Here is a 55510-nt window from a genome sequence, read left to right on the forward strand (position 1 = left end):
ATGTGACCATTTAGATGCAGGTTCTATTGTAATTAGGTAGCCGATTATCTCCTAGATTCATTAAATACTGAAAGTGGAAATGTTAAGAGGTTAGGGTTAGCAGCTGATAGTCTAGTTGTGGCGTCTCTAAAACCTGGGGACAGATTCAAAACAGAAAGTATGGGTTTTTCAGTGTAGATGAAGCCTCTGGTGCTGCTTCTTTTACTAACTGTATTATTCATCTGTTCTCTTACAGACTGTCCCTGGCTTCGCTGTGATCCCGTGGGACAACCGACCGAACCCCAGTAGCTGACCGATAGCAACCAACGAAGTCGGAACAGACCTCTGTTCTCTTTCCTCCTTTTGGCTGGCCGCCACAGCTTCCCCCATCCTAACTGGCCTTGGCTGGAGTGTGGATGGAGCCAAGGGATCTGGTTGGCTCGGCCCAACCCAAAGAGGTGGAGTTAAAGGGAGGCCGGGCGGGGCCAAATGAAGAGGACCGGGGAGGAGCGCGAGACATTGGTTTGGCGTGCGGCGACGATGTGATTAACGGTGGCATCAGCGAAGGGGAGGGGCTTGAGGAGCACGGGGAGGGGCTTCTGGAAGAGCAGGAGTTCTGCATCAAGGAGGCGAGCTTCCAGGAGGGAAGCCTAAAGCTGAAGATCCAGACCACCAAGCGCACCAAGAAGCCTCCGAAGAGCCTCGAGAACTACATTTGTCCTCCGGAGATCAGGATGACCATCCGGCCTCCAGCCGGGGAGGGCAAAGCCGGGCGGCAGGGACGGACGGGCGGCGGAGCGGGGAGGGGCCAGAAGGACGACGAACGAGGACCGCCCAGAAAAAGGGTAAGACAGACGAATCACGTGTGAGGGGTTATTTTCCCCCCCGTGGACACGTTTGAGCTCAGACTTTCACTCACGTGGATTCTTTTTATCTGAGCATCTCGATCAGGTCACCCCTCCCCTCCCACCCTCCTTCCTTTTCACTGTCAGTAGCTTCTTTCCTTGCTTGGTTACACAGGGTCAAAGTTTGCTGTGTAATTGAAACCAGTCATGGCTAGTTGAGATCGCACAGTGAAACACACACACACACACACAACACACACTCGCATAGGAGCTGAGAATAGGGCTGACATGAGCAAGTGACAGCTGGTGTCTGCTCTCTCCATTTGTAGTCATATACCCAGACCTTTCCGTGTCTCCTCTCCTCTGATAACAGCTCTCATGGGTCACGCCCCCCTCGAAGCCCTCCCTCCATCAAACCCCTTTACACACTACGCTGGCGTTTGGTGTGTGTGACACTGTGTATGTACAGGTCCTTGGGGGAATCTAGTGTTTGCAGTGCGTGTTGACCTACCCAGTGGTGTGTGTGTGTGTGTGTGTGTGTCCAGACCTGACAGCCATCTCGATGTCACCGAGCCCGACAGGCCCAGCAGGAGCGGAGGCGTCATGTTGTCAACATGATGCTGGGAGCTGTGTTTTGTCATGTTGTGCTTCAGTGGTGGTTATACTTCACATTGGTGTGGGGGGGGGGGAGACGTTCTCCCGTGGTAATAGGGCTGCACCGTTTTTTACCAGTTACACGGTCTCGCGTGGTCAGCTATAGCTTCAGTCTACATCTGTGTTGGGTGAGTGACTGATGCGACCTTTTCCCTTTATCCATAAGGAAAAACAACCGTTTTAAGGCTCCCAAAAACACTATTTCCGTGCGGATACAACGCCAATACGATAAGAAACACAAGTGGATTCACCTAGATTCCACTCTTAGTCTCACGATCCAGCTGTGTACTGGTGTAGTGCACATACTAAGTGAAAGTGAAAGTGTAAAAGTAAATCTCTTAAAAGTCTTATGACACAGGTATTAAAAACTATTCTCTGTAAACAAGTCTCTTTCATACTTGATATGCAAGACAATTATTCAAACCTAACAGCTCTTTGCACCCATAAGTTTGACTTTTTTCTATACTTAATCATTGATATTCTGTTAAATTACTGCATTATATTCATTTCAGGTCTCCAAAAATGAAAGATATTTGCTGCTGCTGACGAATGTTTGCACATAGACGCCGATACTGAGAATGCAAATGGAACATCTCACCAAACTAGACAGAAAACATGTGGGTGTTACTCTGTCATCTCAGTATCACACATACTGCACTTCCTCAGTTTCGGCTTCGGGTTATTTTTTTTTGCAAATGTATACATTTTCTCTTTTGTTTCTGTCCTTGTGTTAACTTTCTGGAAATACTTAACACGTCAGTGTCTGACCGTCAACGACAAAGACGTGGACCATGGAAACTTGCTTTAAGTTGTGCAAGGACATCGGATTTTACCCATTCGGTGCTCAATAGTACTTGTTTGGTCCATAAAATGTTGATATATTTTGTTTAGCGTTTCTCAAACCTGGAAATGATGATGTTCTCGAATGTCTAGTTTTGTCCACAAACCAAAATTCATCCGTTTTCTGGTCAAAGAAACCAGAAAATATTCACATTAGCTTGTTTTAATTTAGTGCTGTGCCATTAATGGCGTTAACGGCATTAACGGTGCTAACGGCTATGCGTGTGACGCCATGTTTACGTGACCCCCAATTGTTAAAATGAGTCTCTAAAGTAGCGCTGCTCTTTTCGTTCAATAAACAGACCGCTCCAGTTCGACTGTAGGTGCGCTAACGCAGCTAATGGCGCTAACTGTAAGCGGTGCTGAAGAGTCTCTAGAGTCTCTGAAGTAACGCTAAACTTTAAAAACAGAAGCACACATACGTAGTACACAGGTATGCTGGGTACTTTTTTGTTTTAACAAACAGACCGCTCCAATTCAACTGCAGGCACGCTAACGGCGCTAAAGGAGCTAATGCAGCTAACGAAGCTAACCGGTAAACGAAAAGCCGAAAACGGCACTAAAAACTGCGTTACTTTAGAGACTCATTTAAACAATCGGGAGTCACGTAAACGTGTGACTTTTTCCGGTCAGACGGGACTCGCAATTGTTAAAATGAGTCTCTAAAGTAACGCTAAACTTTAAAAACAGAGGCACACATACGCAGTACACAGGTACGCTGGTTATTTGTAGCGCTGCTCTTGTCGTTTTAAGAAACAGACCGCTCCAGTTCCAGTCCAGACTGTAGGTGCGCTAACAGTGCTAAAGGGGCTAATGCAGCTAACGAAGCTAACGGGTAAACGAAAAGCCGAAAACTGCGTTACTTTAGAAACTCAGTTAAACAATCGGGAGTCACGTAAACGTGTCTTTTTCAGACACAGGTTCGCTAGTTAATTGTAGCGCTGCTCTTGACGTCGACTGTAGGCGCGCTGTAAATGTTATTTTAGAGACTCATTTTAACAATCAGGCGTCATGTAAACGGCCCAGCACTATTTTAATTATAATTACTAATTATATATATAAAAAAACTCTAAAACCCGTAAAATCAATTAATTAAATAATCTATTAATAATTGATTAATCATTGCAGACCTGGTGCTCAAAGAATACAAGGACATGAAACTAGAGACTGAACACAAGCGTGTGAGTGTGTGTGTGTGTGTGTGTGTGTGTGTGTGTGTGTGTGTGAGGGACACTTGACTGACTGAAACAGTATAGTCAGGCATGTGTTCGCGCGTGTGGAAATCTGAAGCGTTGTCGTAGCGCCGCACGCTGCTACATTATGACTGACGGGGGTCGTCATAGTGACAGCGGCAGCAAGCTGGTCTCTATTGAGGTTTGGGGGCGGGGGGGTGGGGGGGTGGGGGATGGATGTGGATGTGATGGTGTTGATTCAGATCAGTTTCAAGCCTTCATCCCCTACGCTCTGTCCCTCAATCACACCCCCTCCCCCCCTTCCTCGTCCTCCCTCGTCCTCCCTCCTCCTCCTCCTCCTCCTCCTCCTCCTCCTCCTCCACTCTCCCGCCTACATCCTTTCCCTCCATCTCCCCATCACCTGCTACCCCAAGGGTGTAATACAGGCAGAGTCAGTGGAGAGGAACGGGTTAAAGAGAGCGGCTGAGCTGCTCTCCTTCTTCCTCTTCTTTTCCCTGTGTGTGTGTGTGTGTGTGTGTGTGTGTGTGTGTGCTGAGGTTAAATACTCTCTTTGTGGTGTGTGTGTGTGTGTGTGATGGGGAGACGAGGGGGGTGGGGGGGGTATGGGGAGCAGATGGACAGCCTCTCTGCTCTCTCTTGTATTGTGTCCAAACCTACTCTTTCTGTCCTTATCTTTTATCTGCCCCTCTCTCTCTCTCTCGCTCTCTCAGTCTTTTCTTCCCTCACGTGTTTTCCCCTCTTTTCACTCACTCATTTTCCCCACCATTCTTTTCTTCTTCTTCCTCTTCTTCCTCCCGCTTTGCTTTCACCCTCTGTTGTCTTGTAGCAGATGGCAGCGTGGGGCAGCAGCAGCAGCAGCAGCAGCAGCAGCAGCAGCAAGAGAGCAGAAGCCAGAGTGTAAGCAAGTGATGGGGGAGAAGGAGAAGGAGAAAGGGGGGAGGTGGAGAAAAGAGGTGGGGGTCAGGCATATGGAGAGCCTGGTTAAGGGGCCCCCTCAGAGGGAGTGTGTGTGCGTGTGGTAGTGTGATGAATAGAGGGGGGGTGTGTGTGTGGGGGGGGGGCAGGATACAATAGATGCCCATTAAGACAGAGATTTGACTCTAATAGATAGAGAAGGAGACAGACAGACAGAGACGGATAAAGAGGTAAACGTATAGAACGGTGCAAAGAAAATGACATTATTTCTCTTGGATGGATAGATTACAGAGTACGTGCAGTTGTGGGGAAATAAAGAATTGCAATTTTTCCAACAGTTATTTGACATTTTAATATATTTACTCCAAGTTTCAGTTCAGTTTGCACGTGTAAGAGTGGTAAAATGTGCACAAAACAAAACAAAACAAAACAGCGACTGCTCTGCATCTCACTGCAAGGAGGAGGATTTTAAAGATTGAAAAAGGTTGTTTGCACCAATTGTTAGAATAAATAATAATCAGAAATAGAAAAATGCAACTGCAGCTTTTGTCATTTACTCAATCTGCAATTTCAATACAAACTGTAGTAAACAAATGACTAAATTAACAGTGAGGGAAAGTGAAAATAAGGTGCATTAGAATATAAAAGTGTTAAGGTCCCATGTGTCGTATGAAGAAGGATCAATCGACAGATACTGGATGCGATATTTAAAGGTGATATCTGTAAAATATGTACAACAGTGACCTTTTCACTCCGTCTCACTCTTCTTAACCCAAATGAATCCCATAGGAAGTCTATAAATTATACATTTCTTACATATTTCACCTTTAAAACGATGTCGATGACCGACCTGAACAAGTTTGATAATGAATTAATCGGTTGTGTGATTCTTTTTTAATAATTAAAACAAGCTTTCTGACTTTTTAAGCTCCCTTAATGGGAATTTTCTCTGCTTTCTTTGCTCTGTGTGACAAAGAAAACGTCAAAAAAAGGATCATTTCCAGGTTTTTCCAACATATTCTAGACCAAACGAGTCGATTAATGGAGAAAATGATCAACGGATTAATCAGTCGTTAGTTGCAGCCCTGGTGTTTTGTGGTAAAAAAAATCTATTACAAGAACGATGTATGCATCGTCATTCTCCTTTTAATTTGAAAAACATGTTTTTAAAATGATGACTGTGTGTATATTTGTGCAGATCTGTGAGGAAACAAAGATGTTCTAGTACCGCAGTATCGCAAATATCGCGATTTCGTACTACACCGAGCGTCAGTTACATGAGAGAAACGTCTCAGCCCTCCATCGCCTTCGCGGCGGGGGCTTGTATACGCGGGGGGTCAGTGAGCAGACATGCTGTGTCACGGGACAGACCCACATCACACGTATAAACGGGATATGATGGGCTCTCCCTGCTTCTCTGTCTCCGGCTGACGTCGCACACATGCTGGACGTCTTCTCCCACACAAGCTCTTTGTCTGAGCGCCGTGTGTGTGTGTGTGTGTGTGTGTGCGTGAGTGCGCTCTCGTACAAGATGAATGTACGTCTCGACTGATTGGGTCCTGGGTCAACCACCACATCACTCCTACACACACACACACACACACACACTTTACTGGTCCGATGCCTACACATGGTGAGACAAACACACACTTTCACACCCACACACACACACAGGGGACTCATGTTGAGCAGTGATTGCAGTTAGAGAGAGTGTTTTCCTGGTTATCTGTCCAGTTTCTCTGGACATGCCAAATGTGGCTCTTAATCCATTTCGCTATCTGTGCAAAGAGATAAGGCAGAGCTTTTCCAGCAGTGTGTGTGTGTGTGTGTGTATGAGTGTGTGTGTGTGTTTGTATTAGTGGGTGTACGCGCAACGCTGACGCTTGACACACACTTATCTTGTCTTGACAGCCCCTCTGCTTGGTGGTCCCCCTGGCTGTGTGTGTGTGTGTGTAGCTTGGTGGTCTCCCAGCAGTGTTTGGGATTATTATGTGTTAGTCAAGTGCATTCAAAAGGAAATTAATGTGCCGCCATAGTTGCCACATTGTGTGTGTGCGTGCATGCAGTTCGTGCACGTGTGTGTGTGTCTGTGAAATTGTTAGCCTTTTGATGTGTGTGTGTGTTTATCCCTGGCTGAGATGGCGGTTGGTGACCTGAGGGACTTGATGAGCTCATAAAATAGAATTGTGTGTGTGTGTGTGTGTGTGTGTGTTTGTGTTTGTGTGTGGAGCAATCACCGACTGATTTATGAATGTGTATGAAAATTAAATAATCACCTCGCGTGTGTGCACGGCTTCACTTTTTAGGCTTTTGTTTTGGTTTGTGTGTCTATACGTGTGTGTGTGTGTGTGTGTGTACGTCCTGAAATCATTGGGAGTAGAGCTGGGAATGCTTTAAGGGGCGTTTCCCTGTGGTTGGTGGGGGATGGGACATGTGTGTGTGTGTCTATGTGTGTGTGTCTGTGTGTGTGTGTGTGTGTGTGTGTGTGTGTGTGTGCATGTGTTCCTACATGCTGGGGAGGGGTGAGTGATTTAGCACCACTGAAACACCAGCTGTCCATCTGTGTCTGACCCCCATACACACCCTGTACACACTTGAAACACACACCGGCACCTACACACACACACACACACACACACACACACACACACACACACACACGCGCATGCTTGTGTGGATACAGACACACAACTCCTCATGTCGACCCTCTGATCAGCTCTTAAGTATCTCTCAAAAACCTAAAGGAAGTCTAGACAAAACACAATCTGTTCATCTGCCTTTCACACACACACACACACACACACACACACACACACACAAAAACACACAACACACACACACACATACAGTACATTGCACTAAGCAAGATTGCTCCTTAATCAGCTCTGCAGTAGCGCTGGTGCTGCAGTGTATCCACACTGAATGACTCTGCAAGGTCACTCCTAGTGAGCACACACACACACACACACACGCAGACACACAAACGTGCACACACATTTAGTCACACAAAGGAACACTGGAGGCCGGGCAGAAGAAGAGACGAACTTTGACCCCGCTGGACATTCAAAAGTTGAGGTAATAGCTGGACTCGACTGTTGTGTAAGCCTCTGTGTGTGTGTGTGTGCGTTTGTGTGCGCGCAGAGTGTATTGTTTGTTTGTGCGAGTGGGTCAGGGGTGAGACAACTGGAGTCTGGCCTTTGCTTTCTTAGCCTCGGGGCTGGATTTGGTGTGTGTGTGTGTGCTGACCATTTGGTTGGAACTGTAGCTAATTCCTCAGTCAGACGCACACATACCATCTTCTCAATCTGTCCCGAAAGGTCACGACCCGTTCATTCACTATTGTGTGTGTGCGCTCCCAGCGGGTTCCTGTTCCTCTCCGAGCACAGATGTAAGCAGACGTTGATCGTCAGCGCGGCGTCGTGTTCCCGCTTTAATGAAGACCTGCGGCGGTTATTTGTGCTCGGGGGAGAAACTGCAAGTCACACTCGCTCAGTCAGAGAGCAACTTAACCAGAGGAGATGAAGGCGTCTGACGCGCACAAACTAATACACGACCAACTCTGTGAGATTTTTCAGGTCGCCTTACAGACGATAATCGCTTCTTAAAGGAGACATATTATGCAAAATCAACTTTTTTAATCATTTAAAAACTTATATTTGGGACTCTGGAGGCCTTATGAGTAGGCAAAGTGTGAAAAAAGATGACTCAGTCATGCTTTTGTGACCCTCCTCAGTCGTACAGGAGATAAAACACGTACTCATTGCTACGTCACAATATGCAAATTCCTGGAATTGTTGTCTCGTGGAGCTCCGCCTCGTCCCTAAAAAACGCAAGAGTGCAGGCGAGGGCAATAGTATTTTTAAAAGAGCGGAAGTCTGTGAAGTGTTCTATTCTTGGCTGCGCAGCGCAGCACAGAGTTCTACACAAACTTCCAGCCTCAAAGAATTTACATGTTGTACGTGACGCCAATGTGCCGGCTAGATTTTTGCAAATGATGCCTTTTCCAAATGCTAACTGCCGTTAGCTGCTGGAGCCTCAGTGACGCTGACGTAGTTTCCTGTTTCTCATTTGCATTTAAAGTGACAGGCACTCAAAACCAACCAGGGAACTAGCTTAACTTGTAGAAACAGGGTATAATATGTCTACTTTAAACATTGGTTCTCAAAGTGCGGCGGGGGGGCCAATGGCGGCCCTGCAGAAACATTTCTGGCGGCCCACAATGAATTACAGTTGATAGTTTTAATCCAGCAGATACTAAGCTTGTTAAATGTTTATTGGACATTACTCGATACAGACCAATAAGTGTAAACTGTACAACTGCAATCTGGTCATTAAAATGATTACAAATGGGATTTATTTATTTTATTCTGTTTTTATTCCTTTGGCGGTCCTCAGTCCAACGTTGGGTTCCTAAATTGGCCCTCAGGTATCAAAACTTTGAGAACCCCCGACTTTAAAGGACTATATTATACCTTATTTCTCCACGTTAACCTAGTTCCCTGGTGTCCTAAACTACTCTAGGCGGCACATTGTCATCATCATATATAAAATATAAATCCTCTGAGGCTGGAAGTTTGCGTAGAACTCTGTGCTGCACTGTGCAGCCAAGAACAGAACACTTCGCCGACGTCCGCTCTTCCGTATTCAATCGCCCTCGCAAAGCAGAGCTCCTTCCAATTCCAGGAATTTGCACCTTGTGACGCAGCAATAGTGCGGTAGTCAACATGTTTTATCTCCTGTACTTAGACTTAAAGGCGGACCACAAAAACAAAATTGAGTCATCTTTTTTCACACTTTGCCTACTCATAGGGCCTCCAGAGTCCCAAATGTAAGGATTAAAATGATTAAAAAGTTGATTTTGCATAATATGCCCCCCCTTCAAAAGCAGACTTTGTTTAGTTGAGAAGCACCGAGACGACAAAGCAGTCATGGTTCTGATATGGCAACATCATTGTATTTGTAGACGGTGTGTAAAATAAATACAGGTTGTGAATCTGTTTGGGGTTTTCAGTTTAACTTCAGTTTACTTTGAGTCACATAATTGTGGGATTATCTGCTTGATGCTCTCTGCGGTCAAAGATGATGTTGAGTCACAAGCGTCATGTGTTCCCGGCGGCCGCCGTGAGGACTCTGGTGGTTTGTGTGCGCGCTTGTATGTGTTGACTCTTTAAAGGACCGTTTGTGGCATCATCGCCGTCTCAAAAACCTGATTCTAATGAGGCAGAACTGGTTTTATTTAGCCCTTTATGGTTTAAGAATAACAATACAGTGTCCTAAGAAGAATAGCTGCACAAACAAATAGCTGTGTGTGTGTGTGTGTGGTTGGGAGAGCAGGTCCAGCGGGGACAGAGGGTGGCGTTGGTGCGAGGAGGGCAGCAAATGGGACGACGATGGGAGTCGAAGGAGAAGCTGAGGAGCAGAGTATTGACTTTCACTGTGTCTCACTTTGAAGAGTAAGTGTGTTTGTCAGTGAAATCTGATGGGGGCCATCAGCTGTCTGGGACACGCCTGTCACAGGTGTGTGCGTGTGTGCGTGTGTGTGTGTGTGTGTTTTCCAGGATAAACCCTGACTTACTCAGGACCAGTAGTCCTGATGGACACCAAAGCCTGGTCTTAATGAGGCTCTGGTGTCAGTTAGTATTAACACTTGATTTGTGGTTAAAGTCAGAGTGAGACATTATTATTGGTTAAAGGCGCCATATGTAAGAATGTGGCCAAAAACGGTTACTACGTTCAAATTCAAAATACCGAGATCTTTTAGGTTTCGTTTTTCTGACGTAACTGGCAACCCGTGGTTGCTCGGCAGCTGAGACTCTACTGACTGCAACGAAGGGTAGACGGCGGTAGGTGGCGCCACATGCCAAAACATGATTTCAAAAACATAATGACATGATTTGCAGTCTGCAAAATATTTTTTTTAATGCACATTTTTTGTCTGTACTGTTGTTGTTGGTTGTCAGTTTGTAATATGAACATTATTCCTGAGTCTCCGTGACATATTAGGAGGATTTTACGGCCAGTTGATTTAGATTTATTACATAATGCACCTTTAAGGATAAGGACACATAACGTGGACATGAATAAGTGAGTGGGACACGTCTGTCTGTCCCTCTGTCTGTGTGTCCGTCCCGTGGGGGCGACTCAGACTAAACAAACAGCTGTGTTTATGAAGCAGGGAAGAGCCACAAGGGTCTTCTGTTCAGTGGTCCATCTCAACCCACACACACACACACATGCTCTCATACAGTAAATGCACACACACACTCCTGAACGCCCTGTACACCTCATCTTTGACCCCGCCCCCCTGTGGCAGGTTTTTTTTTTGTTTTTTTTTGACGCTCCCTTGTTTTTCACAGTTACTCTCTTACATTCCCGCTTGGTTTAAAAACCAACATTTAATCCTGGGTTTAAACTGCGTTAGAACACAAGAGCCGACCGGGTGAACGCGCTTCCCTTTTTTCATCTGCTTCATTATTTTTTTGGGCAGCGACGCAAATTCCATCCATTCACTAAGACCTTTTTTACAACTCGGGACAGAGCTCGCTATTTTATATTTTCATCTTCTCTTAATTTTATTAACAGCGCTTTAAAATTGTTCGAACGAGCAAAAGAGTGAAATAACGACTTTAGCCGTTTTCACCTCCTGACTGGTTTTGAAAGGGTTAAAAGCACCACAGGGCAAAACAAGCACAGGCAATGTAGAAATGTGCTCATGCCTTTTTTTTTTTTTTTTTTTTTCTTAGCAGGTTCGTCCAGGTTCAAACACCCAGATAGTATACCTGCTCATTTTTAGTGGGAAAGAGGCTTTAGTGTCTGCCCTTATCTCTCGCTCTCAGACTGAGAGGAATGCCACTCTCCGTGCGACCTCTCACCTACAACAAGGAGGGGGTTAGAGGGAGGGAGTGAGGGGGCAGCTGCAGTCATGTGCCCATGGGCCTGGAAGCTGAAGCTCGCACACTCAAATAGCAGCAGAGCTTTGTTCACACTCTGTGTAGGAGAAGTTTGATTTATTGACCGTGTACGTCGGTTTATCTGTTTTTTTTTTTGGACGTCACAGACAAACAAACAGTGAACGTTGAGATGGACGGACGGTGCTGTGGGTTCTGTTCTGTTCTCCACTGCTTCCACTCTCGCCGTTGCCACGGCGTCGTTTGTTCTTTTTTACCGGCAACAGTGCTGCGGTTTATGCGTCGTCTGCTTCTACTTTCCGGAGACTTGCAGTTCACAAAGTCCGACTCCGGTCCGTTTAAACCGGAATCCGGAGTAAACTTTCAATCAAATTACCTCGGTATGTTTGTCCGATTAAGAATAGTTTGATTTGTCTTTAGCCCTAATCGGACGGGATTAGTTATACATGAGGAGGTGAAGGTAAAGTTATTATTACCAGAGCTTCTCACTGATTTTAGTCAATGTCAGTAAAGATTAAGGCGACTTTTACCTCGGGATGCGATTCGATATCGGTCAGTATCGGTCCAATACTGGTCAAAATCACTGGATTGGATATCGGTCAGATAAAAATGTAAAGTATGTCTTTAAAATGACTCGGCACAAATGAGTTCGTAAATTGTCTAAAACAACTGTATCGGACAAATATCGGTAGATACTCGAGTTTGTGATATCGGTATCTGTATCGGACATAAAAAAGTGGTATCGTCCCATCCTTACTTTGTATTTATACTGCACTTTTCTAGTCTTGATGACGGCTCAAAGCTGCTTTACACTACAGTTGGTGGGGGAGTAAGTGTCTTGCCCAATGGCACCTCGGCATGTAGACTAGTGGAGTCAGGAATGAAACCAACAACCCTCAAGTTGAAAGACGACTCGCTCTACCACTGAGCTACCATCGGCCCCCGAGAATTAGGTTCTATGTATTACTGTCAATAAGTATTTTTCTGCAGATTTTTGGAGAATGGATCGAGGCGCTATGTTGACGTCTGTCTTGACCTGTGATATCAAGAGAAATCGTAGTATGCAAATGACGACAGGAAGTGGCGGCGGTGCATAAATCGAGCGCCACTCGGCGTCGGGGAAGTCAGGATGAAGTAGTTTGCGCAGGGTTCGCTTACTCCTTACCCTCCCGTATCGTGGGCCCTCATTGGGTTTTACTGAGATTTCCGGTCACGTGTGAATCGGCCATTGATTTAACAAATACCCTGTGGTAAAACTACATTACTCCACCTCCCCGTGTAATACTGACCCCTTCCAAATAGGGCTTGAGTCCAACTAGAATTTTAACAAGCATGCAAACTGCACCGACTGATGTGGTTCGAGATCTAGAATCTCCCGCCTCTCTGTCACTGCCTGAGAAGGTGTGTGTGTGTGTGTGTGTGAACATGTGAGCGGAGTGCAGCCGCAACACAAAGGCGTTATTGTTGCTGAGAGGCGGCCTGAGGGGAGGCGGGCCGTCTGATTGGTTAAGACTATTGTATCTCACTTTGTCCATTCTCCCCTGTCACCGAGGATGTCATTAAAGCGGCTCTTCAGCGCGCTCTGTCACTCTCGCGGGCTGGGAATCATCTGAGGACTTCACAGAGAGCGCGCTAGACGAAAAAAACGAGAGCGTTGCTTTATAAACGCCGGTATAAAGCAGTAATGTGCCGTTTTCACAACATTAACTCCTCTGACAGCAATACTTCCTGGTAAACAACTTGCTTGTTGTTTTATTGTTGACATGTAGGTGATCATCATGAGATACTTAAAATGTTAGTGCCCGAGGTTATGTCTCAAATTTGCTCTTTGTCCAACTAATCTAAAAACAGACTAAATGGTCATTATAAATGAACCAAAGTTAATTTTAAACAGAGTTTAATCCCAATATTAATATAGGTCAAGTACAGCGGGAGAACTCTGGCGCTTTATCAAATCAGACAAATAAGAAAAAATGACAATAAAACAATAAAAACTTGGTATAACAAAGCATCAAGTATCTTCATATCTCTATGTCCACGTTTACTGCCTCAATAACCAGACGCTGACTCATCGTTACAGTGCGTTATTTTTGACCGAGTCAAACTTCGCCCCTGTGAACCACAGCTTGCTGCTGGAGAGAGGAAGTGTTTAATCTCAGCGCAGCTTCTGTCTTGAATTACCCATCATTCTACACAGGAAGTCATCCCTTAGGATTTGGAGCAGCTCATTGGCTGTTAATTGTTTCCTGTTGCACATAAGTGGTATGATTGGGTCATATGGTGCACAGAGTACAATGAACAACACTTTTGTGCTCCCGGGTGAAGCTGCTAAAAAGGGGGGAAATTTACACCTTTTCCTTTGGCGGTGGTTGTTTTTCCCTGTGGTGTTTTTTTTTACCCCTTGCGTCGTCACAAATGCACCAAGGGGAAAAAAACCAACAACAATCCATATCTTGCTTATTGTACTTGAACCGACTGTTAAGACGATCTGACCGATAAATGACATTCAAAAAGTAATGATTGATACAAACGTGAATGCAAACACCTAAGTTAGAGCAGATGAAGGAGAAATTAGTGGGCTCATCTGGGTTTTTTATGTCCCCACTGACGCTGATAAAAACCCCACATGTGCTTCAAACCCGGGATTAAATGGGTTGGGCTTTTCCTTTTTTTTGACCGGTTGGAATGAGGGGGTATTATTGAAAATCCAAGGTTTTGGTCCAGACCTTAACTCCGATTTTCCCACGCTGCTAAGGTGAAACGTGCCTAAGGGTCTGCAGACTCGCGGTGATCCATCTTGAGCTAATTAGACGACGAGCTGGAACTTTTACTGCAGACGCGATCACTTGATCATGACTGGAACAGGAATGTGAAGACTGTAGACGTACTAAATATACTGCAGACTTTGGATTTTATTTCATTATTGGGTTGATTTTGAAATGAAAAAGGAGTTGTTTTGTTGGTGAAGCTATGAGACATTTTGGATGGATTATTGATCCCAGAGTGGGGAATTGTTCTGTTATAGCAGCTTTAGACATCAAGCATGGAGCATTTAAAGGTAAAATTACGACTATTAATAAACATATGACGTTATAAAGTGAATTGTTCCATGCACATTGTGCATGCATGTGTACATCTTCTTTGTGCACACGTGAAAAGCAAACAACGCTGTCACTGGAGATTCAGCTGCATCCATGAAAGGAGCAGTAATAGCTGTAATAATTGGTATGGAAAAAAAAAAAAAAAAAACAGTTCTAATGTGGTTCTTGGTGCTATTCACTAGCATGTGGCATGAGCACACACCATTAAGGCTAATAGCGGGGATTAGATGTATACTTTGTGCGGCATGTAAATATGTCTGTCATTACCGAGCGGGAGGAAAAACCTCGAGTTGCGGCCGTAATGACATGCTTATCTCAGCCAATCAGAGGCTTTTGTTCATATTGAGACATCGACGTTTGAGTGAGGCTGAAAGGGAGTGTGACAGTCGGAGCCTGGCGGGTTTTTTTTCCCCGCTGCTATCTTTAGGGGGCACTTCAATCTGAAGGATTATTGCTGTAGACGTAGGAGGGGAACATTTTTTTTGGAGACCTACTGGTGTGCATTAAATCGGGGCCTCTGTTGTACAGTTAGCTAAAGGATAAAATTTTTTTTTTAAAAAACGGCGCCGTAGATCAAACTCTTGATGAGACTCAGCAGGACGGGAACACGGCAGAAGAATACGCTGCAGTTTTTTTTGGCCCGGGTTAAACTGTGGCTGGAGGCTGAACACATTGTTTTTGGGATCGCAGCATTAGTCTGAGAGCTGGAAGTTTGAATAGAGACCAAACTATTTTCCAAACTTTCCCACCCGGCTTTTTTTTTTTTTTTTTTTTTCTCCCCACAGAAGATGCGATGGCTGCCTGGCACGGATGCCAACAGATCTGAGATAGTAACACACACTCACACACACACACGCACTCACACACACACTGTTTTAAACAGCGGGGCTTGATCCCCACGATCCACACAGTGTCCCACCTTGACACCATAACCACCCCCCCCCCTTACCCTACCTCCTCCTTTTCTCTCCCCTGCTGTGGGTCTCCTCAGGCGCATGAATGGAAGTCTTTATTCCCGAGAGAACTGGTGGGAAGAACGAGAAACAGGGATGTGGGGGGGGGGTGAGTATAGATGATGGGGGGGGGGGGGGGGGGACGCTGTGTGAGTGGCTGCAAGATCAACACAGTGCCACAGCTCCTCATTTTCTCCCCTACCGCTATTCCCTCCTTTTCTCTGCACACCCCCCTCCCTCCTCTTTCTCCCTCCCTTTAAGTGCAGTGGACACAAAGCCATGTTAGTATTCATGGTGTTTGTTTGCAGAGGAACTGTGTGTGTGTGTGTGTGTGTGTGTGTGTGTGTGTGTGTGTGTGTGTGTGGAGCTGTCAGAAACACCGATCACAGAGAAGAAGCAGCGCTCTGAATGGGGGGCTGGAGAGAAGCGAGGGCAAGAGGGGGGGTGGGGAGGGAGGAAGGGAAAGAGACGAGTCGGTGGTGGTGGTGGTGGTGGTGGTTCCCACAGGGGGAGAATGGTCAGCTTCAGAGAAAAGAGAAAAGAGAGAGGCGATGGAGAAGGGAGAGGGGGGTTTGTACACAAGGCCACAGGGGCAGAAGGAGACGGCGTCGTGTCAAAGCCAAGGAGAGCGAATGTGTGTGTGTGTGTGTGTGTGTGTGTGTGAGGATCATATCAATCAATCATAACATTTCGGGGAACTAGTTGCAAACGGGTCCAGGCACCTTCTCTTCTTGTTTTTCTGCCGGTCCACTTCTTCTTCTTCTTCTTCTTCCACTCCCCTCTCTCTGCTGTTCTCATTCTTTCACTAACACCCCCCCCCCCCTCTCTCTCTCTCTCCCTCCGTCTCTCTCCCTCTTTCTCTTTGTGTGTCTGTCTGGACAGCTGCCCAGTTCCATACACAGGGAAAAATGAAACACTCTAAACCACCGGGCGTGCAGCCAAATAAAAGGCTGCGAAAAACTATTTGAAGGGCAGCATGTTTGTGTGTGTGTGTGTGTGTGTGTGTGTGTGTGTGTGTGTGTTGGGGTTGTGAGATTTGGGTGTGCCTGTTTAGGGTGTTCTCTCTCTCTCTCTCTCTCTCTCTCTCTCTCTGAGTATAATGGTGCAGCCAGGGCGCTCTGTGCATGTTTATGTGGGTGTGAGGGAGAAGCTCCACTTCAGTTTATCCAACAGTTGGAAAAAGGAAAAGCCGTTGCATATACACACGACCGTTCAAAAGTTTGGGTTCGACCTATACAATTGCTGTGTGTTTTCCGTTAAAAGTCAACACTTTGTCATCAAGAGTTGCAAAATGCTTCGGTCAGAGAACACAGCAAAACTGTTTTCTGCTGTGCTAACATCATTTGCACAAGGGTTTTCTAATCATCCAATAGCCTTCTGACGCGATTAGCAAACACAATGTACCATTGGAACACTGGAAATGGGCCTCTATACACCTATGTACATATTCCATTAAAAACCAGTCGTTTACCACATTAACGATGTATAGAGTGTATTTCTGATTCATTTATTCATTGAAAAAAAGTGCCTTTCCTTCAAAAATAAAGACATTTCTAAGTGACCCCAAACTTTTGTACCTCGCCATTTCCCCGCCGAGCACGAATGTCACAATCACAGTTCCTATTTGTCCGTAAATATGTGCCGAGTCATTCGCTAAGTGCCCTTTTTTTTAGTTGCACCTAGTCACATATTACCCATGACCTCCTTGGTTGCACTCTGACCTTATCTGACGGTTACGTCACCCGTGGGTGGAAAGAATGCACGGCTCAATATTTGCCTGATTTCAGGTGCTGAAGGTACGTTTGTGTAACCGGCTGAGACCGCTGTGTTGGTACAGTGGAGGCCCGGAGGAAAACATCCTCGAGCCTAGGTTTGTTGACCTAGATGTGGAGCTTGACCTTTAACCCCCGAGAGCCTCAAAGGGAGGGAGAAAGGAGCTGAACATGCGTTTTGGTTCTGTATTAAACCGAGCCTTTCCTCCTTATCTATATTTGATCTGAGGAGACATGGAGAAGGAGGAGGACAGAGCAGATAACAGCTCTTGTGCTTGTGAGTGGCTCCTGGGTCAGAGTCTGTGATTGTGGCCGATTCCCCCCCTGACCACTGCCCCCTGCTGCAGGGCAGCAGTAGCACAGGAATAATGACATGACTGTTGTATTATGGTCTATATTCAGGGACAAGTCATGTCAAGAAAGGACCTGTGAACTTAAAACAGGAGGGGTGCACTGAGCAGAGACATATGAGGGTGCAACAAAAATAAATAATCGCACTGTTTGTATCAAAACGCAAAGCAATTATTGTTCTTTTTGTTGTTGTACGTTGATCCGTTTAAAAACCGCAACAGCACTTCCCTCCATTTTTCCCTCCGTTCGCCCCGGTGTCGCTGGTTTGTTTGTGCGAGGATCAGACAGCGAGTGCATTTTTTCCCTGGAATGTTGAAAGAGGCATAAAAGGAGGGGAGAGGAGATGGTGGTGGTAGGAGAACGGAGGAAACTAAGAACAAAAGCTGAACTGGTGCCAATAACCCAACCTCGACTGGGAAAGGAGGGAGTGGTGAGCTCCCTATCTGCTTTTTCTCTCGCCGTTTATTTTCTTTTGCTCCTCTATCAGTAGTAGCAAATGTGTCCTCTCTGTATTGTAGGCGAGGATACAATTTTTTGTGTGTGTGTTTTTTTTTTTTCCTGTTGCCCTCCTTTAACCTGAAACAGCAGGTATTCTAGGACAGGTTAAATGAGAAAGCACATGTGTATCAGGTTTCTGTCACCTTATCCCTGTGTGGACTCACATCATCTCCTCTCCAGTGTCATTGCGTGTGCAGATACACACACACACACACACACACACACACACACACACACACACACACACACACACACACACACACACACACACACACACACACACACACACACACACACACACACACACACACACACACACACACACACACACACACACACACACACACACACACACACACACACACACACACACACGAGCTGAAAGGATGGCATATGACAGCGTGTTGCGGGAGATAAATGAGACTGTGTGTGTAGAAGCAAGTGCATTTTCTGGTGTTTTTTCGTCCATGTGCCGTGTTGTTGTGTTACTCAGCATTCATGTGTGCGCGTGTGTTTTTGTGCTTGCGAGCGTGGGCAGCCTGCGTCAGGATGAAAAATGGCTCCTGCGGTCAGCGTGGAAGCACAAAATGAGCATCGCTGCTACTGCTGCTGCTGCTGCTGCTGCTGCTGGGTTTGGGTAGTGAAAAAACGAGAGAGGGAGAGAGCAGATTGAAAAGTGGATAAAGTGAAGGTAGAAGAGGATAATAGCAGGGTTGGGTTGCTAAAAATAGGAGTACATTGCATTAATGCGTATGTATATCTGCACAGACAGACTGTTTATTATCTGGCAGAAACATCCTGACGAAAATCGATTGGCTCACTGTGGCGTAGATTTGCATTTTGTGCTGATTTTTTCTTTTTTTTTTTCTTTTGGAATGATTCTGAAAATGCATGCGTCTACGATATTGCACGCATGAGAGTGTGTGTGTGTGTGTGTGTGTGTGCGCTCGCATTCCTGTGTGTACATGCTTAGAGGCAAGCCTGTGGTTAGGTTACATCTCCCTGCAGCGCAGCAGAACAGTGTCTCGTTGCGTCATACTGAGTCTGTTAATAACAGGCTAAACCACAAAGGCCATCCGCTGGTCTATTTCTCATCTTCCAGAAGTGCCGCGTTAAAGCGACAGTGATGCATTAAGCGAGGGGGAGCGGAACGTCAAAGCTAGTGCGTTTACACTTTTACCGAGGCAATGTAAACCGTAGATACAGTTTGACTTCATAAATGTGATCCCTTGATTGGACAAATGTGGTGTATTTTATATAGTACGACAGTGTTAGGTGTGTTCAGCCCAGCTCGGTGTTAAATACTGTGCAGTTGTGCACCCCCTAACTCCATCCCCCCACCTCTCACAGCATGCAACATCCTTGCCACAGGAATTTAATTGCTCTGTAAACAAGCCCTCTTTTTTTTTTTTTCTTGTTGCACACTGTATGCTCATGCACACCAGATGCATTAAAAGCTCCACTCCTGTCGTGGAAGGACGAGAGCGTCAAATCAGAGCAACAACAAATCACCGGGTTTAATAAGGGTCTGCAAAAAAGAAACTGGATGCAGATGGAGAATATTATCTGTGAAGATGGGCCGAGTGAGGACGCAGCGCAGACAGGAAATGGACTAGTCATAGTTTTATGACCACTTTCATATCATCCATCTCTCAGTCCTTGCTGCTATATAAAGCTCGTCTTGTGATTGTAGCGTGCGTGCAGTAATCAGTTCTCCTCGTTCTCTATTTTCTCTCTCGTCTCTAGACATACGAGCGCCAGTTCAGGATGCCTGAGCAGAAAGAAGGAGGCCTGCTGCAACTACTGGGAGATCACACTCCGCCAAAACACCAGCTCCGCGGCGCCCTCCATCCCGCGCACGCCATCTCACACGCGCAGCACGGCCTCGCGCAACAACAGTTCCAGCACCAACACCAAATCAATCCGCACTGGATCGCGGCGCCGGCGAATTCGGAAGATCGCGATCCAGCCAGGGAACAGTCAGGAGCCAATCGGAGCAATTTGCTCGATCCCAGTCAAGCTTTCTCGCAAACAGCAACACAAAGCCCCTCGCCGCAGAGATCCCTGACTCCAGACCTGCAGTTGCCAGTGGTTACTGATGCCAGTATTCTCAACCTGACCTCTCTCAGCAGGTAAGAAAACCAGTCGACCAAAACTGCTGTAAGAATCAATGTCGCATTCAATTTATTTGGTTTCTTTGAAATACAAAACAACTTTCCTCTCCTTCATTGCCACCCATCCTAACATGTCCTCTGTCTACATCTCTCTAGGGGGAGGGGTTTGCAAGAAGTAAGCGAACAGCTCTTTGGGAACATCAAGAGGAAGTACGGCAGGAAAGACTCCCAGAGGATGCTCTGTAACCCCCACAGTGGTGATTCACCGTGGGGAAAGCAGACAGAGAAAGGATCGGAGAGCCCGACTCATTCAGAGAAGTACAGGCAAGAAGAGGCCGCCGACCGGGTCCATGAAGAGAGAGAGGAAAGGAGGAAAGAGGATAGAGAGCGAGCAATCGCTGGGCGGAAAGGAGATGAAGAGAGCAGGGGGATGCACATGCTGATAGAGGAGGGGAAAGGACGAAAGAGGCGGAGGAGGCCTTCTTTTGACGAGTCGTTTTCTGTACAGGAGCAATCGCAGCAACGGCAAGATTCGGACACTACAGAAAAACACCAGTCTGGGCCGCCGGAACCCAAAGTAGCACATAAGATGGACACTCACAGAAATGACTCTCGTCTCACACGAGAAGCTGATGTCAACGCTGAGAGGATGGAAAAAGCAGAGAGAGCAGATAAAGGCGATAAAAGAGAAAAGGGAGAGAGGGCAGACAGGGCTGAAAGAGGAGACACGGTAACAAGCAGGACTGACTCAGAGTCAGCTTTGAGTGCAAACAGAATGAAAAAGAACCCAGTGGGTCGCCCTAAGATCAGCACAGACGTCCTTAAACACAGAGAATCGACTCACAGTCTAATCAACAAATCAGCAAACCACAGACTCCCGAGCCCAAATCCCAGCCCCAGCCCCAGGAGTAGCATCAGTCCTAGCCCCAGTCCTAAACCCAGATTTAACATCAGTCCTAGCCCCAGTCCTAAATCTAGAATTAACATCAGTCCTAGCCCTAGTCCTAAATCCAGAATTAACATCAGTCCAAGCCCTAGTCCTAAATCCAGACTCAACATTAGCCCTAGTCCTAGCCCTAGACCCAGAATGGCCTTGAGTCCTAATCCCAGCCACAGCACCAGCTCCATAGCCAGTTCCAGACCAACCAAGGCCAAGGACAGGTGGTCCTACCTGAAAGCTAAAAGCCATGCCAGCCTCGCATCACCCCAGAGAGAAATCCGAGGTAGCCCGTCAACCCTTACAGACCCACCGTCAGCCTTCCCCATCACCCCTGCAAGTCCTCTTTACACCAACAGCGACAGCCTGACCGTCCACACGCCCATTAAGAGGAAACGAGGGCGTCCCAAGAAGCAGCCGCTCCTAACAGTGGAGACCATCCACGAGGGCACCTCTACATCTCCGCCCAGCCCACTAGCACAGGATACATCAGCAGGGCTAAACAGCAGGAAGAAGACACATACGCTAAACACATTAGTGCAAATGACATCCACGACCATCAGTGCCAATTCTAACAGTCTGAAACTAAAGCGCGGCCGAGGGCATTCCAGGCCAGTGAATAAGATGAAGCTCGGGAAAATGCAGAGCATCCTGAACGAGATCCTCTCCGGTTCCAGTCAGAACGGCAGTCTGCCTCTGAAGTCGGCCTCTGCCCCCGTCACCTCAGCAATGAGCGCCATGGCATCCACCATCGAGGCGCGGCTGGGAAAACAGATAAATGTCAGCAAAAGAGGAACCATCTATATTGGTAAAAAGCGAGGGAGAAAACCCAGAGCGGAAACTCAAAGCTGCAACCTGAACAAAACCACAAGGGACAAGCCCTCGCTGTCCGTCTCCACAGCCGGTCTATACGAGAGTCCCACAGTGCCTTCCAACACCTTGTCTCCCAGCTCCAGCACTCCATCCTTAAGAGCCAGCCACTCTGATACCACTATGCCCAGTCTGCAGCCCATTTCAGCGATACCCTCGAAGCCACTGAGCAGGGGCTTTCTCTCCGGAGGATGGAAGCTGTCTCCTCCACGCCTCCTCGCAAACTCACCCTCGCACCTGTCAGAGGTGGCGTCGGTGAAGGAGGTGACTCTGTCGCCCATCAGCGAGTCTCACAGCGAGGAAACTATTCCCAGCGACAGCGGGATTGGGACGGACAACAACAGCACCTCAGACCAAACCGAGAAGGGTCCCGCCTCTCGACGCAGGTGCAGTAACCTCTCGCAACACTCTTCTACCTTTTTCGAGGGGGTTTTAGGTACACACTGCTGTATTAATTATATCTTTTATGTTGTGTTCATACAGGTACTCATTTGATCTGTGTGGGTTTGAGGCAGCGGAGGCCGCAGCTCTGGAAGCGTCCAACAGGGGCAGCAGAACGCGCTGTGAACGACAAGTGACTGCAGTTGACAACTTCCTGTCGCAGCAGGAGAAAAAGCAGAAGCATCATCGGCGGAAGAGGAAGTGCCTGCAGAGCCGGGATCATCTCCACTTTCTCTCCGAACTGGAAGAGGTTAGAGGGCCCTGACAAAACATAAGGATGTGTAATGTTTATTCACAAGGGGTTTAATGTGCTTACATTTGTCCTCTCTTCAACCTCCCTCCAGGTTGTGGTAAAGCTCCAGCAGCTGCGAGTGTCTCACAGACGATACGCCTGCTTCCCACAGCACCCGTATCCCTCCATCTTTCGCCTCAACTTCCATCATTACTACCCCCTTAGCTATGATTCCTACTCCTGTGACTCCAGCTCATACCTCCGCAGGAGTGCCGATCTGAAGGCGAAGCGGCGACGCGGTCGTCCAGCCAAAGCCAGCGAGCCAATCACATCGAAGCTGCCTTTTGTTCAAGGATATAGTTATCCGCTGGCAGGGGGAAATTACTATGCAGCACCCTATGCGATGCCTTATGCACCTCCTCTGAGTCTGGGCTACTTTCCCCCTGCTCCCTCGTTTTACCTGCCCCACCACTCTCTAGGACCTGCACCTCCATCTCCCTTCATGAGACCTGCTGTCCCCCCTCCAAAGGCTTTCCACTCCAGTGGACACTCCAAGCTTCAGGCTGGGACCAAGCTTCGCAGTGCCAGTGGCCCCCTCCAGGGGCCGTCTGTAAGAGGAGAGGGTCTCGGCTCCCTGGGCAATGGCAGCACAGGTGGCCTCACAGGGGTTCGCCTCCATAAGAGGAAGCACAAGCACAAACATAAGCACAAAGACGAACCCCTCCTTTCACCGCGAGACCGGCAGGAGTTGGGCGGGCTCTTCAGTGGAGCTAAGACCACTGCGCGTCTCAACATGCTGAGCGACAGGAGGGACTTGTCCAGTCAGGGCTCCTCGAAGCATCTGGAGAAGCAGAGGGGCATCGGCCGAGGCTCAAGCCTGGGCTCCAGCTTGGGGATGTTTGAGTCAGACCAGCTGTCTACACACTCGCTCGCTGACAGCCACTTACACTCCCGTCAGACTGGACAGCCTATAAGCAGCTTCATGAGTAGCTACAGTAGCCAGTCGCAGCGAGCAGAGTCGGCGCCGGATCTCTTTTTGGGGTTGCGGGAGGACGAGTGTGGCGGAAGGAGCAGGAAGACGAGACTCGCCGTGTTTGGAGACCAGGGCTTAATGTCATTCCAAACAGCCAGGCAGGAGCCAGGACAGATGAACCAGTGCTCCAGTCCCTCCATCACTGGTAAGAACCCCTCACATTAGGATTAGCCGTTTGGTTTGTAAATGCTGCTATGTATTTACAAAGGAGTGCGATGCCCTTTAGCCGTGATTAGGCACCGTGACAGCATGAATGGATTTCCCTTTGACAGCAGCAACTTTGATACTTTGATGATGTGTTAGCGCATACTTCAATAAGCACCTGTTGCTTTCTTGTATAAATAGAAACAAGATTGTCTGTAGCTACCAAACGGCGACTGCCAAACAGGACAGCCCATGGCCAAGAGGAAAGGAATTGGGCTTGTAACCAGAGGGGTGCCCGTTCAAATCCAAGAACTGGACAAGGGCTCCCAATCGCACATTCCTACCCTACTGGAGTGTAAAAAAGAATGGGTTAAATGCGGAGGTCAAATTCGCTGCCACTGTGCAAAAATAACTCATTCTAATTCTAATCACCTGTGGACAGATAATTGTATTAAGTTTATTATAAGTAGGAAGTGGTCAGCTAACGTTAACAGCACTTGACCTTATTACAGACCCAAAAGGCAAAGGAGATTACGTTGTAAAACAATGAGAAAACAGGAACAGGAATGTGGTACAAAAGGGAAACTTGTAAAGACTTCACCTTTACTGAACATTGTTCTTTGTTTCAAACGCACAGCTTCATTTTTTTGTCGGATTGTTGCTCGCAAACCCCAGATTCTCTGATGTGGTGGAAATCTGGATGTTAATACTGTCCTAAACTGTGGGCAGTGCAGCCTGCACCAAATTAAATGTCAATGATGGCGATTAATCAGCTGCGATAGGACATTTTACAACCTACTGGCATTGTCGTACCCTCACTGCGATAGTACCAGGTAGCTGCGCTGCCTCCGCCTCTCGCTCATGTGGCGCGGCACATCACTGCTCTGCATGGGGGCTCCACAAGCATTGTTGATGCTAATAGCGAGCCCAGCACAAATTAAGAGTAAATGGATATATTTGCTCTTTTAAAGGACACCTTTGCTGGGAAAACTTGCATATGGGATTTCTTCTGATGATTAATAAACAACTATTTAAAGACCCTGCGCATATGAGAGCTGGGGAGAGTCGAGTGTTATTATCATGCGATGATCGGCTATCAGCTTGCTCATACTTATTGTGGCATGGTAACTAGGTCTACAATAATTATTTGATTCATCAATTATTAATCATATACTAAATTAATTAAACTATTTTGTTTATTAAAACAAGTTTTCCGACAAAGAAATCATTATTCATTTTGGTTTATGGACAAAACAATCATCGTTTCCAGGTTTGCTAAACACCGATCGACATTTTATGGACCGAACAAGCACTCAATTAATCGATAAAATAATCTAAAATAAAGACCAAACTCTACACCATATTGTTTGGACACAAAAGAACCCAATACCTTGTGTTACAAGTCAGGTGTGTGTATAATCCTCACCTGCTGAACTGCTAATAAAGGCAACATTAGCTTAAAAGTGGACATTGAGGGTGGGGGTTAACCAAGAGTCTCTCCAACAAAACTGTGTATTTTGGTCCATTTTGTATTCCGCTGTCTTTGAGCACATCTGGCTGGGGATAGAGAGAACGTAATGCATGGATGGAGACAACTATAATTCACCAATCCCCCCCCACCCACCCCTTCCTCCTCTCCTGCCAATGCCTTTGCCAGAGATATATTATTCACACAGTGTGATTTATTTTCTACAGACATGCCATAAAAGGCCCTTGCCTGTGTTAAAAGAGTTGGCTTGCAGCCAGGGGTTTAATGACTGGGGCCTAGTCCAGTGGCGAAGGAGGAGAAGCCAGGGGCTCAGTTAGAATTCACCCCCCCTCCACCCCCCCCCACCACAACCCCAGGGGATCCAGGAGGGATGACTCATATCCCCACTCTCACACCCCTGCCTTTGCACACTATCCCTCCAGTGTTGTTACACCTCTTCTACCTTCAGTGTCCTTCCCTTTCCCCGTGTGCTGCCTCTGCAGTTTTTGCCCTTGCCTTCCACTCTCTCCCACAATCCGTATGCACGCTTCCTCTTTTGCCCCCCCTTCCCCTTCCCCCCACCATCTTCATCCATTTCTCTTTCTGCGTTTTTTTCTCCGCCTCCCCCTCATTTTCCCCCCATTACCCCCCTATATCCCCCGCCCCTCCTCTAGCATGACTTACTGCCTCACATCACAGCTTTAGCCCAATTAAAACACAGACACACGCGTACACCCGGCGTGCGTGCACGTATGTACATTCGCATCTTAGCACACAGCCGACATAGAAGCCACATTTTGTAATTCATTCCTCAATACAACAACTTGCTTTGTTGTGATTTATTCATGCAGGTGTGTGTGTGTGTGTGTGATATTCATATGCATTCATAGAAATAATAATATAATAATTATGAAGGATGATTTTAGACCTGTCAGGACACCTGGCCTCAGACACTGCAGTGCAGAAGAGAGCATGTATCCGTGTGTTGTAGTCACTTCCTATTCCCCAGAGGAACGGGTCCTCCAGTGCAGCTCAGCCCCTCAACACAGTGCTGAAGGTCACCGGTTTTATGTTCCGTGTATGCAGCTCATAAATTTCCGCTACTTTGTAGTGTGTGTGTGTGTGTGTGTGTGTGTGTGTGTGTGCACGTCTGTTCAGCTCATAAACTACTGCTACTTAGTGCATTCTGCATTAGACTAATTTGACCGTTTGCCCTGAATACTTGAGCAACAATAGCGTAAGGCGTTTCCTTTGAGTTAGAAATGGGAGCGCGGTGCTCCTGGTTCAATAGCAAAACACCTCATCATGGACCTCCTCGCTGTAAAAAAATTAACTTTTCTGTTGGACCCCTTTCATAATTTCCATGTTTTGTGTCTGCAGAGAGTGGTTCCACTTTTTCCACTTTCCACGTCTTACGGCTACAGTTCCATTCAGAGTGATCCGCGGCGTTCTCGAGATCCATGTACTCAATCACACGTTCCATCCCAGTGGATCGCTTTAGTGCACAAACTAGAGATAGACCGTTATGTTTTTTTCAAGGCCGATACCGATTATTAGTCAAGGAGGCCAATAACCGGTATTTGGAGCCATCTTAGATGTCTTATACAGTTAAATGAAAACGTAAACAAATAAATAGCTCCCTAAATTTTTCTACAGTAAATTATCTATACAAATTAAATGTTATTTCATCTTTCACTTATATTTGTTTAAGTTCAAATAAAGACAAAAAAAGTGCAGGGAGTTCCCAGGGTCGGCAGCATCTCTAACTGAAATTTTGAACAAATAAATTGATCTCTTATCGGCCGTTGGATTAAAAAAAGGGCCATTAAGCGCCAGAATGCCGAATATCGGCCCGGCCGATAAGCGCCATAATGCCGATTAGCCTTTGACAAACCTTTGACAGAACAACCGTGTCCCATGAATCGGACTGGAAAGCCTTGACGAGAAAATATTTAGTGGCACCTGAAGCCACTACTGTCTGGCGCGCGGGGGGGGGGGGGGGGGGGAACAGTTCTGTGTACCGTTTAACCAATTCATCCCTGTGTTTGAACATTGCCACACTGTATCAGTAGGATACTGGAGAAAAACAGTATAATGGAGATGGTTCCAGAGGATCCAGGCATTAAGAAAAAGAGACCAAGCATATTTTATGCACACCGCTTGGGGACTGGTGGCTGATTGTGCTTTTCCTCCATTTTGGCTGTGGCTCAGTCTGAGCCCTGGGACCGGTGCCCAGACAGAGAGGAGGGGTGGTGGTGTGGTGGTGTGAGAGGGTCGGTCGGGGGGTTAAGAAATGGCACAGAGATGGGAAACAAAACCAATGACAGAGACGGACCAAGACCAGGAAGGGGTTTCTGAAAAAGAGGAGGAAATTAAACGGTTTGGTGTTCCTAGTTTAATTGAAAATTAGAGAGCAGCACACTGCCTCCCACGAAGAGTTGGGAAAGGGGAAAAGGAGAATGAGAGTGATGAGGAAAGAGGGGGAAACAGAAAGGACAGAACAGCATGGTAAGGGCGCGCTGCCCAGTTCACCAGTGTGGAGGAACAATATGGCTCCAGTTTCCTTTGCTCAGCCGGTCTGAACTGCCAAATTCATTATTTGTGCGTGTTGTGCAACGCGCATGTGAACGTACGCATATGTGTGCGTTTGTGTCCGCGTGCGAGTTTTCTGCGTTTTTTTTGTTGGCAGCCTGCGCTCCAGATGCACAGGGGTTGTTATTGTGCAGCGGCATATTAAATCGTTAAAGGAGACATTTCTGTGGATTTCCTGCTCGCAGAATGGGATCTCCTCCTCTCCCCTCTGCTCTCTTGAAGACAATTACAGGATAAGATCTGTTCTTCTGGCTCAGCTGGGCTTTCAAAGGCTTACATGAATATGTCAAAATTAGCAGGAAGCTCTTGAGGAGAAGAAAAATCTCTCCATGAGCTAAATTGGCACGACATTCCTAGCTTTGCCAAGGTTGCTTATTTTAAACGTTATAATAGGCCTCTTTCACTGCTATTTTTATTTATCTTGTGACGTTTTCTCCTCGCTAACGCTCACTCTCGTCTTCTCCCAGGTGTTCCCAGTAAACGGAGGTACAAGCGTCGCGAGGTGGAACAGATCCAGAAGGACGTCAGGAGAATGCACTCTTTGAACTTTGAGCACGTGCAGAAGATCCTCCGCGCCAAACGCCTCCAGCGACAAGCCAAAACGGGAAATAACATCGTCAAAAGGCGGCCCGGACGGCCCCGGAAACAACCCGTGGAGGAGTCGGAGCCGACCAACAGGAGGGCGGAAGATCAGGTGGACGGTCGGAGTTTGGACATGTTGGCCGGCCGGAGAGGCGACGTGAGGACTCTGGGGATGCCCGTCCTGGAGAGGTGCGACGACATGCCGGGTAGGCAGAGCCTCAGGCCAAACTTGACCCCGGAGCCTCTGGAGTTCTCCAATCACGATTCCATCTCAGCAACAATCGAGACAGTGGTGCACCAAGCGCGGTCGTCTGTGGCTCAGCTGGCCAAAGGCGGGAAACGCAGAGGCCGGGGCCACAGCAGGGACGAACTATGGGCTCCCTCCAGTCAGTAGACCGACGGGAGAGAGAGCGCAGCTCTGTGAGCGGAGCCAGTGCTGCTTCAAAGCCTACGAGATGCAGTGACCTTAATCGTGGGGACTCCTCTGTGCACTTTGACTTTGTTTCTTCTCTTGGATTTTACAGTGGGTGAGTGCAGGAACAGTCAGGAGGGAACGCCTCCCTGCCCGTTTGGCCTCACCCGCCAGAAGATGAGCCTTTCAATGATTCGTTGGACCTTCATTTACAATGGCACTATATGGTACTATTTGATACTCAATCTGATGCTATAAAAGTGTGTGGTACTTATGATAGTGTAGGATATTATGTGATTTCTCCATGTATCGGATACAGTGATGTGTATGGTACTTAATGATACTGTATCTGAATTTGTGGCTTTAGCCATATATTTACCAGCAAAGGGGGAGGGGAATGGTTAATATAAAACTGTGCAGCTCTGTTTATTTTTATTTTGTTTGCCTTTTTTCTGAGGAGCCTTTGTTAAGGACATGGAGTATTACAGCAGTAATTAAGCCACCTTTACGCTATAACCTGCCCCCGGTGTTGTTGCTCCCACCTGAACCCGTACCTGCTGTTCTATCTATGAAGCAGCTCCACACCTCGTGTCCCCCCCCTTGCTTGACACTCACAGTGAGTCTTTAGCCCTCGTCCCTGGTGCCTGCCCGCGCTCACCTCCATCTACTTTTGTCCTCATCTACTCCCAATCATGTTTTGCATCTGCCATTGCTTGTGCTTGTGCCCCCCCACACCCACCCCCGCCCAACAAACCCCCCCCTTGTCTTGTTCATTTACCCCCCGCCCCCGACCTGCTCAGGCCTGTCTGAGCAGGGCGGCGACATAAAAGGCAATAAGGTGGATGAGACTGTCCCAGACTGTACATAGAAAACACAAGTCCACTGTTGCCTGCCTTGTACAATGGAGAACCAGCTCTTAGACATGTACTGGCATACATACAGTATATCAAATAGAAGTGTTGTACCATAGACAATGAAAGTTGTGTATTGTTTTATAACCAAAAACAGATGTGGGCGCGACTCAAGACAAGTTTGTTTTCAGACACAAAAGAACCACATGTATTCGTTCATCATACACTCATTGTTTTGTTTTTTTTCGTTTATATCCAGGGGGCATTACATACAGGAGGAATATCAGGTGTGTTTTTTGGTAAACCTTAAACTTGGTTTAATGCACTATGAAGAAAAAAAAAATGAAAAAGATAAAAAAAGAGAGAGAGAAATATACACTTGCATCAATCAAATGCAGCACTTACATGCTAGTTCCAGCCTTATGTTTTGGCCTTTGATGGTGTGGATATCCATTCCAGTGAGCATGCATTATTTTAATCAATGTGTATATGCAGGCTGCGCAGCCAAAAGCGTCGAAAAAACCCCCCCCGAGCCCCCCCAGGCTGAATCACGATTGGACCGTTCAGCATAAGTGGGCTCTCAAGTCAGTATTTTTGAAAAATCTTAATCCCAGTCTTTGTACTTAAACATGATTTTTTCAATCCATATGCTTTGGAGATATTTTTGAAAAAAAAAAAAAAGTGAATCTAGTATTTAGGTGTAGAAACCAAAGTCTCAGTATTCAGTGTACAGATGTGTTATTTAAAAAGAACCTAAAAATCGGAGTTGGACAGACTCTACACCATGTTGGCACCAATGTAAAGCATTCCTACGTGCACTCTAGAATGTAGCCATCTTGGATTATTTTTTTTATTTTTTTTTCCTTTCTCGTGTCAATATGTGAGCATTTGTTAAACTCTATCTACAGTATCTGTGGCTTTGGGCAGTGGTTGGTTGTGTTTCGTTTCCCCCCCTCAAATAAGTATTTCAGAATATAAGCAATGGATCAGTGTTTCTCTGTTTAAAAAAAAAAAAAAAAAATTTGATTTCAGGAGATTTTTTATTTTCGAGTAGGGGGTGGGATTCTCAGTTGCAGCAGTTCAACTTGTGCCTTATGTTTCTTTCTTCTCGCAACCCAATTTACATTTCGACCAAGACGGCCCCCCAGAAATTCCACCATATGTTTATATTTATGATTGTGCATAGGAGTCTTCAGAACCGTGACACTGCCTCGGTGTCCAACCCACTTGCAAGTCTATCATGGGGGACATCCTTCTCACTGCTGCTTTACATCACCATAACAGAACAAAGAAGGGCTGGACATGTACGATGTTACCGTTTCAGCCACACGTCACACGCAGAAAACACACCCACTGAACCCGACGCGTTACTATCGACAAAAACGCACTGTCCCAGATTTATGATTAAAGATCACTTACTCTGCCCGGCGTGTAAAAATACAACTCATAAACAGGTTATGTACTTTGGGGGGGGAGGAGGAAGGAAGAGGAACAGATGAGGTTGTCATGGAAACCACATTCTCATACTTTGTTGTTTGCTATGCATCAAACCGTGCCTGGCAATGACCTTAAAAGGAATTTCTGTTCTGAGTCCACCCCCCCCCCACACACACAAAGACAAAAAATAAGTGGTCCTTATTTACCGGATAAAATGAACAAGAATTAACGAAATAATACCAATAATAATCTGTAATAAGTTTTGTGCAGAAAGTGACTATCATTTCACGGAAGACTATAGTTACTGCGACTCTATGCAGTACAGCCTTAACCAGACGTAAAACTACAGTATTGGAAGTGTTTGTTGGAAAAAGTGTTAGTATGTCCATCGTGCATGGATATATGGTGTCTCCTAAAACAAACCACGATAGACCTCGTCTTTCCATCACGACTGCGCAAGACTCGAGGAATTATGACCAAGTCATAACCCTTACCACACTTTTAAACAATTTTGGAGGCTATATGCTACCGTTCAAAGGTTTGGGGTCATATATACATGTGTTTTCCATTAAAAGTCAGACTTTTATTCATCAAAAGAGTTGCAAAAATTAATAGAAAATATAGTCAAAACATTGACAAGATTAGAAATAGTGATTTTTATTCAAAAATAATAATTTTGCCCTTTCGTCAAAGAACCAGCAAAACTGTTTTCAGCTGTGCTAACATCATTGCACAAGGGTTTTCATGGGTTTTCTAATCATCCAATAGCCTTCTAACGCGATTAGCAAACACAACGTACCATTAGAACACTGGAAATGGGCCTCTATACACCTATGTACATATTCCATTAAAATGGAGTGTACACTCTTAGAAATAAGGCTTCCAAACTTCTACAAGGGCTGAGGTCCTACCTGGAACCATTTGCTTCTTGGTAACACTAATGGTTCCAGTAAGAACCATGTTGATCCAGAGAACCCCTTAAAACCCCTTTCCTGAATAAAGGGTTTTAAAATCCTTTGAGGACAAGCCGAAGTACCTTATATGGTTCCACTTAGCACTTTTATTTCTAAGAGTGTATTTCTGATTCATTTAATGTTACATTCATTTTAAAAAAAGAAAAAAAAAGAAGTGATTTTCCTTCAAAAATAAGGACATTTTTAAGTGACCCCAAACTTTTGAACGGTTGTGTATATAAAATATAAAAACACTGAAGTACAATAGACCAAAAATAGCAATCCCCGCTGACTTGCAGTGTTTTCGCCTGCAGCTACTTGGTATCGTGCAGTAACATGAAGAGTAAGCAAGAGGGTATTTTGTGAGGGAGGGTAGCTCTCAGAGGAAATAGCCAAAAATACACCCGTCCTAGAGTCAACGTGCTTAACCTTGCACGATGACTTTCAGCGGGTCTTCAGCAGTCTGTCGCGGTGAAGACGAGGTCTAGATTTTGTGGTCGACGAGGTGTCGAGACGGGAAACGCTTGGCAGCTAACTCCTCCATACTGTGGTCAGTCAGTGGTCTCTGCTGTACGAGTTTAAAGACCCCCAAGGTGTCGTCTGTCCTGTCCTGTCCTGTCCTGTCCTGTCCTGTCCGTCACTCCTACCAGCCAATGCTCCGGTGCCTTCTAACACTGACAAGTATTGTCCCGATCCAGAGCTTTCACTCTACACAGAGATTGCATGGGGGGGGGGGGGGAAAGAGTTCATGGTCGCTGTCGTCGCCCAATCTGGAGGCTGATGTAAAGGATCTTTTTACCTTTGTCTTTGGTGCCAGCATCAAGGGCAGCACCCGCAGTGTTTTGACCCTAAAACCAGACCAGGTCCCACAGCAGCTAGGATGAGATGTTAGGCACCTAAAGTTTGATCATACCGACCCCCCCCCCCCCTCCTCCTCCTCGCCCCCATTCCTTATGTAGCATGCTGTGATGAGTGTCCTACATATGGGGTGGGGGGGGGGGGGGGGGGGGGGCAGAGCCTCATACATGTACATGCAGTCATCGTCACAGCGTATTGTTACACTTCTAAGCTATAACGTTGTTCAAAGCTGAAGCATCGAGAAAAACCAATAAATGTACTTCTTTAGAGCACAAAGTGAGCTCTTCTAACAGTGTGGGCATATTTTAGTTTGTATACATAGTGTATTTGAACCTTTTTCTAGAGTGGGTTTTTCCTTTATTTGCATGCTCAATTTGATTGTATGCATAAATATTTTAGACAAGCCGAAAGTTGAATTTCAATGGAATTTGAAACCAGACTTGTACATTGTTTGATATGTTTCTTTTTGTAATGGATTTTTTAATTCATGAAGCATTTTTGTACATTGTATGAATATTAAAAACTGCAAATATTTGACATATAGAGTAAATACTAGATGCGCATGCATATGCATATATCCTTCACAGTATGTATGTGTAGATGTACACATATATTTTGTATTTGCAATTGCTGGCATACAGATATATGTCTTAAGCACATATATACATGCAACGTATATGTATATTCATGTCCGCTGGCATGCTTTTGGTCATGTTTATCTTCCATGATCTTGTAGGTTCATTTTTATTTTTATTTTGTTTTGTTTTTTTCCCCCCCATTTCTCTTTCCTCAGAAAGAAAAAGCTCATTTTTTTGCTACCCTTCTGTTGGCTGGCAGCATTGAGCACTTATTAAGAAGAACTACAGTTGAAGTTGTTCATGTTATCCATTGTGTGAAATAATAAATGAATTTATTGACAGTTAATGGCGGTTCTTGTTTTTTTGATGACTTAGATGAGGGAACTATAGTCAATAGAGAGTGTAAATAAAAAGTAGTGCTGGGTGACGTTAGCGCATTAATGGCGGATAACGGCGTCAACGTTAACGCACGTTAAAGCGTGCATGACGACAGACCGGGAAAAAAGACACGCGCGACGTCATGTTTACGTGACTATTTGTAGCGCTGCTCTTCTTGTTTAACAAACAGACTGCTCCAGTTCCACTGTAGGAACGCTAACGGCGCTAAAGGAGCTAACGCAGCTAACGGAACTAACTAGTAAACAGTGCCGCGGAACGTAAACATGACGTCACGTGCGTCTTTAAACATTTACGTGCCTAGCACTGATAAAAATTGGACATAGTATTCTGGTTTTCCTGAGTGAAGCTAATCAGGAAGTAAGGATATATTAGAAATCCACAAGGGGGCGACTCTTTATTTGAATGGAGGTGAATAACAAAATGAGCTTCTACTTCTTACTTTTTTCAAATAAATAAATGTTTCCCTGATGAGTTCATGAGATCAACTGATAGTTTTAGCTGTTTTTCAATAGACCCCATGGTTCTCAAACTGTGGTACGTGTACCAACCAGTGGTACGCAAGCACCTTCTGGTGGTACTTGGAGGAAAATCAGGAAACAATGTTCTACTGTTTAGACTAAGGTATAATATATAAGGTTTAATATATTTATATAGGGCAAATTATCTTACTGGGATTAAATCTGCCTCCTGATTAGTGATAATGGGGTTACTTCAAGAGCTCAATATTTTGATATTATATGTTGGGAAGTGAATCTTTGGGTGGCTCACGATTCGATTCCGACTCTTAGGGTCCCGATTCGATTCAAAATCGATTCTCGATTCAACCGAATCGATTCATACGATTCTCGATTCAAAAACTGATACAATGCATAGTGTGTTAAGGCAAATTATGGCATCAAAACAATGCAGTTTGTATAAAATAATGTGATCACACATAATAGAGCAGTGAGTGGACACCAGTGTGATTGACAGTTTCTAGGTTCCTGTTACAGGTGCATTTCCAATTGCACACCGTCGACACGGTGCTAGCCAAATCATACATCCCAATACTTCAAAACTGCAGTTTATATGGTGCCAGCTTGTGTATGTGTGTGTGTGTGTGTGTGGGACCACTACAGGTACTGATGATCAGTGAATGACTACGGTAATCCACAGTGTTTGTGCTTCAGCTTTACTCAGTCACCTGCACACACACACACACGCACAGTTACTCTGGTACTTCTTCATTAGCCACGTCTATCTCTAAATCCTGCCCGCACCATCCCATCACTGTCAGTTCTAGAAGGGCTGGGCTGCAGGCGGCACGGTTATTGGACAGCGCTGAGTGGGAAGTGCCCCACTATTGGCTGCTGCCAACTAGTAAAATTCTTCTGTTACCATGGTTGCAGGGTGAGCTGCCCAAATGTGTCTCAGTGTATCTAATGCTGCTGATAGAACCACTGGCACCATCCGAGGAGAAAAAAAAAAAAAAAAAAAAAAAAAAAAAAAAAAAAATTCCCCCCTCTGATGGAAGTCAGAGTTGCAGTGGTGCTGCACCCAAATTGCTCTCTCCTGACGCTTGTAAATGAGCCCACATGACCCCACTCCACCTCCCGCACAAGAGGAGGATGAGATACATCAGCAGGTCTGTGACCGCGATGATACAGCACAGAGAAACTCATCCCACATGAAGGATGTGCGGCTCAGCCAGAGGAAGAAAAAAAAAAAAAAAAAAGCCAACAGTCTCATCAATCTCCTGTGCAATGCATGGAATTTCTCAGCACTTTTCCCAGTCGTGTATTAGTTTCACCCTCCGTTAGCTCCAGGCACAAAGGATCACATGGGAAGGATTGTAAAAAAAACATGTACAACACAATCATTAATATGATGGTAATATTTAACTAGAAAAGACGTGGATCTGGGATACAAATGGAGACATGTATGCACACGGAAAACACACAATAGAAGGTATTATATACTGAAATATAAAGGTTTAATGTATTCCACAAGAGCTGAAGGTGGAAAAATCCACAAAAATATCCTTTGAAAATCCTGTCAAATGCATTGATTTCATGTGGCCCATCACTTAATATCAAGTTATGAGTTATTTCTGTATATATATATATATATATATATCATAATTATAATACATAAATGTTTATATTTTCAATTAAAAAATGGTTCCATGTCAGTAGAGAGACTTTTATTTTTAAATTCTGTAAAAAAATCATCATAAATATTGTTATTACGACACCAGAATATGGTGATATAATTTTTAATATCACTAATTCTTACTGAACACCTCAGTGACCCCTTGGTCATTTGAGTTTAGATTAGATTAGTGCATAGCAGTGAGATATAGACACAAATATGTACATATGGTACAGATACAAAGAGATTATATATATAAGAAGTTGGAAAACAGGGTACGAAGTGATACGCCTATAAATAAATATGGCAGTATATACAGACTGAAAGAGAATATGCGTGGTACGAGTATAAGTAAATAAATAAACCTGACAGGTGGTATGTACAGATTGAAAAACCATAATCTTATCTTCTACGATGTACATGGTGATGATAAGTTATCGGGAGATGTGAAGAATTATACTCACACAGTGAATGAGGAGGACAGGGTTTTTATAAATTGTGGTCAAACATGAAATTAACTTTGTTTGGAATGTATAGAGTTTAGCATTATTCTTTAAGAGGAACGTACAGTTATCAGAGTCTTGTTGAAGATGTTTATGGGACGTTTGGAGACAATACTGAGCATCGTTCATTAAAGGATTACACACACACACACACACACACACAAACACAAAAAAAACACCAAATACTCAGGTGACACTACTGTCGTATTAATAAAGTGATGAGTAGTTTTCAGGTTTTACAGGTAGCTCACATCCTATTAATAAATATCCTATTACAACTTCCCCTGTCACTGTTTGTGTAAAAGAATGAGTCACTGGAAAAAAAGTGACAAGAATGTGCTTTGACACTTACATAATGAAATTAAAGAAAAGTCCCCCTTTGTTATGGTTAACACTGCGCTATGATCCTCTTCTGTTTCCACACATTATTCACTGCTGCATTAATACAAATATGAATAATAGAAGCAAGTTTTTCTGGTGTTTTCCTGTTACTGGTAAGGTTTGGACACATCAAATCAACCACTAAAAGAACTTATTCATCAAAATCATTATGTGAAATGATGATAAAGTGAACGTTTTTATTGACGTTGTGTCTTTTCACAGTGCATTGAGATTATAGATTTATATTGAGCCACTGTTTTATTGATTGATATATTGAATTTATCTGGTTTTATATATACATATATATGTATATATATATACATATATATGTGTATATACACATATATATATATACATATATACAAATATATGTATATACACATATATATATACACGTATATACAAATATATGTATATACACATATATATATACATATACACACATATCTACATATACATATATACACACATACACATATATATATATAAAATCTGATAAATTCAATATATCAATAAAACAGTGGTTCAATATAAATCTATAATCTTAATGCAATCTTATACACGTGTGTATATATGTATACACACATATACATACACACACATACATACATATATATATACATATACATGCCATGTGTTACTGATAAATATGTTATGTTATTTCAGCAAAAAAAAACTATTACTAATAAAAAACTATGACTAATACTGGTTTGTTTTTTGATAAAAATTTACTTTTAAATAATTTAAAAATAATATATATATATTTTTTTATGTATATATATATATATATATCGGGTTTTTTTTAAGGGTAAGTACAGGACATTTGCATACATCACTGTGGCAGCGATGCAGTGTCTCTTTAGTACAAGTTCCGAGTAAAATAAACAGTAAAATGACTCAATAACTATGATTCCTCTCTCGCTCTGAATGGAGTGTGTCAGTCAAACCGTGCACAAGTGTGTCTATTAATATTAGTGGTGCGTCCAAAATGACTCAGTCCATCAACAGCAGGCACGGTCGCACATTCATAGTCCTTCACTCCACGCCGTCTAACCAGAAAGGCTGCCATGTAACCAGGCTTCACCTCAATTTATCTCCGCTGCTGTGTTTCACACGGTGACTATTGCTCGTGTTTATGAAGATGGATTGAGCAGGCAACATGGAAATGCTACCCCCCCCCCCCCCTCACCACCACCACCACTATCCTCCTCCCCTTCTCTGTTTTTCCCTTCACTACACAGCGGAGCCACTGATGGGAGACTCCACCTGGTGGTGAAAGTTATCAGCGCAGCTCCTCATTTTCTCATGTCACAGCCACAGGACAGAACGGAATCAGCAATCGCTCACCTCACTGCGGCCAAAGTGGAAAATGTGACAGATACACAGAGACGGCATCAGAGGGAGGATAAGAAAAGGTTTAAATAATAATAAATAATAATAATACAAATCTGAACTATGACCTGAAACTGTCCAGTGCTTTATCCGCTGATCCAGTTGAAAGAGCAGTGCAGGAATAACCAAAAGTAGCTCTTGTCTCACTCTCTCTCAGTGTGTGTGTGTGTGTATGTGTGTGTGTGTGTGTGTGTGTGTGTGTGCATGCGTCGCAAAAGAAGAAGAAGAAAAAACAGATATATGACAGAATGTGTTCTGCATGGAGCCAGCCACTGTTGCCACGGTGACAGTGTGACTCATGGCAGTTTGAGTTGGATTTGCAGCAGTGCCCTTTTTTTTTCTTTCTCCCGTGTGTGTGTGTGTATGTGAGTGTATAATTTAATTTGCCCGTGTAGAAGCATGTGCGAGGAGGTATTTTAGTATGTAAATGTAGGTTTAGTATGTAAATACCCCTCTCTGTGTCTCTCTCTCTCTATAATATAGATAACATTATATATGTTATATAATATAGAGAGAGAGATAGAGATAGAGAGATTTATATATTATATAAAAAAAATAGGTGAAATAGGAGGGGGGAAAAAGAAGGAAAAAAAAACCCAGAAAGGTAACAATGCTTCAGTGAGTAATTATCTACATCTCTCCTTGGTCACAGTTAGAGTCTTTGTTAGCAGATTGGCTCTGCCTGAGTCCTATTAATGATGCCAACACTTAAGTAATGTGCCTTTTTGATGAGAGTAGGCCACTTAATCTTTCTATTCAGGCACACACACATTTTTTTCCCCTCACACACACACACACACACCCCCCTCAATCCTCCTAATAAGCTGTCTCTCTGTCTTCTGTAATTTGGCAGACGAGTCTATTATATGATACAGTCATATTTTATTAATGGACCCCCACAGTGAACACGCACACCCCTTAGTGGATGAGATTATGCGATGCACAGGGTGCATGTCTCGGTGTTAAAAAATGATCCCAGCCCCTCGGTTTGGTTTTTCATCCGCAACCTAGCCCCCCCCCCCCTCACGTCTGCAGCGTTGTTAGCGCCGGACTGGAAGGCGGAGAGGGAAACATGCGTTTTGTGCTGAAGTTGGCACTGTTCCTCCTCCACACTTCATTACGCCGCCATCAGCGCAGTGATATAGCGTGGAACGGTGCAGCTTCAGGAGGGGGGGGGGAACTGGGGGAAAACAGCAACAGCGAAACATAAAAGACGTTTAATAATTGAGTAAAAGATTTTGTGGAACTATTCCTCTCATCTCTGCCTCTCTCGGTGCTGCACAGATAATTCATCCCACATGTTTCAGCAGTGCCAGGCATTTCGAGCTCTGTGGTGAAGTGAACTCTTCCAAAACTAATTTGCTCAAATACTATATGGCTTTAATGATACTATATTAGCCAAACAAGTTCAGTTTGGTTTCTGCATATCTGAACACGGGCTGTTATAGTTTATTTTACAGTTATTTCAGTTGGTTATTACCCGCCGTGTTTACACGCATGTTAAAAGTCTGATTTTAGTCGGACTAAGACAATAATTTGGTTTTCTTAACGTCATGTAAACACGTAAGTCAATAATTTGGTTTTCTGAATGTCGTGTAAACACGTTAGTCCGACTATAATCAAGCTAGTCTTAGTTGGACTAACATACCTGGATAATGCGGTTCATAGTCCGATTACTCCTGCACGTATACGCTTAGTCGGACTAGAGTCAGACTTGGCGTTCAGCGCATGCACCAAAATGTCCTCTGTGGTCTTTGACCCTGAAGTAGGAGATATACATATATACATATATATATACATACATATATACACATATACATATATACACACATAAATATATATATACACACATATATATACACATATACATATACATAAATATATACATATATATATACACATATACATATACATATACATATGTATATATATATATAAACTCCATTTAATTTGCATCACAATTAACATACAAAATATACAGAACCACCGTATTACCTTTGACTTAAAGGTCAACAGGAAAGTGATCCATCACGCACTGGCTTATAGAGAGATATAGCGCCACCTACAGAGGTGGAGTCAGACGTACATGGCCAATAAATCACCTTTTTTTGTCCACTCCATCATCACATCATTAGGATTCAAGAGTGACAGGAAGTGTAGCATCCCAGAGTAAACGCCACTCACAATAAAGGCAGGACATCAATCTAACTTCTGACAGACACGTTTCTTCTTTTCAATAATCTGAAACATGAAACATCTAGATATTCTACATCTTTCCAAACACAACTCAAACTGACATTTAAGTCTCAAAAAAAACGATCCAGCGAGAACAAAAATCCATATTTGATCCATCGGTATGCTTCGTTTCTGTCTGACAGAGTTTCAGATCAGAAAGGGTGAATCAAACCCTCTCTCATCGGCTAACGTCGGCGCTTCCCCCACAGGGATGTGCGAGCTCAGCCACGCTGTTCACCCCTCTACACAGATGAAACAGATCAATACGTTCTAAAATAGTCTGATGATACAGTTTTCATATCGCTTTCAAGTAACTCTGACGCCCCTCAGGGCTCCTCAAACAGAGGGGGTTGTGTTTGGTTTGGCCCCTGATCCGCATTCAGTACCCCGTTACTATTCATAACGACAAAAATCAAGCAGTTATTGAGAGTAATGATAGATCATTTGTTCACCTGGGGAGACCATATTCAGTGTTTGGTCCACTGCTCTGAAGACAAAGCCGCTTTATCAATTCAATATAATATAAAATATAGGCCAATCCCTGGAGAAGCTCCAGGAATCATCATATCACAGTAACATGTTAAGGCGAGATTATAATAACACCATCTCCAACCCTCATCATGTCCTCAATATAGAATATAAACTGCTACCATCACACTGGGGACTGGAGTCTTTTGTGCATCAGTTTAATCCTAAAACTAAACATGGAGCTTAATCCCAGACTAAGTGTACTGTAAACTGTATTTTGTCCATTGAGATTGAGACACTTATGTCTTTTATGTCATTGTTCCGTCTCGTCTTTGTTGTTATGGAAATGGAGCGGCTGTTATTGTGGAAGTCAAATTCCAGACTTCATTGTCCAATTTTGTATGGAGTTGTATTCATGTACTCATCATTATAGTATAATGTACTATTTCAAATACTTTTTTGCAAATAAAGAGTGTAAAGAGGTGCTGTAAAGTGGCGACTGTGAGAATCACAAACCTCGTGATTACGCCAACAGTCGAGACAGTGACACACTTGTCTTGTTAGAACACTCTCCGACTCTTCTTTTACGCCTGTGGTGGCTTGTTTTCATTTGGGATGACAATGAGGAAACATTATTATTTGATCGTTCCATCAGTCTGGAAAAACATCACCAAATTTCTCGTGGACATTTCCATGGACACAGATCCACTTTCACCTCTCCAAAAATAAAAGAAAACGAAACCCCAATATTATGGATGCTGTCTGGGTTAAACACAACAGGAACTTTCAGACTAAATTGAGAGAGAAGGACACAGATCTAGTCAGAGAGACCTGAGCAGCAGGTAATAATCTGAGAAGGAGCGCCAGTTTTAACTGCAGTGAAGGATAATCCAACCTCAAATAATCCAGCATTGGATATTCTGGTTTAACAGAAGACAACAAGATCTAAAGTGTGTCCATGTCCCTGAACAGACACAGACTGAACCAGATTCAAAGAGTGAAAAGGGCTTTTAAAAAGGGTCATAATTAGGCCTGATTCCAGCAAAAAAACATAAGAAAGGTCATTAATTAAATCCTTAAGATTTCAAAACCATGATTCAAGTTAAAATAACCACATCCAGCAGGTAAAAGTTCTGAAAAAACACTGGACTCACCAACACTCAGCCATTGACTCCGTCCTGACAGGGATTGTGGGGTCTGTGGTTCATCGGACCGGGGGAGTCTGTGGAGCTTCAGAGCCGTGGAGAGCAGGTGCCGCGGGGCCCGGAACCCCCGCATCCAAGCCGGTCACAGGTATCAGACACGCCTCAGCGGGATCCAGAGAAGCGAATAAACAATCCAGGTTCCAGCAATGGAAACAGTAAACCAGGCAGAGACCTTCGGCTTCACACGCCGCCCGCTGGGTGTGACGCTTCCGCCCGGAGGGTGGAGCTGAACGCCCGGTACACCTGAGCCGGAGCAAAGTTTTATAAATTTTAATAAATTTTATAAACTACACTTGATTCAAAACAAACACGGGAGTCCACACATAAAACGAATGATTCTAACGGATTTTCAATCACATCCAGTCAAAACGACAGGACCACACACACACACACACACCTGCGTTTAATCAAACACGGAGGAACTTCCGGGGATCTGGGATCTCACAGAAACTCGCGAGATTTCACGTGACTTCATAATATAAACAGACCTGGAGGCATCGTCAGTTAATCGCTGTTGTGTGCGATGCTACCTTACAGTTTTGCACTTCCACTTGTGTATAGCAAATAAAAAAAAAAGCATAATTTTAAGATTATTATGAAATGTTTTTCTCCCTTATGTATTTATTTTATGAACATTGTGTAAAACAATAGTAAGGGGAACACAATTAAAAATTAGAAAATTAGAATATACTACCCCTATCTATGTTGCTAGCTAGCTAGCTATCAAAGCTGATACAGCTACATGCAAATTATGTTGAATACTTACAAGGAATAAAACAAAGCCATGGTGTTTATATTGTTTTATTTTTCTTTTATCTAACCTAGTATTGCAAGTAATATATATATATATACAGTATATGGCAATATTGTGACATTTTATGTGTAAGTATACAGTGTCAGTTGGTTAGCATACAGTCCTTATAATGTAGTATTTTTACACTCAACGCTAATTTGTTAATTTGAATTTATAAATTGCTAATTAAATGTTGGTGGATAATTACTCACTTTGTTGTGATGTGTTGAACGATATGGAAGTTCAGAAATAAAGGGGACTGATTATTAATTAGTCACATGAAAACAAAAATAATATATGTGTGAATTACTGATCCTGGTCTCGTGTGTTGATCAGAGTCGTGATATAAGCTTTGGGTTTGGACCTCAGAGGATTTTCAGAATTCTATTCTATTCTATTCTAACTCATCGCGAGATTTCCTCTTCTGCCGGAGGCAAAGGTTTTGCAGGTGTAAAACAAACTCAGGTGATGAATTATTCAGTCGTCATTGGGTTGTTAGTGTCAGTCAAACACACCCACACAAAAAAATGTAAATTATATGATTGATCCTTGAGGAGAGGACATTTGTTTTGTCATTATAGCACATGCTGATTAATGTGAAGCCGACACTGATAACTTTCGGCTCTGACGTCGGCTCTTCCTGACACTGGGTTAGTTATGTGAGACGCCCCGGGGGGGTCAACTATCCGTCTGGAGTTTCCAGGACGATGAAGAGCAGGTAGACTGTGTTGGTTTGGAGTTTGTCGATTTGTGAAAACGATGCCCAAGCAGAGCTGTGGAGGATTGGCCAGGAGGAAGAACTCAGCAACAGCAGCAGCAGCAGCAGTGGACTGGAGTGGAGCTGTCGATGGAATGAGTATTAATGACAGGACGGTGCAGGCGAGCACAGACCTCACAGACACTTTATTAATCCACAATGTCGCCAGTGGTGATGATGAAGCAGAGGAGGACTCGTCCGGGTCCAGGCAGCACACCGGGCCAGATGGGGGACGGGACCCCACCGGCAAGAAGCAGGTAAAAGTAATCCAAACACACAAATACACACATACACATACATACATACACCAGGTAATCTGATCATTTGGAGCAGATCAGATTACCGTGTTGCAAAAGTCAGTAGAGGGAGATGAAGATGAGTTAAAAACCGGCGTGCACGTGTCACAAATGTGTTTTCCGTGTGTCCGTGTATTGATGAGGAACAAAAGCTTTGAGCTGTCAAACGGGTTCTGGTTAAAGGTTTGTCAGTGTGTGTGTGTGTGTGTGTGTGTGTGTGTGTGTGTGTGTGTGTGTGTGTGTGTGTGTGTGTGTGTGTGACAGACAGTCGAGCTACAACACGTCAAGAACTAACAGCTGATTAGAGCTACTGCACTGGAACTGACTGACTGACTGACTGCTCATTAGACGTATATGTATATATGTATGACAGTGACAGTCTATGGAGCAATGTATAGAAACATTCCCAGGCAGTCATTAGATAGAAACACCTGTGCAGTGTGTGTGTGTGTGTGAGAGAACAAGTAGAGAAAACACCCCCGAGGCGAATTTTGAGGTTTGTCAAACAATTTATGGTATGAGAAAGCACAACACAAATGTGCCTATAGTGAACATTCACAGCTCTTAAAGGGGCGGTTCATGGTTTTTGTTTTTTAAAGGTGCATTATGTAATAAATCTAAAGCAACTGGCCATAAAATCCTCCTAATATGTCACAGAGACTCAGGAATAATGTTCATATAACAAACTGAACTCATCAACAACAACAGTACAGACAAAATATTTGCGTAAAAAAAAAATATTTTGCAGACTGCAAATCATGTTTATGTTTTGAAATCATATATTGGCGTGTGGCGCCGCCTACCAATCATTGCATTCGGTAGAGTCTCAGCTGCCGAGCAACCACGGGTTGCCAGTTACGTCAGAAAACGAAACCTAAAAGACCTCGGTATTTTGAATTTGAATGTAGTAACCGTTTTTGGCCACATTCTTACATATGGCACCTTTAAGTGTGGCCGTATGGAGGTATTTAAACATTGTTGGCAACGACTTTTCTGAAGGAGGATTTCCACTGGGCGGGTTACAGCCGTGGCACGGTTTTGCTTCATCCTCTGCCCGGCGTCAATCCCCACCGGGCGCGTCACGGTAGCGCAGCGGTGCCTTGGGAGCCAGCGGTAATCACGCGATAGACTGTGTGTATAAAGGAAACAACAACACAGCTTCTTTTCATTCTACGACGTGGAAGAACTGTTGATCTGGTGTCATAAATGATTTTATGTTCCTCCACTTCGACAATCAGTCTCTCGTCGTACATTATGACTCTCCGAGACGCTCTGATCAATTGACTGTTGACCTGGTAGCAGCGGTTATACGACGTAATGTTGTTGCGATAGGCTGTATGAACTGCGTATTGTGTTTTATTTTGAAAGGGGGGCCGACGTGTTTTACTTTGATTCTGTGTAGGACTTGCTGTCTGGTGCGATCCGCTCTGTTGAGCTTTGCGCGACTCAGCAGCTGCAAAAATAGAACTGCTACCTATCGATATCGCTAGGTAACGCCAAGCGTCCGGTGGAAATGCTCTCATTGATTTGAATGGAAGTGATCAGCAACGGCGACCGCGCCGCTGACGTGCCGCAGCTTTAACGTGCCCGGTGGAAATCCGCCGATTTTTGCTACTTATAATATCAAATGTAATATCAGTATCAGAGTGCACATTTCAAATGTAGATTTCATACATTGAGCCTTTAGTTAAGCGACTAAAATCAGTTTTTTCCATGTTTTCACTGAGAGCCAGCCAGCGTCCACGTCTTGGTTCTCGGCAACAGTGACGACGTGCTTGGCGAAGTCAGTGTTGACAATGTGTCAATTCCTTCAAAATTCAGAGCTACGCCTTCGATTTCGGCCAGAGAGCCTGTTCGGATTTGGCTAATGAAGGAATAATAATAATAATAATAATAAAAAACTTCAGGTTTCAACATTTCGTCTCGCAAAAAACTGGCTCGTGTAGGTTTTTGGTGTCAAAAGCGTGGTGAACGCTCGAGAGCCACTGTTGTCGAAAAACAGTAGGTACAGTCTGACCTCTGCTGCACCTCTGTGTGGAACCACTGATGTTTTCCTTTTTTTCGCTCTCTCTCTTTGTCTGTTTCAGCTCCAGCCCTCAGCGGCACATTACATAACTACATTCTTATTTTTCCGTGCCCTGCACCTCTTTCTGACAACAGGAGAAAAGACAGAACCCAAACAAGGCAAAGTTAATAACCCGTCGTCTTTGCCTTTTGATCAGTCCATTTCTCACACGCTGTCTCTCAATTTTCGTTTTCTTTTGCTTTCTAAAAAAACAAAAACAAAGCATTGTCTCTTTCTTCCCCTGTCTCCTCTCCTCATAATCCTACTCCACCACAAGTTGGTTCACTTTTGCACCCGATGTGGTGTGTGCTCGCTTTCCATTAGTTCATTTCCCTGCTTGCTTGGAGAATACGCTCGCGTGCTACGTGTGTGTGTGTGTGTGTGTGTGTGTGTGTGTGTGTCTGCCGTGCGCGTCGAAGCGCACTGTATGAATGTGTGTGTGCGTGCACGTGCACACATGTCCCCCGAGTCTCAGAACAGTATTATTGTAAACATATCATTTGATGGGGAGAGTGGTTCAGGTTGTTGGCCGACTGCCCCGCTTTCATTTGGAACAGAGCTGCCAACATCTGGACTGTGTCAACACTCACTGACTGTGTGTGTGTGTGTGTGTGTGTGTGTGTGTGTGTGTGTGTGTGTGTGTGTGTTCATTGGAGTCCCTTCCTTAGCCCCAGAGCTGTCAGCCATTGGATGGGGAACAGATTTGCTGAGATTAATCAAAGGTGTAGCATTAATATAAAAGGAGCCCATGGCTCCAGGCGGCCATTTTAAGAGCCTGGAAGAGTAGCCTCGCATCCATCCTTCAGGATGAGGCTCGCTCTCACCATGCACATGGGGTCCTGTAGTACTCCACTTCACCATCGGGTGGCGGTACAAATCTGGACGCAGGGAGTGGGGCGCATTCCTACTAGTGCTATCAAATGCTAACGCATGAGCGGCGTCAACGTTAACGCACGTCAAAGCATGTCAACACACGTCAACGCACGCCGCTTTTCCATGACGACTGACTGTGGCGTCATGTTTACGTGACTCCGGATTGTTAAAATGAGTCTGTAAAGTAAGTTATTTGTAGCGCTGCTCTTTCCGTTTAATAAACAGACCGCTCCGGTTCGACTCTAGGCGCGCAAACGGCGCTAAAAGGAGCTAATACAGCTAACGCCGCTAACTGGTAATCTGTGCCTGGACTCCGGTGTCGCGGCACTTAAACACGACGTCACGCCCGTCTTCTTCCGGTCAGTCGCCGTGGAAACGTGTCATGCGTCAACATTTTGCACAGCACTAATTCCTACCAAAGAAGAAGAGAACAATGCCACAGCTCCCTCAGTTCGGTCGGGCAGGGCAGCGGTTCAAGGGTTGCCAGGTCGAAGGCTTGGATGACTATCTTTGGCGACTACTTCTTCTGTTGCCGAAATGGTTTTTCAAGTGGGGCTTAATACTCCACCTACTGGTGGGGCGGAAGTTCGCGCATGCACTGTCCAACGTGCACTTTGTGCACGGTTCCAAAATCTGCCAGAGCCTTTAAAGAGTGCAAATGACCTGTTATTGACATTCACTGGTTCACATTCACTGTTCTCTTTGGGCTTAATGCTTGATAACTGTCGGAGAAACTGAAGGATGAAGGATCCCGTGGCCACCCTGCACGCATAAAAACCCCACAAATCCATCAGGGACAATGTAAACGATGTTCTCCGTATGATGAAAAATGTGCAGCAAAGCAAAGCTCATTAATTTATTTTAAAGCCAGGTCAGGATGTGCGGCCGACTTAACGCTCCAGAGACGCGCACACAACACAACACAACACAACACATTGCAGCGGTGAGTGGGATGAGAAGAAGAGAAGGGGGGAAGAACACAACTGACCTCATTAATTTATGTAAACTGAGAGCAGATGCATTGGAATTATTGTGGTGTACACACACACACACACACACACACACACAGCAATGATGTGAATGTTGAAAGGCAGAGATAGATCAAAACCGCTGTGGGGTTGCTGTGTGTTTTTGTGTGTGTGCGTGTGGGTGCACACACACATTTTTATTTTGTTTACCTCTTAAAGACCTTTTCTGGTACAAACACTCTTCTACTTGTCAGGACCAGTAGTCCTCATGGAGATCAAAACCTGGTCTTAATGAGGCAGGACTTCATTTTTGAGGAAATGAATTGTGGTTATAGGTTAAGGTTAGGGTTAGACATGAAGTAGTTCTGGTAAAGGTTAGGGATAAGGCTTTGTGAAGCTGTCCAACCAATTGGAAGTCAAGACTGTGTCATAGTCTCCCTGTGTGTAATGAGGTCCTCTTGGAGACCAACACCTGGTCCTAATGAGGCAGAACCTCATTTTTGAGGAACCGGTCAAGTTTAGAGTGAATGATGTGTGAATTGTGGTTATAGGTTAATGTTAGGGTTAGACATGAAGTAGTTTGGTGGTTTAAAGTTAGGGATAAGGCTTTGTGAAGCTGTCCAAACAATTGGAAGTCAAGACGGTGTCCTTGTATTTGTTACATCTTTGTCAGGACCAGTAGTCTTCTTGGAGACCAACACCTGGTCCTAATGAGGCAGAACCTCATTTTTGAGGAACCGGTCAAGTTTAGAGTGAATGATGTGTGAATTGTGGTTATAGGTTAATGTTAGGGTTAGACATGAAGTAGTTTGGTGGGTTAGGGTTAGGGATAAGGCATTGTGAAGCTGTCCAAACAATTGGAAGTCAAGACTGTGTCCTTGTATTTGTTACATCTTTGTCAGGACCAGTAGTCTTCTTGGAGACCAACACTCATGAGGCAGAATGAGGTTCCTCATGATGCAGAACCTCATTTTTGAGGAACTGGTCAAGTTTAGGGCGAATAACATATGATTTGTGGTTATAGGTTAAGGTTAGGCTTAGACATGAAGTAGTTCTGGTTAAGGTCAAGGCTTTGTGAGGCTGTCCAAACAATTGGAAGTCAAGACTGTGTTCTTGTATTTGTTATATCTTTGTCAGGACCAGTAGTCCTCTTGGAGACCAACACCTCCTAATGAGGCAGAACCTCATTCCTGAGGACCTGGTAAAGTTAGGGCTAAGGCATTATAGGCATTCTGACATTTTCTCCCAGAATGCCTCTCACAGTAGTCTCCCCAACTGTTATTTGAGCAAAGTCAGGGCTGGAGCTTCCTTCCTCTTGTGGTGGGGTAACTCCATCTTAAAGCACACACATCTCAGGAGGAGTTTATAATCTTGTGGTTTCTCTAACCCAGAGTAAAACGCTGCGCCTGCTGCAAAGCATTCAATCCTTTTTCTTTTTCTTTTTGTATCCTCCGCTCCGAGCTTCATCTTCAGACACCGTGTTTTTTTTTTGTGGTGTTTGGAGCCCTTAATGGATGTGCGCCTGCATGCACGCGTATTCATGCGTAAATATGCATGAATGGAGACTTTGCTGTGGGAGTATAGCTGATAATCCGCCCAGCCGAGGATGGAGGATCTGCGTCCAGCTCCGTCTCTGAGTCACGCAGAAGTCATGGCCATCTGATCTGGCCTCGCCGGACTAACGATATTCGGTTGCGGTCGAGCGCTAATGTCGTTCCTGAGCTCTGGGTTGAGCTGGACCGAGATGTATTTGGGTTGGCTTTCTGAGGGATGAGGGCTGTTTGCCTACCGGGGCTGAAGACTCTGCAGGGGGCCTGCCTAATCTGCTGCGCCATCCGACAGCTTAATTAGCGGTTCACTGCTGCTCTCTCACACACACACACACAGTCTGCTCACACACACACTGGGGCATAGCTCGTTAGTCTAATAAAGAGCCATTAGAAGGTTAAATATGGGCCTCATTACAGATTAGTCATTTACTACCGTGCATATTAAACTCTCTCGTGTGATTCCGATAACTGCTCATATCGCTGCGAAAGTGAAGGAACACAGTCGACTCGCGCGGACGTTAATTTGCCGTGCCACGGCCTGGGATTTGGGCCCCGTCTCCCGCTGAGAGCATAAACACCATGATAAATCACTTCCAGTCAGCGGCTGAGAGCTTAAATGTCATTACATGAGGGTGTCTTTATGTTGCGGGTGCGCTCTGCACTCTGTAAATTGTTTGAGGTGATTCTGACGTGCCGTGATCCGATGGGGCTTAAAGAGAAAGAGGCTTGAGAGGGGATAAGCCGTGTGAAGAGGAGGGCCAGATTAGTTTGAATGGATTTGGAATCCCTCGTGGAAGCTCGGACTAAACGCCGTATTGAAATGTCGGCGATAATGATTTCAACTTTTACAGCACATTTGAGAAGACGACACGTCCGTCACTGCGTGAGAGGAAAAGGAGCGAAGAGTTTACCGTCCTCCCACAAAGACACGCACACTTTCTCTTCATCAAGCTCTATCTGACTCAAAACAGCGCTCTCGTCTTTACTTGGACCCTAATAACATTATTCTCCTGGTCACGGCCCGCATGAAAAACAGATGAGCATGGGCCATAAAGGGGGAAAATCCATTTTCGAAAAAGGAATTAAAATATCGTGGAGCTGCCAGTGTTTTGACTTAGCGGATAAAGCCTCCAGGCAACTATAGGCGTATAGAGCGAGAATCTGTGAGAATGTCAAACAGCAGATGGCTTTACTGACTCAAGACATGGATTAGCCATCTAAAGCCTTGTTTTAGGAGTTACAGTATTAGTGAACAGCCCATGGCTGTCCGACAGTGTAAGACAAAGTGCCAGCTACACGTCAGCGAGAGTGAGTCTCGTCTGGTGGACACAGTCACCTACTGCAGGGGTGTCAAAGTCAAACGTCCCGGGGGGGGACAACGGGCGTCTAGTCTGGTCAAGACAGAGCCAGTCTAGACAAATATTACAGCACAGTATTCCATCCTGAAGATATACATGATGATAGTTCACAGAATTTCAAAGTAAAAGTGCTTACTTTGGTATGGAACGGTGTATACTTCACAATAAAATAACAAATGCATTATGCAAAAATAAATCTAGTAATTATCTTCCCCACTTTTACCCATTTTCTACCGCTTATCCACAGTCGGGGCGCGAGGGGAACACTCTTACAAATAAGGGTTCCAAAAGGGTCCTTCTACAAGGGCTGAGGTTCTACCTGGAACCATTTGCATCTGAAAAACCCTTTCCTGAAGAAAAGGGTTTTTTAAGGGTTCTCGGTAACACTTATGGTTCCAGTAAGAACCATTTTGATCCAGAGAACCCTGTAAAACCCCTTTCGCGAATAAAGGGTTCCAGGTGGAACCTTTATAAAAAAGGTTCTACCTGGAGCCAAAAAGGGTTCTCCTACGAGGACAAGCCGAAGAACCTTATATGGTTCTACTTAGCACTTTTATTTCAAAGAGTGTAGCAGCGGTTCAATTCATGTGAAGCGAATGCAGGAAGCGGACTACGATGCAGGGCATTGTGGGTAAACACAACCAAAAAATACACAGATGTAGAACGATATCGTATTATGTGTCGTATGTTTGCATAAAACAAACAAACAAACAAAAAACAAGATCGATAGGATTTGATTCAGCTCAAATGTTTGAGTTTCCTTGTTCATTGTTTGTCTCCTCCTTCAGTATTTCTTGATATATCGCCACCTCAGGCGAGGAGGGGAATATGTCCGGTTCGGCTCACTAAAGTGCAGTGTGAAAGCAACCAAGTCCCCAATCGTGCGGAGTCCAGCGGATGATTAGGTGTGAAAACTCCACCATGAGGCAGCGATAACCAGATCCCCCGAGTTTGTTGCACGACGCTAATTCAGCGCCACGCGACTCGTGTCGCCCGGTGACACTCCCTGCGCTGCACAAAGGGAAAACCCTAACCCCAACATCGCACTCATGCAAACAAGATGGGTTAAAACATAAGAGACATAAACGAGACATGAATCGTTTATTTACGATGTTTATTGTTTGCGATAGCGCGTGCACTGACTGTGCGGTTATGTCGGGTTGCGCATGATTGTATGTATATATATGTGTGTGTGTGTGTGTGAGTGACACTTTGTCATTTAGCTCGACGCTAATTTACCGTCTCTCAAACAGATGTCACATTATGCCGCTAACATTCAAACACATCTGGCCACGCGCTGGGTCAAAGGAGTCGCCGGCGAATGTTTATCGTCGAGTGTTTTCAGAGACTCTTCGTAAAAAAAAAAAACTTGCGGAATCTGGGAAAATCTGAATAATAATATGTAACACGAGCTCACTTTATAACGCCGCTGTAAAGCCTCACCGTGTTCTTTCTGCTAACGCCGTGGGCCTTGAGTCCTGGACAAACACGTCGATATTTACTGTTTGACTTTTTTCAGCAGAGAGAAAATGTAACAGGTCATTATTTCAGTCGCAGAAGGGATTTTTTTTTTTTTTTTTTTAACGTCGAGCATGTCACAGTTGCTAACATGAAACTGCAACGATTGAATGTGTGTGTGTGTGTGTGTGTGTGTATGTGTGTCTTGAAGAGTGGGTTTGGCAGAGGGCCATGCAGCTGGAAGTCATCATCGAACCAATTACTTTCTGTCTTTTGCTCTCCTTCGCTCTCCTCCTTTCTTCCCTTCACCCTCTTTGTCGTTCTCCTCATCTCTCCTTTCTGCTCCCATTTTGTCTGTCTGTCTGATTTTAATTCTGCTGGCCCCGTTTTTTCTCTTTGAGAGCCGAGACTTCGCAGTTAACCCCTTCCTCGACGTCGTGCCAGGCTTCATTCGCCGCGCTTTGTTTCCTTTCAGATCCTTTTTTTCCAATCGGTTCGATTATCCAGGATACTTCCCCCACCTTATCATCCTCTTATAAATACTAGTGTGTGTGAGTTTGACATCATTTTTCAGCAGCACTATTGACTCAGATGTGCTGAGTGTTTGTACGACTGCATGTCCTGCTAACACAACTAACAGGGCCAATTTACAGTAACATGTTTGAGCTGCGACTCATGCCATGCGTGAAGGGTGGCAAGAGTGTAAACACTGATTACACTGACTGTGTGTGTGTGTGTGTGTGTGTGTGTGTGTGTGTATGTGAGAGGCAGTGAAGGATGGAGGAAATGAGAGTTAACAGTGTAAACAAATGAGGACTGTAATGAGGATAAAGCACCACAGTGAACAAGTGAGCCTTTGTCTTCACTTGTACCTGCTCTCCTTCTCTCACACTCTCTCTCTCTCTCTCTCTCTCTCTCTCTCTCTCTCTCTCTCTCTCTCACACACACACACACACACACACACACACACACACACACACACACACACACACACACACACACACACACACACACACACACACACACACACACACACATATTCTTGTACTTGCTGGATACTGAGGACCAGCATTTCCACTTTATAAATCAACACAATTACAAATATCTACTTCATGAATGACATCTACAAAGAACTACTGGTTGCAGTACCATAAAATGTCTGCAGGTGGAGCCCCAGAGCAAAAAGGGCTGGAAAACTTTTTCGATTTTATTGTATTTTTTAAATTGTTGGTCCAACATTTACAAAAACGTCATACTATACTATGTCGACCAAAATTTAAAAAAGAATTTGACACAAAATTTTTGGTCCAAAATTTGTCAAAAATGTCATTCTATACTATGTCGTCCAAAATTTGAAAAAAAAAATTACCCAAAATTTTTGGTCCAAAATTTAAAAAAAAAATTTGGTCCAAAATTAGAAAAAAAAAATTTGGTCCAAAATTTGAATAAAATAAATTGGTCCAAAATTAAAAAAAAAAAATTTGGTCCAAAATTTAAAAAAAAAAATTGGGGTAGAATTTGAAAAATAATTATGGTCCAAAATTTGAGAAAAAGTCGTCCAAAATTAAAATTTTTGACAAATTGAGTATAGCATGTTATAGCAGCCTAAGGAAGTGATTTCAACTAAAACAAAGTGAGGACCGGCCAAAATGTCCTCACTCCGTAAAAATGACCTCACTTTGTTGGTTTAAAACCTTCACTGGTCCTCAGTATGCTGCAAGTACAAGAACACACACACACACACACACACACACACACACACACACACACACACACACACACACACACACACACACACACACACACACACACACACACACACACACAATTACATATGATTAATGTCTACTATTTAAGGTAAAAGATGACCACAACCAGTTAATCCCTAACCCTAACTTTAACCATCACAATTAAAATACCTTACCCTAACCCTAAAACCAGGTCTTAACCCCCCAAAAAAGCCCTTTAAAGATGTGCTGAAAAACATCAATAAATGTCGCACTCCCGTCTAAACATCTAATAAACTGCACTTCACATCAACCAAAACGTGAACTAATAATTTACAAGCAGACATTTAAACTTAAAGTAAATATACAGTTATTCTAATCTATATAAAATGTTCCATATTTTCCAGAAATGTGCCGAAAATAAACTTACAGACAGTTTTTTTCCCCCCTCATTATTATTATTTCACACCCATTTTGCTCAAATCCTGGAAATGCTCAATTGCCCCCCCCCCCCGACATACATATATATATATATAATATATATATCTACTGTATATATGCAGACATGCAAATGAAAGTGACAGCACGTTAGCTGGAAACTAAGAAAACAAATACGACAACCACCGTACAGAGAATGTCTCGCTGTGCTTAAAAGAGGCCACTCATTCTGAAAAAGGGGGCAAATAGTAACAAGTAACACACACACACACGTACACACACGCGCACACACACACACATGGAGATGTGGCCGGGCGTCAGGCCAGATGCTCAGAGAGAAGGAAACTAACATTCTTGTGATGGGGAGTCATCAAGTATCAGGTTCCACAGACTCTGGCAGAAGCAGTAGAGACCCCCCCCCCCCCCCCCCCCGTCCTGACCCTTACCACAAACACACACACACACACACACACACACACACACACACACACACACACACACACACACACACACACACACACACACACACACACACACACACACACACACACACACACACACACACACACACACACGCGCGCACGCACAGGTTTGCACACTTATTTTTTTGGTAGCAGGCTTTATTAACTATCCTGCACGTTAAACGTATAAAGCATAACAAGTTAATGCCTAACCCTGAACCCCACGAATCAAATCTGAGTTCCTCAGAAATGAGGTTCTGCCTCATTAGGACCAGGTTTTGCTCTCCATGAGGACTACTGGTCCTGACAAGGGTCAGCGTTTAGGCCAGAAAACATTCTACAGGATTTAATAAATACACACACACTGTACACTCTTAGAAAGATGGGTTCCAAAAGGGTTCTTCTACAAGGGCTGAGGTTCTACCTGGAACCATTTGCTTCTGGATTAGGGTTAGAAAGGGTTTTCCAAGGGTTCTTGGTAACACTAATGATCCAGAGAACCCTTTAAAAGGGTTCCTGGTATAACCTTTATAAAAAGGTTC

General features: G+C 44.5%; 1 protein-coding gene across 1 annotated transcript; it reads left to right on the forward strand.

Moving 5' to 3' along the window:
- Window positions 1-395: 395 nt before the first annotated feature.
- Window positions 396-28915, forward strand: setbp1 (SET binding protein 1; the record flags this gene model as incomplete). The annotated part of the gene is made up of 6 exons (XM_083905404.1): window positions 396-824; window positions 19756-20141; window positions 20280-22316; window positions 22414-22621; window positions 22716-23781; window positions 28308-28915. The coding sequence occupies 6 exons, from the start codon at window positions 396-398 to the stop codon at window positions 28814-28816; spliced, it is 4635 nt and encodes a 1544-aa protein (XP_083761530.1). The 3' UTR covers window positions 28817-28915.
- Between the last annotated feature and the right edge of the window lie 26595 nt (window positions 28916-55510).

This window comes from Microchirus variegatus (genome assembly GCF_963457635.1).
Source record: "Microchirus variegatus genome assembly, chromosome: 18".
Lineage (NCBI taxonomy): Eukaryota > Metazoa > Chordata > Actinopteri > Pleuronectiformes > Soleidae > Microchirus > Microchirus variegatus.